The 70,888-nt window shown below is 33.9% G+C and overlaps 7 protein-coding genes and 1 non-coding gene across 14 annotated transcripts in view; 5 read left to right on the top strand and 3 right to left on the bottom strand.

Moving 5' to 3' along the window:
• The window catches only part of LOC140054665 (uncharacterized), a 4,542-nt gene extending 3,851 nt beyond the window's left edge, over positions 1-691 (top strand). Inside the window, exon 2 of the mRNA XM_072099740.1 lies at positions 1-691. This exon is cut by the window's left edge and continues 1,120 nt beyond it. The gene's annotated coding sequence lies outside the window, so the exon portion shown is untranslated.
• Positions 692-15,775: 15,084 nt separating this feature from the next.
• On the bottom strand, positions 15,776-28,068 carry LOC140055182 (mitogen-activated protein kinase kinase kinase 7-like). 4 transcript variants are annotated; one of them, XR_011846638.1, is made up of 17 exons: positions 27,875-28,068; positions 27,098-27,208; positions 26,445-26,698; positions 25,596-25,724; positions 24,777-24,901; positions 24,378-24,435; positions 24,071-24,143; positions 23,884-23,932; positions 23,178-23,371; positions 22,386-22,503; positions 20,952-21,353; positions 19,616-19,662; positions 19,148-19,207; positions 19,006-19,061; positions 18,797-18,890; positions 16,246-18,377; positions 15,776-15,996 (listed from the first exon to the last, which is right to left on the bottom strand). XR_011846638.1 is itself a non-coding variant. In XM_072100424.1 (16 exons), the coding sequence occupies exons 1-16, from the start codon at positions 27,941-27,943 to the stop codon at positions 18,291-18,293; spliced, it is 1,926 nt and encodes a 641-aa protein (XP_071956525.1). In that variant the 5' UTR covers positions 27,944-28,068; the 3' UTR covers positions 15,776-18,290. The 4 variants fall into 4 exon arrangements, 3 of the variants coding, with proteins under 3 accessions (XP_071956525.1, XP_071956526.1, XP_071956528.1); XM_072100424.1 differs by having other exon boundaries at positions 15,776-18,377; XM_072100425.1 differs by having other exon boundaries at positions 15,776-18,377; positions 20,952-21,086.
• A 56-nt stretch (positions 28,069-28,124) lies between these two features.
• Positions 28,125-39,635, top strand: LOC140055180 (intraflagellar transport protein 88 homolog). 3 transcript variants are annotated; one of them, XM_072100421.1, is made up of 25 exons: positions 28,125-28,236; positions 28,635-28,746; positions 29,028-29,090; positions 29,274-29,294; positions 29,624-29,686; positions 30,164-30,224; positions 30,527-30,693; positions 30,916-31,020; positions 31,321-31,423; positions 31,679-31,793; positions 32,234-32,465; positions 32,697-32,767; positions 32,909-32,995; positions 33,126-33,382; positions 33,751-33,867; positions 34,148-34,256; positions 34,603-34,753; positions 35,231-35,399; positions 35,981-36,046; positions 36,419-36,525; positions 36,850-36,876; positions 37,638-37,734; positions 38,477-38,521; positions 38,846-38,971; positions 39,126-39,633. In XM_072100421.1, the coding sequence occupies exons 2-25, from the start codon at positions 28,663-28,665 to the stop codon at positions 39,248-39,250; spliced, it is 2,568 nt and encodes an 855-aa protein (XP_071956522.1). In that variant the 5' UTR covers positions 28,125-28,236; positions 28,635-28,662; the 3' UTR covers positions 39,251-39,633. The 3 variants fall into 3 exon arrangements, with proteins under 3 accessions (XP_071956522.1, XP_071956524.1, XP_071956523.1); XM_072100423.1 differs by lacking the exon at positions 38,477-38,521 and having other exon boundaries at positions 39,126-39,635; XM_072100422.1 differs by lacking the exon at positions 36,850-36,876 and having other exon boundaries at positions 39,126-39,629.
• A 123-nt stretch (positions 39,636-39,758) lies between these two features.
• On the bottom strand, positions 39,759-43,376 carry LOC140055183 (uncharacterized). Its single transcript, XM_072100428.1, has 5 exons — positions 43,335-43,376; positions 42,634-42,806; positions 41,996-42,461; positions 40,616-40,886; positions 39,759-40,420 (listed from the first exon to the last, which is right to left on the bottom strand). Exons 1-5 carry the CDS (start codon positions 43,348-43,350, stop codon positions 40,339-40,341), a joined length of 1,008 nt encoding a protein of 335 aa, XP_071956529.1. The 5' UTR covers positions 43,351-43,376; the 3' UTR covers positions 39,759-40,338.
• A 579-nt stretch (positions 43,377-43,955) lies between these two features.
• LOC140054151 (superoxide dismutase [Cu-Zn]-like) lies at positions 43,956-45,951 on the top strand. The gene is made up of 5 exons (XM_072099036.1): positions 43,956-44,136; positions 44,557-44,653; positions 45,085-45,154; positions 45,255-45,372; positions 45,713-45,951. Exons 1-5 carry the CDS (start codon positions 44,068-44,070, stop codon positions 45,821-45,823), a joined length of 465 nt encoding a protein of 154 aa, XP_071955137.1. The 5' UTR covers positions 43,956-44,067; the 3' UTR covers positions 45,824-45,951.
• Positions 45,952-47,896: 1,945 nt separating this feature from the next.
• LOC140054132 (uncharacterized) lies at positions 47,897-61,096 on the bottom strand. Its single transcript, XM_072099014.1, has 13 exons — positions 60,947-61,096; positions 59,185-59,313; positions 58,564-58,825; positions 57,872-58,029; positions 57,095-57,325; positions 56,513-56,610; positions 55,803-55,962; positions 55,233-55,321; positions 54,693-54,907; positions 54,438-54,538; positions 53,995-54,102; positions 53,469-53,643; positions 47,897-53,244 (listed from the first exon to the last, which is right to left on the bottom strand). Exons 1-13 carry the CDS (start codon positions 60,974-60,976, stop codon positions 50,381-50,383), a joined length of 4,620 nt encoding a protein of 1,539 aa, XP_071955115.1. The 5' UTR covers positions 60,977-61,096; the 3' UTR covers positions 47,897-50,380.
• A 166-nt stretch (positions 61,097-61,262) lies between these two features.
• Positions 61,263-64,651, top strand: LOC140054423 (glycoprotein endo-alpha-1,2-mannosidase-like). 2 transcript variants are annotated; one of them, XM_072099402.1, is made up of 4 exons: positions 61,263-61,365; positions 61,833-62,432; positions 62,862-62,971; positions 63,355-64,651. In XM_072099402.1, exons 2-4 carry the CDS (start codon positions 61,889-61,891, stop codon positions 64,039-64,041), a joined length of 1,341 nt encoding a protein of 446 aa, XP_071955503.1. In that variant the 5' UTR covers positions 61,263-61,365; positions 61,833-61,888; the 3' UTR covers positions 64,042-64,651. The 2 variants fall into 2 exon arrangements, with proteins under 2 accessions (XP_071955503.1, XP_071955504.1); XM_072099403.1 differs by lacking the exon at positions 61,263-61,365 and having other exon boundaries at positions 61,715-62,432.
• Positions 64,652-67,074: 2,423 nt separating this feature from the next.
• On the top strand, positions 67,075-67,151 carry Trnaw-cca (transfer RNA tryptophan (anticodon CCA)). The gene has a single exon. It is a non-coding gene; the product is annotated as a tRNA-Trp (tRNA).
• The last annotated feature ends 3,737 nt before the right edge of the window (positions 67,152-70,888 follow it).

The following is a 70,888-nucleotide window of genomic DNA, read 5'->3' as shown; positions in this document are numbered from 1 at the left end:
ATGACATAATGGGTAGTTTCTAGGTCGTAGGTCATAGGTCATTTCAAAACCAAAAGCTCCCTATCAACAATGTTGAATCTTTCCATTTAATAAGTCTACCTAATGTGTGTTTAGTGTGACTCTTTAACTTATATAATTATATAATTAATTTGTTTGAATCTCATTATTAGATAATTAAAACAAACTCATAGATGTAAAGCATCCATTAAATTTAAAATGACTTCTTTAAATTGTAATTGAATCTGTAACTTTTATTTTGTTCAAATAGTGATTCATGCACTTGGTTTAACAAAAAAGTGTGTAATGTGGCCAAATATGGTAGTGATATTTTTTAAAATTTTTATTTATTCAACTTCTCACTAACACTGTTAGTGAAGGATCGTGACCAACAGGTGGTAAACACCTCTAAAAACGGTCCAGTCCCAATTGCACAGTGGCTGTGTGTGACAGTGACTGTGTTTGTGTGGACTAGTACACCGGGGTAACCCCCAAATATAGTAGTGATATATCCAAATAGGGTATTGATATACCAAAATATGGTAGTGATATGAAATCATCATGTCCATATATAGGAACATCACATTTTAGTGTAGACAGAGCTTAAGTACCTCATTACAAATTAAATTCCTATTTAGTCTAATACCAGTTACCAGTTTAACGATAGAAAATAAAAGTTATTTTGTTAATTAAGAAAGTGTAATTTTAAGATCTTAATTTAGATAATTGAGTTTATAATTAGTTCATATAAATTTATTCATTTAGTTTAGATAATTTCAAAATAAATTTGAAATGTAAAATTAAGACTTTGTATTTTTTGTATTACTAACTATCCTAGGACCAAACTGATGGACTAACAGACAAACAAACTGAATTGAGTTGACTGAAAGAAAGCACTGAATGAAACAATAGACTTAATGGACATATTGACTGACAACAAATGATCAGACAAATGAACATACCAACAGATGGTCAAGTAGACTGACCATTTAAATGGATCTCATGTACATCTTAATTATCAAAACGATTTTATTTAAGATGTTTTGACCCAAGGCCAAATGAAAAGGATTTACTGTAGATACTTGGACAAACTGAATAGATATGATTGATCTCAATAGCATAATATCATACAAAAAGCGCCATGGAATTATTAATTGCAAATTACTGAATGCTGTACATGTTATTGACTATCGTTCCTGGTTTTAATGACACCTATATCCTATTATTAGACTTACAAGCAGGAAGTAATTGTCTGCATATCCATTCTTGCTGATAAATCAACAACATGAATAGAATTACCTTTAGCTTCTGTGACTGTGAGGGTGACAGACAAAAATGCTATTTGAACATAGAAGCAGGCACGGATTTGGCTTTTTATTACCGTAGTTATTTTAAATAATGAATATTTTTATTTTTCTGCAACCTGACAGATCGTTTTATCATTTATGAAATATTTAACCTCACCCTTCTATAATGCTGGATCTGCCCCTGGTAAGTGGAAGTGAGGAGGGGTTAGGACAAATGACTATCATACAGACATTAGTTTAATTCAAGAACGACTCCTAGTCCATTCAGCTGTAAGTGTAAAATGTGTACCTGGTTGAAAAATACTAGAGAGCTGAGGATAAGGCATCATGGAAGGAAATGATTTACTCACAATCCCACCCCCTAATTTATGCTGAATTCGGACACAAATACATCATATCGTTATTAAATAAGAAGTATAATTCCACCCCCTAATTTATGCTGAATTCGGACACAAATACATCATATCGTTATTAAATAAGAAGTATAATTCCACCCCCTAATTTATGCTGAATTCGGACACAAATACATCATATCGTTATTAAATAAGAAGTATAATTCCACCCCCTAATTTATGCTGAATTCGGACACAAATACATCATATCGTTATTAAATAAGAAGTATAATTCCACCTCCTAATTTATGCTGAATTTGGACACAAATACATCATATCGTTATTAAATAAGAAGTATAATTCCACCCCCTAATTTATGCTGAATTCGGACACAAATACATCATATCGTTATTAAATAAGAAGTATAATTCCACCTCCTAATTTATGCTGAATTCGGACACAAATACATCATATCGTTATTAAATAAGAAGTATAATTCCACCTCCTAATTTATGCTGAATTCGGACACAAATACATCATATCGTTATTAAATAAGAAGTATAATTCCACCTCCTAATTTATGCTGAATTCGGACACAAATACATCATATTGTTATTAAATAAGAAGTATAATTCCACCTCCTAATTTATGCTGAATTCGGACACAAATACATCATATCGTTATTAAATAAGAAGTATAATTCCACCTCCTAATTTATGCTGAATTCGGACACAAATACATCATATCGTTATTAAATAAGAAGTATAATTCCACCTCCTAATTTATGCTGAATTCGGACACAAATACATCATATCGTTATTAAATAAGAAGTATAATTCCACCTCCTAATTTATGCTGAATTTGGACACAAATACATCATATCGTTATTAAATAAGAAGTATAATTCCACCTCCTAATTTATGCTGAATTCGGACACAAATACATCATATCGTTATTAAATAAGAAGTATAATTCCACCTCCTAATTTATGCTGAATTCGGACACAAATACATCATATCGTTATTAAATAAGAAGTATAATTCCACCTCCTAATTTATGCTGAATTTGGACACAAATACATCATATCGTTATTAAATAAGAAGTATAATTCCACCTCCTAATTTATGCTGAATTCGGACACAAATACATCATATCGTTATTAAATAAGAAGTATAATTCCACCTCCTAATTTATGCTGAATTCGGACACAAATACATCATATCGTTATTAAATAAGAAGTATAATTCCACCTCCTAATTTATGCTGAATTCGGACACAAATACATCATATCGTTATTAAATAAGAAGTATAATTCCACCTCCTAATTTATGCTGAATTCGGACACAAATACATCATATCGTTATTAAATAAGAAGTATAATTCCACCTCCTAATTTATGCTGAATTCGGACACAAATACATCATATCGTTATTAAATAAGAAGTATAATTCCACCTCCTAATTAATAATCGTAAAAAAATTAATACCCATGCCCCCATGGGACCATACTCTGTCATATACAGTGTATTGTAATACAAACTTCTTGAAAACAAGTACTTATTGGAATCATCATTGTCCAGGTGCAGAGGTTACCAAGAACAATGCAACAGGTAGCAGGTGGCAATGGATAACCCTTCAAGCACTAAACACGATGCAGTTTCACTTTTAAAGTTTCATTTGTCAATTTTATGTTGTAAAGATTTGACCTTGAAATGAGGAAGTGTCCTACTGTTTGAATGGTATTATTCAATTTAAAATAAATAACTACATTTTTCATGGTTTTGTAACTTTTTAATGGAAGTGAATTGTTTCAATTTGACTTATCAAACGTTCTTTTCTAGCTAGTTTAACACGAGATACTATTCAGTACTTGGTTTCGTTCGAAACCAATCAATCTTCAAAGTATATTTTATCAAAAATGCATTATCTCTCGGTTATCAATCATTCTATATCAAGGGAGATGTAAAACATCTCTCTGATCTATCAATCTATCAATCAATCTAGCAATCAATCAACACACTGTATATGTTGATTACATTGTTTTTATTTATCATTGTCCATATTATAACTGTAGCATGGATGGCAAATAATAAATATACTGATATATATGGGATTTTCAAAAAGCTGGCATGTCTACCAATTGTTAAATTTTTCTTCTTTTTAAATCCTTTTTCTAACTTATTTTGCATTTCAAATCATATCCAGCCACTTTTTATGAATCACGTCAATTTTTGTTTCAGTAATTTATTTGGAATGTACTACCAGGGTAAATGCTACACCTCCTTGGATACATCACTACTTGTTTGTACATTATTATCAATCAAATTTAATGAATCAAAATTCATATTTGTGTACTCAATAATAATGATAATTAATTAGTCAAGGGGCCTGTTAATATTAATCTAAAAAGTTCAAATGTTTCTAGAGTGGAGGTAAACGCATCTATGTGGCCGACAGATTACCTAATAAACACTGTAGATGATTGGAACTGATGCCAGCTGTCTTTTTTTGGTTAACAATAACATTAACGGTTTATTTTGTCATTTTATATTAGTGAAAACATGAGTTTTTTCCCGGTTTATTTCTATGGAAAAAGAATAACTATAAAATGGCCTATTCAAAGTCTGGTTTTATTAATCTTCATTTTTCATGTTTTTGAGGGACAATACATCTTATAGTACAAACAATGTCCATAGTGACAAAGACATTTGTATGACCTCTCTTCTGTGACCTTCCACCGCAAAGAATGAACAAACTTGTTACAGACTGTTAATAATTGATTTGCAAAGAATGAGAATAGAAAAGAAAAACCTCATGAATATTCATGTTTCTAAACTTTCTATGCTCAAATGAAATGGCCTATAGGGGGCTCATGGTTGATATTGTGCATCAGACCGTGACGTGAATAATACAATGTTGTTATGGTAGAGTTTTGTCAAGCATCACAAAAACTTGATAATGAATATGCATGAGAGATTGTTATTACATAGAAAGCAACTGAGATAGAAGTTTAATCGTTGAGTAAACCGCACAATTACACTGTGGATTCAAATCGCAGTCTTTAATCATCTTCTAGTCTATGTAGTCTGCAGAGAACATGGCCGCAATAAGTTTAATTTTGTTTATTTGCTGTTTACATCTCACTGCAGCTCAAACTATATACATTGATCCATTAGAATTGGAGGTTTTAGAAGGTGGTAAAATCAATCTAGTATGTATAGTCACAAACTACAAAGATTCACATGTTCTACAGTGGCATAGAATTGATGGTCAATTGTCGGAGCAAGAACGAACAACTGTAACGTTGTTTGAGGGAAATGGACAGATAAACCTTGATATAACCTCCGTTCAGATTCAAGACGCGGGTATGTATTTTTGTAGCGTATTCGATAAGGAACAAAAGACGTTGGCAGTTTCGCTCTCATCTAAGGTTACTGTTTTATTCCACACTCTTGAACTTTACCCTCTCTGTGCGTTTTCCCAATATCTTAATGAGCTTACGATTGGTACGCCAGTTCTGTTACGTTGTCAATATCCAGTACGTGATCAAAAAAACGGCACTTCTCTTGTTTGGGAAAAAGGTGATCAAGAGAAGGTGCATGGCAGACAATGGCAGAATTTTAACGAAGCGGACAAAATGGTTTACTCGTATTTAAACTTCACGGCACATGAAGATCTTCACGATACCGTGTTTACATGCACCTATCACAACGAATCACGACGACAGGAAGCTAGCGTTTGTCATATCGGCCCTATAGGTGTTCATTTTGCGCCGAAGGTCGAAGTTTATCCTAGCGAAATTAACGTTAAACCTGGTGAAGAAGTCGGTTTTAATTGCAGTGGAAAAGCTCAACCAGTTAACATCACGTATACTTGGTATCTTAGTCCCAAAACTCAAGACATAACAACACGTTTGTTAAACAATGGACAAATGCTGCGTCTAACAGACATATTATCAACGCTTTCTGGCAAGGAATTCAAAGTCACATGCGAGGCCAGCAACAGTGTTGGAATCGGAATTTCTGAAGCAAGTCTACATATAAAAGAAACGGAATCTTCAGAATCCATCTCATTTTCGTCTACTTTAGTTATCTTTCCGGTCATCATTGCTGTTACCACAGTGTGTTTTATCTTCCTTATCATCTTCATTATCTGTTATGTTTCATCGAAACGTACAAGTGGAAATTCTGAGCAAGAAACATACGCAAACCCTATCGTTGAACTGCACAATTCAGAAAGATCAAATGTTCCCAGAGTGGAGGAAAACGCATACGCTATTGTGGATGAGGGAGGCCTAGTTGTGAAACTTTCCACAGAGCCTGACGGAGCTTACGCTATCAAAGCAGGCGAGTTTGTTCAAGATGATGTTGAACTCATTAAAAAGTAATCAACATAGACTATCTTTTAAGGTTCTATTTTATAATTTTTAATATCAATGCAAAGCTTATTATTTCATCAGAATTCATTTTGAGGTAACTGCTTATTTGTTTATGTCTAAAAATTTGTGTCTGCATGTAGACTTCTGTCAGGAATGACAGCCATCTTAAAATGAATTCTCTTTATATAAATGAATTAATATAATTTAGAAATTATAATATTGTATTATAACAATAACATATGATGTTGAGCATCATTTTTAAGAATATATTAATATTATATATAACCGAGATGCTTTTGTTTGTAAAATTCGACCAAATATTAAGAATATATTATATAATAATTAAAATATGTAATATTGTTGTCAAATGTAACTAACAACAGCATCTAATAAAAAAAATGTATTAAGGCTCTATTTTGAAAATTAAGGAGCGCGATAAATTGCTCTCCTCGAAGCCTGTTGAGGAGCGCGGAGGAGCGCGGTCGCGCAGGCGCTCCTTATAAATGATGCCCTGATTATTGTTACATATTTATTTAAAAAATATACAATAATCGTAATTAGTGAATCAATTTATAATTTTTAATAAAAAAATGTGAGATTTAAATTTGATAGCCAGGGTGTTTGAACGAACCTCAATTTTGCAACTAAGTGCCATTATTAAACAAGAGACTAACAGTAGCACCAGAAGTTAAATAGGCATATTAGTCTACCTCATGATGATTTTTACGCCTTTGAAAAAAGAACTTCGCTGCCTGTAAAAATCCTGGTTACATCTTATTAATATGTAGGTACTGTACGCTTACATTGAGGGAAGACTAACAAGATTCAACCAACCTGTGTAGTGCAAGTTGGCAACAAAATTTTTCTCAGTGTTTCATTTAATAAGAAATAATTATTTAAAGCAAAAGGATCACCCAATCTAGGCCTCAATATTGTCTACTAAGACTTTGTGCGTGAACTATATTGTTTTAAAATTTGTATTCATTTTTATCAATTAAAAAATACATTTTGGTATTGTATTGGCGTTTTATATGATCACATAATAATTGAAATCTAGACTAGATATCTTACTTAAACAATATTAATAAATATATAGCAGAATAATGATTTGAATGATTATTGGTGAATACTTTCATTTACGTAATCTATTCAGTTTGTGAAATCATGGTTAACTTGTGCACAATAAAAATAGAAAACAAAATATTAGCTTACAATGCTAAAGGTTTGTTGACGTTTAACTGTATAGAAATCATTGACGTCGTCGTGTGTTGACAGAAATAGAGATACACAGACTATTCATATTCTATATCTTTTTCAAAATAAAAAGGGTTTTGCAAAATACTTCCAACAATGGGTGGAACCAAGATGTCAATTGTATACATTCAATGCATGGACAAATAAAACATCAAACAGATTATTTATAAATCTATAAAATAGAATCTATTGACGTGTGTTGACAAGGAGTGGTATAACTATTCAATATCTTTTTAAAAGTTTTGCGGAACACTTATAATGTTCAACAGTGGGTAGAACCAAGATTGTCAATTGTATACATTCAATGCATGGACAAATAAAACATCAAACAGATTATTTATAAATATGAAGCTCTGGCAACACTATCAAACTTTATGTGACAAAAAAATGTGATGTGTCCATATATGGACATAGTGATGTCTTATCACTACCATATTTGGGTATATCACTACCATATTTGGTACTTGGTAGCATAGTGTAGACAGAGCTTTACAAATAGAAACTATTGACATGTGTTGATATGAGCATGTGCTATATAACTACAGTATTCATCTTTTTTTTAATAATAAAATCCAGTTTAGTGAAATACTTTAAATATTAATATTAATTAATTGATTATGTAACTCATATTTGTGTTATAATAAGGATAATTAATTAGTCATGGGGTCTGCTAGTATTAATCTAAAAAGTTCAAATGTTTCTAGAGTGGAGGTAAACGCTTCTATGTGGACGTCAGATTACCTGATAAATACTGTAGATGATTGGAACTGATGCTGGCTGCTTTTTGGTTGAATTTAACCGTTTATTTTGTCATTTTATAAGTGAAAACATTTTTTTTTTCTGGTTCTTTTCTATGGAAATGATCAACTTTGCTAAAACTACAAAATAGCCTATTCAAAGTCTGATTTAATTAATCTTCATTTTTCATGTTTTTGTTACAGACTGTAAATTACTGATTTGAAAAAAATTAGAGTAGAAAAGAAAGTCCTATGAATATTCAATGTTCTACACTTTCTATAGGGGGCTCATTGTAGATTTTGTGCATCAGACCATGACGTGAATAATAAAAACAATGTTGTATATGTAAGAGCAACTGCGATAGAAGTTTATAATCGTTGAATAAACAGCACAATTAGACTGTGAATTCAAAACGCAGTCTTTAATCGTCTTCTAGTCTATGTAGTCTGCAGAGAACATGGCCGCAATAAGTTTAATTTTGTTTATTTGCTGTTTACATCTCACTGCAGCTCAAACTATATACATTGATCCATTAGAGTTGGAGGTTTTAGAAGGTGGGAAAATCAATCTAGTATGTATAGTCACAAACTACAAAGATTCACATGTTCTACAGTGGCATAGAATTGATGGTCAATTGTCGGAGCAAGAACGAACAACTGTAACGTTGTTTGAGGGAAATGGACAGATAAACCTTGATATAACCTCCGTTCAGATTCAAGATGCGGGTATGTATTTTTGTAGCGTATTCGATAAGGAACAAAAGACGTTGGCGGTTTCGCTCTCATCTAAGGTTACTGTTTTATTTCACACTCTTGAACTTTACCCTCTCTGTGCGTTTTCCCAATATCTTAATGAGCTTACGATTGGTACGCCAGTTCTGTTACGTTGTCAATATCCAGTACGCGATCAAAAAAACGGCACTTCTCTTGTTTGGGAAAAAGGTGATCAAGAAAAGGTGCATGCAGACAATGGCAGGATTTTAACGAAGCGGACAAAATGGTTTACTCGTATTTAAACTTTACGGCACATGAAGATCTTCACGATACCGTGTTCACATGCATATATCACAACGAATCGCGACGACAAGAAGCTAGTGTTTGTCATATAGGCCCTATAGGTGTTCATTTTGAGCCGAAGGTCGAAGTTTATCCCAACGAAATTACTGTTAAACCTGGTGAAGAAGTAGGTTTTAATTGCAGTGGAAGAGCTCAACCAGTTAACATCACATACTCTTGGTATCTTAGTCCCAAAACTCAAGACATAACAACACGTTTGTTAAACAATGGACAAATGCTGAGTCTAACAGACATATCATCAACGCTTTCTGGTAAGGAATTCAAAGTCACATGCGAGGCAAGCAACAGTGTTGGAATCGGAATATCTGAAGCAAGTCTACATATAAAAGAAACAAAATCGTCAGATTCCATCACCTTTTCGTCTACTTTAGTTATCTTTCTGGTCATCATTGCTGTTACTACAGTGTGTTTTATCTTCCTTATCATCTTCATTATCTGTTATCTTTCATCGAAACGTACAAGTGGAAATTGTGAGCAAGAAACGTACGCAAACACCATCGTTGAACTGCACAATCCAGAAAGATCAAATGTTTCCATAGTGGAGGAAAACGCGTACCTGTATGCTATTGTGGATTAGGAAGGCTTCCCACAGAACCTGACGGAGCTTACGCTATCAAAGAAGGCGAGTTTGTTAAAGATGATGTTGAACTCATTAAAAAGTGATCAACATGGATCACCTGACTCAATTGAATCTTTAAGATTCTATTCTATAATTTTTAATATCAATGCAAAGCTTATTATTTCATCAGAATTCATTCATTTTGGGGTAACTTCTTATTTGTTTATGTTTCAAAATTTGTATCTGCGTGTTTGGTAGACTTCTGTAAGGAATGACAGCCATCTAGAAATTAATTCTCTTGATATAAATGAATTCATATAATTTAGAAATTATAATATTGTAATATGATAACAAAATGCATCATTTTTTTGTAGAATTTATCAAATTAATCACTTTAACCGAGATGCTTTTTTTACAATTCCACCAAATTTATTAATATTATATATTTAAAATTGCTGTCAAATGTAAATGCCTAACAACAGCATCTTTGCAACTTTAAACAAAAAAAATCTATTATGTTCAACAATGGGTGGAACCAAGATGTCAATTGTATACATTCAATGCATGTGTACAAATAAAAGATCAAACAGATTATTTATAAATCTTACAAATATAAACTATTGACGTCGTGTGTTGTCTGTAGGAGTGCTATAACTATTCAATACAGAATTTCTTTTTAAAAATAAAAATAGTTTTGCAAAATACTTATTATGTTCAACAGTTTGGATTATTATTATTATTATTTGGAGGAAATGGGAGATGATGTATGAAAAACTGAATGAAACCCTTGAAGGGTTCTGGCTAGGCGCGCGGAAGCAAAACCGTGACTGTGAAACTTCAGGGAGCAGCGACGGTTACGGCGGTGAGCAATCACTGTATAAAGCCTCCTCATTAGAGAATGTCCAATTGCTTATATGTGTACACTAAGAGATAAAATCGTTGCACCCTGCTTGTTCTTACGGAATACGGGAAATATCTACGTTCTGGTTCAAATATCTACGTTCTGGTTCCATGGAACCAGAACGTAGATATTTCCCGTATTCCGTGAACAAGCAGGGTGTAACTAATAGTATATTTGCATATAGTACACAAGGAGACAATACCTGTAATGTGATTCCTGAAGCCAGATGCCCTCCGCACAAACTCTCCAGATTTTGCAGTACTCATCTTTAAAATGTTAGTGATGTAGATCTTTGGAAAATAATTGAAAAGCTGTTTGCCTATTTAAAAAAAATGTGAAAACAATAGTATAAAATTTTGTTTTTTTAATCATTTGATGTATTCAATTCTTCACAAGAATTTTAATTATTTTATTTGTTGTATATTTAACTCATTGAGTCAGCACAGCAGTGATAACACACCACATGCCAATGATGTATGCAGCCTCTATTATTAGGAGCAGAGACCAGGTTGCGTTAGGCTTTTGACATGGGTAAATATAACCAAAATCGCAAGGATATTTGAAACCCATAAACTCAATCTCATGGATCTATATTTCAATATCTATTGAAAATGTAATAAATATCTACGGAATATAAGTTTCATAAAATAGTGTATTTCTTTGGATATTATTTCAATTAGGAAAAATCTGGCAAAGGTTAAAAATACCGTAAAATTTATGAAAAACTTAAAACAATTTAATTTTAATATAAAAATGAAAGGTTTTAAATCCAGTATACTGCAACAACAATAAAATAGGCTTTTAAAAGTAAAATTGAACTGAACTAATAAAAATCATGTTAAAACCTAAAATACCGCACCTTTAGACGTATTGAGTTCAGAATTTTAAAGGAAATTATTCAAACGTTTAAAAAACAATGATTAAAACAATGAAATTTAACTGTTGGCTAAGCCGTAAATTGTGCAATATATAACCTTGTCAAAATCGAACACATTGAAAACTACACATCCGCACTATGCAATTTAAAATGATTATTCCACCAGTTTGTTCAAATGCTACAAATTATGCATTAACAACATAAAGCTCTATCTACACTATCAAACTAGTTTGAAAAAAAGTGTGCCCAAATATGGTAGTGATATGATATCATCATGTCCATTATATGGGCACATCTCATTTTTTGTCAAATAAAGTTTTATAAATTATAGTGTAGACAGAGCTTTACTTCAACAATACTTACGTACTCACTTGGTTGTAATATTGTGGCTTACAAATTATTTCAACTTCAAGGTTTGCATTAATAAAAGACCTTAATTTTTAAATCGATGGATTCAGCGGAATTTATAGTTGAAAATTTGTTTGGTCATCATGACTAAGCAGTTTTTGGTATGTCATGTGCATCATGTATCACACTACCTAGCATACTACAGGGTCGTCAAGCCATGAAATGTATGTGTCATTTTACAGACATTTTGAGTCAATTATGCACATACGGAAATGGAATACAAACTACGGGAACATACTAGGCCTATATGATTTTTCCTAAAATGATTGGAACTCCAGGTAAAACACAATAATTATATGGGAAAAAACCCACACCACAAAAAGCCTTGCATCATGGTTTTCCGCGACCGCACAAGTTTAGTTTCATGATATGCGTTAATTAAGTTAAGCGACCACATCATTCATATTGTCATAACTAACAAAAAAAGTTAGCTGTCAAGTCGTAAAGACATTTCAATGACTGTTGAATTAAAATTGCAGCATAAACATTGAAATCTATACAACTATACTACGCAATTTGTCATCAAGACTTTATATTAATTAAAAAGTGTAAAAGTGTAGCCTAGGCCCCCTTGCTGGGAAAAAAGGAGGAGGGCAGACACACACACACAGACAGCAGCACAGACAGGGCCCGGGGAGGGCTCACTCACTAGTGAGGCCTAGATTTCTATAGGCCTAGCTAGCCTAGGCCCTAGACACCGATTTTTATATCTTAATTCTTACCTTTAGTAATTCTTACCTTTAGTAAAGTTAAGAGGCAATGAGTTTTTAAACTCGTAGGGAGCCTCTTCTCTCATATGTGTGTATGTGTGTGTATTTGTCAAGCTTGTTTTTGAATGAATTTACACTCTTGCTATTGACAACAGATTCGGGCAGCGAGTTCCACTTGTTAATTACTCTAGTGTCAAAAAAATTATTCCGTTTAGTTGAGTTCCATCTAGGTTTCTTTAATTTAAAAGTTGAGCCTCGAGTGATATTTGGACCAACTTCAGATGCTAATTTAAAAAAGGAGTGGCGATCTATATTTTCGTAACCATTCAAAAATTTAAAAACTTCGATGAGGTCTCCGCGTTCCCTTCTTTCCAGTAAAGTTGGTAAACCTAGCTGTATCCTGCGCTCTTCATAGGGCAAGTTTCTGAGTTCTGGTACAAGTTTTGTAGCTCGTTGTTGGATTTTCTCAAGTTTATTGATGTCTTGTTGTAGATATGGTGACCAGGCTTGAACTGCATACTCCATAACCGGACGCACAAGAGAAGTATAAAGCGACATGAACATCTGTTTATCCATATATGTAAAGGATTTCCGTATTCGGCCTACAATTGAATTGGCTTTGGCTGCAACTTTGGAAACTTGTGTCGACACTTTAAAGTCAGACGTTACATAGACTCCGAGGTCTTTCTCAGCAGAGGTTGTATCAAGAACTGTACCATCAATTGAATAAGTGTGTTTTGGATTTCGATTTCCAATGTGCATTACTTTACATTTAGATTTACTAAACTCCAGTAGCCACTTCTTACTCCACTGCTCAAGTTTACTCAAATCATTCTGCAGGGCATCTCGGTCGTTAACTGAATCAATCTTACGATAAATCTTAGCATCGTCTGCAAATAGTTTACCATCTGATTCAATATTATCAAGTAGATCGTTGATGTAGACTAAAAATAAAGCCGGACCAATAACTGTGCCTTGAGGCACGCCACTGAACACAGGTAACCAACTTGAAACCGAACCTTTGATTGAAACACATTGACGTCTATTTTCTAAAAATCCACTTATCCAACTTAGAATATTACCTTGAATGCCATAAGCTCGCAATTTAATTTTCAGCCTAATGTGCGGAACTGTGTCGAAGGCCTTACGGCAGTCCAAGTATATAACATCAACGGGATGTCTGTCGGCGAGAGCATTTTCTACATCGCGGAAAAATTCAAGCAATTGTGTTAAACAAGAACGATTAGTACGAAAACCATGTTGATGTTTGGTGAGTGTATTTTTAGTTTCGAGATGGATCATAATTGTGTTAGTTATGATTTTTTCTAAAATCTTGCAGATAACTGAAGTTAAACTAACAGGGCGGTAATTTAGAGGATCAGACTTGTTGCCATTTTTGAAAATTGGTGTAATGGTTGCGTCTTTCCAGGCAGCTGGTATTTCACCTGTTGCTAACGACTTTCTGAACAGTAATAACAGCGGAGGGGATATATGGTCACAACATTCAATCAACACTTTAGGGTGGATGCCATCAGGTCCAGGGGATGATGAATCACGAAGATTTTTAATATGCATTTTAACGTCATCAAGTGTAAAGTCCACATTGGTCAAAGGATGTCCATGAAAAACAGAAGCCATGTTTGGAATATTACGATTATCTTCTACTGTAAATACTTTTTGGAAGGCCTCGTTCATTAATTCACTTGCTTCCTGATTGGTGGAAGAAAAAGATCCATCCTGTTTTTTTAGTTTGGATACCCCTTCCTTAATTGAAGTTTGACTACGAACATAGCTATAAAATGCCCTCGGATTTCTCTTAGCATTTAGTGCGACATCCTTCTCGAAATTAGCTTTAGCCATTCTTACTGCCGAAGTAGCATCATTTCTGGCCTTACAGTAATATTTATGTCTTTTGTTAGACCTATGACGTCTGTAACGTTGCCATGCATCCTCCTTCATTTGAACTTTATTTAGTGCGAATTTTGTCATCCATTTCTGTTTACTTGGGCGGAGATTTGTGTTTACAATGTTTTTCGGAACACAATCAGAAATCAAAAAGTTAATCTTATTGTGAAAAATGTCCCACATTTCTTGGACAGATTTGGTTTCAAACAAGCTTTCCCAACAACATCAGCGAGTTGGGCATTCATTGTAGTGAAATCACCTTTAAAAAAATTAAATTTAGTATATTCTTCTGCGCTTTGATCAACAAAACAATCTAATACAAAACGAAAAATTATAACGGCATGGTCGCTTTTCCCGACTGGAGCATCATAACGTAAAATATCAACATCAAGTTCATGTTTACTAAAAATTAAATCAAGTAATGAAGGCTCGTCGTCTCCTCTTACACGTGTAAATTGTGTCACATGTTGCGTCAAGAACGAGTCATTTACTACATCTAAAAGTTTCTGCTGTTCACTCAATTCGCCGCGTCTAGTAGAAAGAGTATCCCAGTCTATATCTTTAATATTGAAATCTCCGCAAATTAAAATCTGGTCAGTTTTGTATGAATTAAATTTCAACAGCGTATCCCTGATCCTCTGGTTGTATTCACCTCGAGAGCTAGGGCTACGGTAGACACAAGCGATAAGAGCAGATTTCTCTCCATATTTCAATAGACAAGTTATCACTTCTATATCAATCCAGACTTCGTCAATTACAATTTCAGAAACAATATCCTTGCGCACCAGGATTAGGACGCCACCACCTCCATCACTTGGAATTCTATCTCTTCTATAAACTAAATAAATATTAGTATCAAAATAAGTAATTGTATCGTGACTCTCTTCCAACTTTGTCTCAGTAACAAAAATAAGATGGGGGTTTTCTTTCACAACCACAATATCATAATAACAAATGCAATAGTGCAAATGTAGCACCTTATTAAAATGATTTAATCTGAATAGCCCTACTAGGTTAGACTAGTAGTAGTAACCTAAGTAAACAAAATAAATAATATTGTGTACCTCGAATAAACATGTGTGAAACACATCAAGAAGATAGTCTGCCCAAAACAAACAGCGACCTCTACAGATTGTAATTGTTGTTCATGATGCAGCCAGAGCATGCAGCGACTGACCTAATAATTTTATATACTGTATTACAAAAAAATATTCCACAAAAGACTGAATTGAACAGGCCATGCGAGTTGTTTTATTACAATAATATTTACAATTTACATTAATGTTATTTACATGTTGAAATAAGAAAATAGTAATTATTACCTACACACTGCTAAATATGTTTTTATAGAGCAACATAATGTTATTATCTATAAACAATACATTATAAGATAAACATTATAAGATAAATTATTTTTTAAATCACTGAAACACTGAATCAAACTATTGCTTAATTTATTTAAGATTATTTGTTAATTATTGAAAATATTTATTACACCTATAGGTGAAAAGTTACTAAGATAAATAATGTATTTACACAAACTAAAAAGAGTAAACTGGTTTTAATAACATTTTAACATTTTCCATGTTTAAAAAAAAAATCTCACAAATACTTTTAAACCACTTCACGAGAGCCCTACTGTGTGATGTAATGTATTTTCATATGGTTTTAGACTTCAGTGAAATACCATTGTGGTTTAATTTCACAAATGAAACTTATTAATGATTTCATTACTAATGTTGCTAGTTTAATACGGTTTCGATCCAAGTCGGCCCTAAACCGTCTCGGCCAAAGTCAAGTCGGCCTCAAGTCAAGTCGGCCTCAAGTCAACTCGGCCAAAAAATAATCGGTCAACTCGGCCCCGTTAAAGTATGGAACGCAAAAAGTGCAAATGAAGGGGATTGATAAAATAATATTTCTTCACAATTTTTTAACTATAAATAATTCTGACTTTTAATGAATATTAATATTTAGACAATAATATATTTAGCAAAAAAAAATAGGAATGATTTCACCAACTTTCCTTTATTAATACGTTTAATAAAATTTCAAATTGCACAATTGAAAACAATTCGTAGCTGCGCCTCCCTGCGCCTTTGGCAGCTTTTTCGATATCTACAACTGCTACGTGTTTTCACTGACCGGGGGATTCCCCTTTTTTTAAATGCAAATCATGGACAAAAACGATGTACGATCATTTTTTCTATGGCCAAATGGTGGAACGTAGGCCTCCGTCTTCGATTTACTAAAATGCGGTACCTGCACGTGTTTTTGTAACACGCGGGTACTTATATTCATATCGGCAATGAGTTCATTTTTTTATATATTATTTAATTATATATATTTTTTTTTTTTCTTCATTTTTTTTAAAGCGTGGATAGTAAGAATCATAATAATATTAAGCACTTTTTGCATTCCATACTTTATTGTGGCCGAGTTGACCGATTAGTTTTTGGCCGAGTTGACGTGAGGCCGAGTTGACGTGAGGCCGAGTTGACTTGAGGCCGAGTTGACTTGGGGCCGAGTTGACTTGGGGCCGACTTGACGTGGGGCCGACTTGACTTTTGCCTGCCAAGACGGTTTAGGGCCGACTTGACCTGCACCCTTTAATACTAACCCATTCATTTTGCATGCATAGCATATACTTTGTTAACATGCCATTGGCAGCATGTTTAACTACAGTTCTACTGTACTTGGACACAAGAAGAGTTGTCCGATTGAGACTATAGGTAGTCTTTTCAATTCAACTTGCATAAGACTTAAAAAATCCCTAAATCTAGATATAATTAACAATTTATTTACCATAACTAAATTATACCCAACTCACAAGTACAAAAATTAACAAATAGTTACCTTGATCCTAACAAACGTTTGCAAGACTCCAAAACTAGATGGTAATCAAAATGATATATCTAATGAGTTTTATTATATATATATTATAATGAGATTATATTAGATTACACTGTGACAAACTATCGTATGAATGCATTATAACGCAGTAAGATTATTCCAGTAGATAACCGATTTGCTACATCTGTGTTGTACGTGTGAATTGGTTGTTAGTGGCAGTTTGTAGTTTAGTTTAAACCTATTGTTGAACATAAAAGTGAAAAGTAAATATGAATCACAAAACAAAAATAGGTTAGGTAAAAATGAAGAAAATATAACACTAAATTAAAATAGACTTGGGCAGCATTTAAAGAGGTTGTTGGAGCAAACTGATATAAACTGGCCAATTAAAACTCATTTCTAGACTACAGTACATACACAGACATAATAAAGCTCAGATTACTAAAATTCCAATGACAATTGTACTGTAAAATGTCTGTTCCATAGTTGCCAATCTACAATTTGGCATAAATGGCACTCCATAGATACGAATCGTAACCACCATGATTAGATACTTTTGAGTTACCGATATAAAGAGCATAATGCCTAAAAAAAATATATTAAAAATGAGTTACTCAATAGGCATAATAAAATAGAGTAACATTATACAGAAATGAAATGCATTGTTCATATTGCCTGTTGACATTTACTGGTCCGAACATAGTAAACAGAAGACCACAGTTGCTTGCCCAGCAATGGTCTCTCACTGGCCTTGTTACATGGTTCAGCTTGGCAACAACAATTTATGTATATTCGACAGGGCAGTTTTGAGCAGATACAGCAATTGAAACACCTCACTGTGTATATGCAAGCAGTATATTACTGCAAGGTGTTTGTGAGTGACCAGTCAAATACGCCATTCATCTCCCTTTATCTCACTGGTATATCTCTTAGACGTTGGTCTTCATTCACTTAAGTTTCACTTATTACTGGCGTCTAGTACTCAACCCCTCCTTTGCATTATGATGGTGGATGGTGGTTGTTTCGAGGTCTTCGTATCACGTCTATATGTTGCTTAAGCATTTTATGCTGATTCAATAACATTTCCTATAGAAAAATAACAGTTCAGACAATAAATTATGAAAGTTGATTAAGAAGGAAGAATTCATTTTAATTGAAAAATTCATTCACTCTTTCATGGTAGCTAGTAGTGATGTTGCCACAAGAAATAAAGTGGTGCAGTTTTCACAAGAAAAGGGAACAATCTCTGTTCAAGTCACTGGGTTGTCAAAGACCTCTGTGAAAAGTGGTCAGGTGGAAACCTTACCAACCGTACTGGTGGCTATGGCCCTGGCTAGATTTACAGTTAAATTTTGACACCGGGTTTTGTTTTCACACCGATCCCTGTTAATGTTCAAAACTTATATTACAGTATCAAGTTTTGAATCTTATTGGAAGTTTCAACGTCTTGCGACATTATCTTTATGTAGGCCATAACTGACTCGTTGGGGGCGCACATTACTTACAGATTGCTTTTTCAATGAGGTGTAATCTTCATAATAGTGAAAACTTGATTGTTGTTCTTTGAAATCTTGGTCAAGTTGTTCAGCAAGAACTTTTCTAAAATTCAAATTAAACATGTTAATATTATTTTTTTTATATTTATAATCTTATTTTTATAATATAGGATGGAGGATGTCATGAAATATGTGCAAAATAAAATTTGAGTTCTTACTTTCTTTGATGCAGAAGAGCTATTTCAGTTTGAACACGAAGATAATCCTGAGCCATCTAAAGATAAAACATGAAAGCACTTAATGAAGTACTTGGACAAATATTGCCACAGAGGGCGCATGTTGATATTAATTAATTCTTACCTTACAATGCTGGTCAAACACTTCTAACGACTCTTTTGAGTTTGGATTTGGAGGTAAAGGCTGAAAAAAAAGTAGTCTACATGGTTAGAACATGGTAAAATTTGTTTATGACTATTTTTTTTCAATTCAATTCAAAGTAACATTTATTTTCTTCAAAAAAAAAACAGTCAACAAAATGGTGTAAAGAAAGGTAATATGATTGAAGAAGGCATGATCAAAAAAGCAAAAAGCTTGTGACAGACATGCCTAAATGATATTATTGAAATTAATAAATGTTCTTATGTTCGTAAAATATATGTTTTTACATTTAACTGTATTTAATATCAGACAGGATTTTGTCTCAGGACATGGATTGTGGTTGTGATGTGTTGGTCCCACAATAGAGGGCATGGTAATACAAGGACAACAGATCAATAATGGCAACACAGTCACAGTGTCAATGTTAAATCAAAGTAAACAATTAAAAACCTGTAGGCGGGTATCCAGTGTCATGTAAGCCATTGGCATTCCATCATCTACAAATACAAAGAAATGAAATCTATTCAGAAAATACATACACCTGACACTGAACAACTTTCAGATGAAACATTAAGCTGTTGGTTGTGTGTGCAAAATGTCCCCTGGACACATCAAAAAATGCAGTATACCACATTGTATTGTATTGCTACAATATGGCTAAAATATAGCTCTTATGTAGGGTTGAACCCATGCTCCAATTACCAAAAACCATGTGCACCACTTGTAAAACCACATTGCAATAAACCATGCCATGTTATATAATATCAATAATTAATTGCAAACATTTAATACATAATCATATAGTACAAATAATTATAATTAAATGTTTTAACTGCTTGGAATGTTTATAGATTAATGATGATCCCTTTGACCTTTATGTTGATATTTGATTGATAAAAATTATGATGGGGATGAGGATATGAGGATGAGGCAATCAATAGGGAGAATTCTTCAGTATTGTTACCCAAGCATAACCACAAGCGTCAACGTGACTTGGTAGTGTTTCCAGTGTTGTCCATTTGGTGATGTTACCCAAGCATAACCACAAGCGTCAACATGACTTGGTAGTGTTTCCAGTGTTGTCCATTTGGTGATGTTACCCAAGCATAACCACAAGCGTCAACGTGACTTGGTAGTGTTTCCAGTGTTGTCCATTTGGTGATACAGCACACAAGGCGATGATCTCTATGCTTTTTACAATTTTACAAGAGTGTACTCTTCAGTCTTAAATAATGTGGCTTGGTGGTTATGATGCTTGGCTACCACTCCAAGGGTCCTGGGTTCAAGTCCCGTCACATGTCAGGAATTTTCTAAGACTTTGTTTATGTAGAGCATCTTGTGTATATGTTTGTCTCCTCTGAGGAGAATCATCCTCATTAAATATGGCCAAAAAAAAAATAATGTTGCACATTAGGAGAAACGATTTGAACATCTTAAAAACAATAGGCTGATGTCATGCATTCCATCATGACAGGGACCATTCCGTCATGACAGCTGAATGGCACAGAGGGCGTTGATTTGAACTGACACCCTCTACGGTTCAGAGCAAAACACGTGAATGAATGATTATCATGTTATTGATGATAATAATTGATGATGATAACATTAAATTTAATTATTAATGTTGCTGATTAGATGATAATGATAATAATAAGATATATTTCTTATTAAAAAAATGAATAAAGTGAATACTGAGCAGCTAAAGTTTTTTAATCTAAAAAAAGAAAATTATTTTGCATTTTTTTTTTATTTAAAGGAACTAAAACATTTAAAAGAGCATGCAAACCTGGCTTAGACTGTAAAGATGTCGCTTGATAATCCAACGATATACTACGAGTTGTCTTATCAACCTTGCTAGGCCTGCTGTATCCTGCTTGTTTGCCAGGCTCCACGTCACCCGCATATACCCCTATCTCTGGATCTGTTTGATTCAAGTTCTCATGTTCAGAAAATGATCTAGTCTTTGGTTTGGTGAAATCAAAGGCGCTGAGGTTACTGGGAACGGTTTGTGAGTGCGGTATAGGTGAGTAAGGGCTCGGGGAAGATGGTTGAATATTTACAATAGGAGTGTTTGAGTTGGTTAATAAAGATTGCAAATTAGGAGCTTGTTGGTTAGTAGTTGATGATGCAAGCGATTTTAAAAATGCCTGGCCCTGAGAATTGCTTCTACGGTGACCCATAGCTGGTTCTAAAATTATGAAAAAACAAAACACAAAAAAAAACTATGCTACAGAGTACATACCAACCCTGAAAAACACACGTATAAAACCCCTTAAGCATGTGATGTACCCATATATGGACATGATGTCATATCACTACCATATTTGGGCAGAAATCCAAGAGAATCCCAAAATTACAATCAGTTTTGTTACCCATGCTTATTTTCAATTCAATTTTTTGTTACATTCATTGAATTAAAAGTAAATTTTGTACCAAGACCAATACTATCATCTACTTTAGCATCCCATAATGTAGACAATTAGTTATTCTATTGTGAAATAATTCAGATAATTTTCACTGCAAACAAATTAAAACTAGATCTAGAATATGACTACAGCATGCATCATTAGGTTCAATTAGTTAATTTTTATGTATAAAACATTCCAAAAAACCCCAAATTAGGTGAAATATTTCAACTATCTAATCATAACAAATAATAACCCATGATTAATTAAATTAATAAAAAAATAATTAAATAATCTCTAAAACGATGACTATTATATTAGTATTGATTTGAGTAAAATCCAGCATTGCGAAAAGGTTGTCCAAAACAAAAAGAAGCAAAACTACTGATACGGCGGGTATAACAAAACAGGGTTATAATTTATCAAACTTTTTAAAAAATGCGTTGGAGTAATGCTTCTATGACTATAATTTAGTTTATAATCTATAATGGATGATGATAATGATTATAAAATAATAATGAGTAATTGATATGAAATGCAGTTTTCTAGATAATAAGATTTCATTACACAAGTCATTATATAATTCTTGATAATAAACTTTAAATTTTCCAATTAAATGTCACCAGCAGGGAAGAGTATTATTATTTTTCCCAGATGTAACTTAAAATGGTAAATGAAATTAATAATTTAAATGATAAAAAATTAATATTTAAATATGGTAAATAATTTATTCATTTAATAATTATAATATTAATAATTGACAAACAATGCTGAAAATTGTATGAAAATGATGATGTCATGTGATTTTATCTCACTTTTTTCTTCTTCATTAAAGCGCAGTTCTGCGAAATCTGTTGATTTTCGTTTGTTGTCGTAGCTTGGATCAAGATGGACGTTGCTTAACTTTACTCGTAATGAAGCTACGTTAGCTAACTGTAAAATATGTAAAAAATAACAAAAACAATAAAAAGAAGATGACTGATATTTGCAGGACACTGTCTTCGGAATAAAGAAGAAATTCTGCTGTTCTGCTGTGGCAGCCAAAACATCATGGGTTTGCAAAACAAGGAAGACCAGCACTCGCATACATTGATGTACTAGAGACGGATACTGGTATACAGAGAGATGAACTGGCTGTCACAATGGCAGATAGGAAATTATGGAGGAATCTAGTCATATAAGTTCGGGTATTTCCCGGACTATAAGTTCGGGTATTTCCCGGACTATAAGTTCGGGTATTTCCCGGACTAAGTAAGTAAAAGATGTAAAATACACATATTGAATATTAGTACAGAGAATAATTTCTCAGCTAATAGATGAATTCATGCACTATTTATCTTAAATTTAACTAAGTCGACCAATAGCGACTTTTCAATTTCACAACTTTATGAGCATCCTCATTTGTGTCTGAATGTGTGCAGAATGACTTTTTGACACGATAGCTACTAGTCTTTCTTTTTTTATTTCCATTCATCATACACAATGATAAACATACATAAATAAACATAGTACAAAGAGAAAAAAAAGAATGGAAAAATATATATATATATAAAGTAGTTTAATTTTAACAATGTATACCAAAAAATAAAATGTCAATTATGACTTACCTGTGAAGTGGGCAATGTCATATAGGCTGGGGGTTCAACAACGCTACGATTTGATTGCTGGTTAATAACGGTGTCGCTCAACGTGTTTGCTCTTAGTTCAGGAAGTTGACTTCCGCTTGTCAGGACGGAATCATCCTCATCGTCACTATCTTCTTCGTCTTCATCATCATTTCCATTGTCTACTGCGCTTTTATCTACATTTTCAAGGTCAAAATTAAACCATAATAAATGTTCATTATCCAGTATTAGAACATTATTGTATTGTAAATTACATGCCATCACATACGACCCGCCAATTACGCGATGGATGCCATCACATACGACCCGCCAATTACGCGATGGATGCCATCACATACGACCCGCCAATTACGCGATGGAAAACCCATGATTTTTTTGCTTTATAAACAAAGTCTCTTATGTAGTGGTTGTCAGAAAATCCTGGAAATGCAACAGGATTTGACCTAAGGTCAAAAACATAAAATTATACAGTTTATCCTACAAAGTTCACACCATCACACAGTCAGGAAACATTGACTTGCCAATTGCATAATGGAAAACCATGATTTCTAGACCAAATCTTGTATGATACATATTGCCTGAAATTGGGACAGGATTTGAACCAATCACCCTAGGATTGGTAAGCAAGCATGTGGACCACCAAGCCACAGTGCCACTATTAAATGTGTCTCTTAATATATATGCTTACCTTTTGCTACTTGTGGGTAAACCAATGGTACATCAGCTCCTTTGAAATACTACAAATAAAATAGAATAAATCTATATAATTCATGAAATTTCCAATAGAATAGCAGAATAATACCTTGACATACTAATTACATATTTAATAGATATTATTTTGACTGTCTGTACACTTTGTACATAAAGTACTGTACCTGCATAAGTTTGGACATAATCTTTGCCACTTCACTCATTGAGGGTCTTTGGGTTGGTTCATTTGACCAACATCTGAAAAAAGATATTAACAAATTAACAAAAACATTAAACTATTATGTAGTGACATAATGGTAGACTATCACAATGAAGGCCTAAAACTCTGTCTACACTATCAAACTTTATATGACAAAACAATGTGATCTGCCCATATATTGACATGATGATGTCATATCACTATCATATTTAAGCATATCACTACCATATTTGGTCACACTTTTGTCAAACTAGTTTGAATATCAATATTACCTGGTCATCAGTTTTTCTATAGGTTTTGGCAGGTTCCGTATAAGAGGTGGTCTTTTACCTAGAAAAAAATACCATAAAATAGATTTACACTATTAAAACACAAAAAAACAGCAAAAAATAATCTGACATAGGTATAAATTAACAAGAAGCAAGCACAAACTCGCCAATTACAGGATGGATAAACTATTTTATAATCTATCATGCTTATAAACCGAGTCTCATTTGAGGCTTAGGGAGTGGAGTTGAAAAGAGTCGTCAGTTACAACCCTGGCACTAGGTCAGGATTGAACCCTGGCACTAGGTCAGGATTGAACCCTGGAGCTTTGGATTGGAAGGCAAGCATGTTAACCACCAAGCTATAGCTCCACTATTTATTTATTAACTAGTTTGTTATTTTACCTTGATGTACTGCCCACATAATTCTGAAGGCTGGACCCCCAATCTCACTAAATGGTTTACGTCTAGTGATCACTTCCCATAGTATTATACTCCAGCTAAAGACATCACATCGTTCACTGTATTGACTTCCTGCGTAAACAAATTTATAATTTTACAAATTTTAAATAAAATGTATTTAAAATGTATCAGCTTCCTCATTTAACAAAAGAGTTCTGAAAGTGAAATTGATTTATTATAATTTGTTTTGTAGTTTAAAAACATTCAACCATAAAAAGTAAATTTAGAAATAACATTTTTAGTTATTATTAAATGTCTAAAGGAATTTAAATTAATAGCTACATGTATTTCAAGTTTAAAACTATTGTTATTCTATTATAACCAATCAATTTGTTATCTAATTTAATACTTATTGTTTTTGATGTTTTTTAATGTTCAATAATTTTTTGTGCAGCCTATTAATTTTGTAAATGCAGATTTCAGCTTTTGTGTTGATATATATATTTATACCGAAATATCATATTGATCTCTTGTGCATGTGCTTTCCGCGGTACCACACCAAAGTGTTAAAGAGTCGCTATCTAACTGGATTTAACAATACCATGATGGTCTAATGGTTAGGACATCTGCATATCAAGCAGAAGGTTCCAAGTTCAAATCTTGGTACCTTTTTCTCATTCTCACAGATTTCCTTATCTTTATCATTTCAAATTAATTAATTAAATTTCAGTATATCATTGGGCGGTTTAGAATTTATCTGTGCCGGATGTGTTTAGATATATCTATACTGAAATAAATAAATATTGTCAGCTATAAATAAACTTGCCTTCAAAGACCTCAGGCGCCATCCAGGCAGCACTCCCTTTGTTATTTGTCATGTAAGTCTGTATATCACAAGCTGTACCAAAATCACATATCTTAAGTACTGTTCCACCAGCCACTAATAAAAGACTAAAAAGCAAAATCACATATCTTAAGTATTGTTCCACCAGCAACTAATAAAAGACTGAAAAGCAAAATCACATATCTTAAGTACTGTTCCACCAGTCACTAATAAAAGACTAAAAAGCAAAATCACATATCTTAAGTATTGTTCCACCAGCAACTAATAAAAGACTGAAAAGCAAAATCACATATCTTAAGTACTGTTCCACCAGCCACTAATAAAAGACTAAAAAGCAAAATCCCATATCTTAAGTACTGTTCCACCAGCCACTAATAAAAGACTGAAAAGCAAAATCACATATCTTAAGTACTGTTCCACCAGTCACTAATAAAAGACTAAAAAGCAAAATCACATTTCATTTAGTATACAATAGTTTTACCAAGTGTAAACTTTATTTGACAGTGTCTAAAAAAAAACTGTCAAACTTCCTCTCAAACATTTAAGCTTTGTCACACTTTCAAACTTTATGTGACAAAAAAATGTTATGTGCCCATATATGGACACAATTACATCATATCACTACCATATTTGACCACAGATCACACTTTTTTGTGAAACTAGTTTGATAGTGTAGACAGAGCTAAGTCTTACTTCTACCTTGAACTTTGTTACAGAGCTAACAACCAATGAGTGCATTAACATTAATACATGTTACATTATAAAATATGCTGTTATGAGATAAAAATTAAAATAATAAATAAATTACCAATAATAAATTAACTTACTTTGCAGGCTTAAGATCCCGATGTATAAGGGCTTTAGGTTTCATACTGTGTAAATATGACACACCTCGTGAGCACTGGTAGGCCCAACTCATAGCGTGAGCTGCTGTGTACTCGGGTTGAGGATCGGGGGCGTGAAGCACGTTGTAAAGAGATCCGCCTTCCGCATACTCCATCACGAGGCATACAGGTTTCCCGGTGCATGAACCATAGAGACGCACAATGTTTTCATGATCTACACGGGATAGTTGTCGCAACTGAAATTAATCAATAATTACAAATTATTTATTTATTTCATACTCATCCAACATCGAGCAACTATTACAGGATGGATAAACTATTTTATTTATAATTTATCATGCCCTAAGTCTCAGTTGAGGCTTAGGGCTTAGGGCAACAGGATTGGAGGCAAGCATGTTAAACACCAAGCTACAGCTGCACTTCATTAAATCTAAGTACCAAACAATCTTTGAATTCAATAATAATAATAATAAAACAAAACTGTTCATTTTTTTTCCTGTAAGAAATTTGTCAACTATACTGTTGATCTTATAACAAAATGTTGATGTAAAAGTTGAATAATGTTCCCTTGCTTAATATTATATTGAAATAATCATCTTTATAAACATTAAGTTTCTGCAGTGGAGTTCACCTACTTCAACCATAAACGCCTTGATTTCAGCCTCACTTTCAATCATTTTAACTGCGACATCTTTATTTTTCCATTTGGCTTTGCTTACGATGCCGAAAGCCCCTCTTCCTACAACCTTTAAAAAATATTTATAATATAAATTTGCGTTACTCTGTTTATCATAAAAGATCCTAAAACAGTTATATAAATATTTCATTTCAGGATGTATAATACAATAGATACAGTATAAGTCATTTTTTCAACTAAAAAAACATATGTGTTTCAAAGTGACCCTTGTCCCCAATTGTGTATGAATGCATTGTCGTTGACATTAATTAACCCACTAGTACAAAATAATAAATTTGGTAATTCATGGGAATTCAGTCATTTACCGGACCTTTCATGCTCAGATTTGTACCCGATATCGTGGCACAATTGAATATATTTGTATCAGGCCTGAAAAAGTTACAGTATAGTAGTTACATCTAGCTAAATTAATATCCATTTTATTTTGTTGTGATTTTGATTTTATGAATTGATTGATATGATGTGAACACCTCACTCACTCGGGTGTTCTGTCAACTTCTGACATCAGATATATACTGAAAGTAAAAGAACTGTTAGACAATAATAAATTAAAACCGTCCGCTCTAAACGAGGAACGTTAATATAATACGTATATATATATATAAAGATGATCCGATAAGATGACAATGTCAATCCCAACCCGGACACTAGGTTGGAGGCCGCCAGGAGCCCAGCCTACTTAGTGCGTGCTAGCTAAATGAAATTGGTAACCTACCCTTTCGAACTCCAATTCATTATAGTCAATTTCTTCTGCAAAACTTTCCTGTGTTTGCAGTCTGGCCATATTTATAATACCTTGACAGCTCTGATACGGTTCACATTTCTGACTTTTGTAGGTTTTCCAGCTCCAAAATCGCAACAATCCATCGATCGGTCATGTGCTAGCTCTCTATATCCTTGTTTTTTCCAACAACCTTTCTTTAGAATAAAAAAATTCCGTAGCGCCCTCTTTTGTCCCAGTTGTCACTACAACGTCTGGGGTAGAAAGTCTATTCTGGAATTCCACAGTCGTGAATTTTGTTGTTGTGTACATTAGCAACCAGTCTTTAATTACTGTTTTCTATAAAATCTTTTTAGGTAAGGAACATCCCTTTATTAAAGAACGAAGTAGAAATAGCTTGGAATTAAATAAATTCAAAATTATTATTAATGAACTAGGTCTAGCCTAGTTAATAGACCGGCATAGCTAGGCTAGGATTTGAAGGAGGAAGGCGGTCCTCTCGGTACCTGCTGCTCACCGATTCCTTGCTCGTAGCCGGCCTTGCATACCAGTGCATAGACTTGAGGCCTAACTGAGCTACCTATACTATGCCTAGGGTTGTATTGGTACGGGGCATACCCCCTCTACATTCGCAATCCATTAAAAGATAATTTCCACATTTTTAAAGCCTAGCCTATATTAGGCCTAGGCCTATATATATAATAATAAATTTGAATTGATTGTTTTTTTATTTTAATATAATTTTTTTTTATAGAGAAAAAAACCCCCAAAAAAGTGGCACAATGGATAACATGTTCCTAGCTAATGAGGATGAAGATGATTTGTACGGAGGATTTAATGATTATGATCCGATGTACGATACTAATGTAAGCTATCTCTTGTTTATTGTCTATACTCAATAAATAGTGTGATTAATTCTTGTTACATTTAAAAATGTATGTTTAGTATTAATTCAGATTACATAATTGTAACTGTATATATAGTATAAGTTACTCTCCTATAGAGGGTGTTCAGAGAGAGACATTCATTGTGCAGAGTGGTATGAAAGGGTAGCATAAAAGTTTTGAAGAATTTTATAATTTTTGTTAAGTTACTCTGTAAATTTATCAAAGATGAAATATGAAAACATTCATAACTTAATTTGTAGGAGCTGCAGACAGATGAAGGTTTTCAGCAAGCTGTCAAGACAAGCCATGGAAGAAGACCCCCAGTGAGTTATCAACTAAAATAAAGTCATATATGGGACACCACATTTTTCATAGCCTATTATATTACAGAGTTTAATGAAAGATCAAAGAAAATATGTTTTGCTTCAATCAGTTTTTTTATACCAATTAGTTTTAAATATAATTTATATATAGGCCTCTAAACATGAACTTTTTTATAATTTCAGATGACTGGTGCCAGGAATCAGGTACATGTTTTATTATGTTCTTTTTTGGTCAAATGTTTTTTTTCTTTAGTTGTAATATTTATTTCTAATTTTCACTGAATATCTAGAAATGTAAAGTTTGAACAAAATTTTTATTTTTATTTGAATTCCTTGTATTTTTTAACGTGTCTTTCTATTCTAACTCATTCCTCTTTAATTTGTTTTTCTTTTTATTTTCTATTCCTATTAAAGGTTGTTGGATTTTCTCCTCTGGTAATACTTTAAGATTTATTAAATTATCTATTGTATGTATTTTAAATTCGTTTTAAGACTTTTGTTGATGTAACTCAGTTGTTTTGCTATTTTTAAAGAATCGATTAAAAACTGGAATGATGACATCATCAATGGGACGCCCAGTGACAGGAATGGCTGCTGTGAGTAAACATTTTATGATTTTAAAGAATTTTTCAAAAAATGATGCTTGTAGTTAATTAAAAATTATAGTAATAATTAAATGCCACTCTCTGTCTGAAAGACTTTCCCCAAACCAGATTTTTCTTGAGGTCCAAATTTCTTTGTTAACATTAAAAACACATTCAGTATACAGTACCAAACTTTTTGGCCAGTCCAAGGGTGTCTTGTATTGGGAGAGTTGACTGTATATTTTCCTCCGTCAGAATGACGAGAGATTATGAGGTCAACCGGATGTGTGTGTGTTCTTTCTATGTTTGTTAGTTAGTAGGATTACTCAAAAATGTATTGCCCAATTTTCATAAGATTTTAAAGTATGGTTTCATGGCAATATGAGAACACGTCATTCAATTTTCATATGCCTAGACGAAGGTTTGCACTCACTGAGTGCCCTTCTAGTAATTAATGAAATATTTAAGCATTTGTTTATGTTGTTATAGGACAACACAGCAACAGCACGACCCATGACAGCTGTACGTGGGGCTGGATATTCATCAAGAGGTAAGCTGCTCTTTTTTGTAACCTGGTGTTGACATTTCAATTAATATGCTGAAATGTTTAATTTCTTTAGCTCAATAAAGACTTAAAAACACAATACTATATTTTACAATTTTAATATTTTACTCAAAGGCTCCTTGCAAGGCACAGTCTTGAGGAGCCTCTGCAACAAATATGAGCTTAGCAACGGAAGGTGGAAATATATAACAACAAAAATCTAAATAGTAAATCTTTTGGTATTAACTATTTCTGGACACAATTAAATAACATGAATTTCACAATACTATTTATTTCTAATTGTGTAGGTCAATCGTTTGACCCTCTTAACCAAGCTGCAAATCGAGGACCAGCACCCCCTCTAGAGGCAAAGGCTGAAGATACACCAGAGGAAAAAATCAAGCAATTAGAACACCAGGTCAATGACCTTATAGAAGCTAGTTGTTTCGCTCATAGTCGAGGTGAACTTGGTTTGGTAAGGATTTACTAATCGTTTTCTTTCTATATAGATTTAATTTAATTGATATATTTTTATATTGTATAAAGGAATTACTAACTCATTGAATCATAGTGGTCTAGGTTTCTTTTGTTTTTCCTGACCTGTTTTTATTGGTTTTTTTTGGTCAAACAAAATAAATGAAATGAAAGATGGTTTTTGTTTGAGTTTTAATTTGTATTTTTTTTGCCAACTTTGTAGGCTTTGGAGAAAGCCAAAGAGGCAGGACGTAAAGAGCGAATACTAGTAAGGCAACGTGATCAGAACCAAACCAGCGATCAGATTAATTTAGATCTTACTTATTCTGTAAGTACAACCGTTTTATTTAGATTTCATTTCAAGTTTTGTTTTTGTATTTCACAGCAAAGTAACTCTGAACCAAGAGACATCCTTAATCTCTGTCTACACTATCAAACTAGTTTGACAAAAAAAATGTGCCCAAATATGGTAGTGATATGCCCAAATATGGTAGTGATATGCCCAAATATGGTAGTGATATGCCCAAATATGTTAATGATATGACACATTTAATAAGAGTTCTACTGTATTTATTTATTTTTTCTATTTTTTATGATTCTTGAAAGTTCATTTGTTTAATTTTCTCAGATTCTGTTCAACTTAGCCAATCAGTATGAAGCAAATGAGATGTTCACTGAAGCGTTAAACACATATCAGGTGATCGTCAAGAACAAGATGTTTTCAAATGCAGGTACGGACACTTTGATCAAGCAATTTGGGAAAGCTTTTGGTTTCTTAATGTGTTTCTTAACAGTTTCAAGTAACCATCTTCATAGAGACATCTGGTAGCCATGGAAATAAAGTTGGCTGTTTTGAAATTATTATGTGTTTCGATGACAAAAGTAGACTTTACTGAAAATAATGGTAACTTTCAGATGTGAAAAGTGTGTATAATATTATTTGTATCATATAAATTAACTTTTCTAGTGTTTTTGTTATTTTCTAGGTCGGCTAAAACTAAATATGGGTAATATCTACTACAAGCAACGCAATTTTTCCAAAGCTATCAAGTACTATCGTATGGCCCTTGATCAGATTCCAAAAACACACAATGAAATGAGGCAAGTGTATTACATTTTATCATTAATTTAGAATACAAGAATTATTAAAATCTCACTTCTCTACTCACTCCCTAATCTCACTCACTATTTATTTATTTATTCTTTATACTGGGTAGCCTCTTCAGTCTAAGACTGTTCTCCCAGAGGGCCCAGTGTATATATATGATTAGTTTGTGACAGTGGCTGTGTGTGAACTAGTACACCAGAGTAACCTCTACTCATCTCGAAAGATGTACTAGGTTCTTTAAAGTGCACATCAGCTAGACCCACAGTTTATAGTCCTACTCCGAGAAGACCCGTTCTACCACCAGAACCATGGAGCGAGTAAGCCTTGAAGTCTTGCCAATGTTATGGCTACATATTACGGTTCCACTGTCTTAACCGCTTGGCTACTTGCTATTACCTTTTGAATTAATTGCTTGAAATGTTATTAATTGCAGAATACGTATAATGCAGAACATTGGGACTGTGTTCATTAAGATGGGTCAATACAGTGATGCAATAACATCTCTTGAACACATTATGTCTGAACGACCTGACCCCAAGACGGCCTTTAACCTCATTCTTTGTTACTTTGCTACCGGTGATCGAGACAAGATGAAGAGAACATTTCAACGTCTCTTACAAGTTGACCTTAAGATTGATGATGAAGACAAATATCTTCCACATCCTGTACGTAGAAGAAGAGAAATGTTACACTTATTTAAAATTCTATGATTTTAAACAACTTGTAACAAAATGTACCTGGAAGTACTTTTAATATGTTTTTCCAAGCCATCTGTAACTTTTCGACACAATGTACTTCTCCAGCAACATGCCTGTCTGAGTATATCTACAGTATATATAGTTATTGAACAACAACAGTACAGTGTAAAATAATCTATTTTTTTATTATTTTTCTAGGATGACAAACATGCAAATCTGATTCTAGAAGTCATCAAGAATGACACTTTACGAGAGAAAGAAAAACAAAAGTAAATATTATATATATTATTTCACATTTTAAGTGGAGGGGTATTTAAATAAATAAAAAAAGTATATTATAAAAGAAACTATTATTCTTTAAGGTTTTGTAGCTGCTTATCTAACTTGTTTTTTTTTTCTTTCAATTTCAGGAAAGCAGAATTGGAACGCTGCGTGATGGCAGCTGCTAAACTAATTGCTCCTTCTATTGAGGCAACATTTTCTGCAGGCTATGACTGGTATTACATTCTTTCTTATTTAACATAGAAACTTTATTTCATTGTGGTCAATTTCTATAAATTAATTCCTCTATATATCATAGTTCATGTACTCAACATTTCTTTAATCTTTCCATCATTTTGTTTACAGGTGTGTTGACTGTGTGAAGCAGTCACCTTTCACAGAAATGTCAAATGATTTAGAGATTAACAAAGCAATAATGTACTTGAAACAGAAAGAGTTCCAAATGGCAGTCGACGTACTGAAGTCGTTTGAGAAGAAAGACACGAAGTGTGCGGCAGTCGCGGCCAATAATCTGTCGTTTCTCTACTTTCTTCAAGGTGATCATAGACAGGCAGACAAGTATGCTGAGTTGGCAATGGTGTCAGACCGCTATAACCCAAGTGGTATGTCTTTGCTCAGAAAAAGTTTATTTTATTGTAGGAATTATTAGATTACAAATAATTTGCAGTGGGCCACAAAAAAAAAGCTAATAAATTTCTAATTATAGTGTTATAAATGTTGGTTATTAGTTTTTTTACAAATTAACTATTCTGAACCATAACTAATAAGACTAAACTAAAGAACTAAACAAAAGATTTACTATTTAGATTTTGTTATATATTTTCACCTTCTGTTGCTTAGCTCATATTTGTTATTTGTTGCAGAGGCTCCTCAAGACTGTGCCTTGTGAGGAGCCTCTGAGTGAAATATAAAAAAAAAATCAAAAGAACTGGCAGACAAACTAAAAGTCTTAATTTATCGTATATTTCAGCTCTGGTAAACAAAGGAAACTGTATATACAAGGATGGCAAATTTGAGAAGGCGATGGAGTATTACCGTGAGGCCTTGCGTACGGAGTCCTCTTGTACAGAGGCGTTGTATAACTTAGGTGAGCTTAAATACCATGAGTTGAATTAAATAGATACAAATAAAAACATGGAAGACATGTAACCATTTCATCTGGTAAATACATCAAAATGTGGGAGTTTAACTATCAAACTTTATGTTACAACAAAATGTGATGTGCCCATATATGGACATGGTGATATCATATCACTACCATATTTGAGCACATCACACATTTTTTGTCAAACTAGTTTGTAGACAGAGCTTAATATTCAAGATGGAGATAATTCAAATATTTAAATTTTGTAAAATGTTATTTTCAGGTCTTGTAAACAAACGTTTAGGTCAGAATGAATCAGCGTTGGATTGTTTCCATAAATTACACGCAATCCTGAGAAACAGCGCTGAGGTCATCTACCAAATAGCTACTCTGTATCCTTCTGTTGTTATCCATTGTAACTATGTTACATGATGAACAGTTCACTCTCACCTAGGCTAGCCTAAATGTCTGGTTTTGGGAGAGTTTCCAGTTTTCAGAGAGTCCAGTATTAGGCCAATGGGAGATTTCACTTTATTACTTTTGTTTAAATATATAACACAGTGTTAAAGGCACCTTTGATTTTTATTACTGTACATGTACATTTTTAGTATTTACACTACAACACTAAATTTTAAATACAAATGTCCACTTAATTTAAAATTACAGCCTGTTTTACATTTGATTACCTTTGAATCTATGATATTTGACTGCATTTGACCTTTGACACTATACACATAGATATGACCTTTTAGACGATGTTCCTCAGGCTACAGAATGGTACATGCAATTGATAGGAATTGTACCATCAGACCCGGCTATTCTAGCAAAACTCGGTGAGCTATATGACAATGAGGGCGACAAATCACAAGCATACCAATATCATTACGAGGTAAATGTAATGGTTATCATAAAACGACCTAAAAGTCACTTTGTGTTTACAAATAGCACTCATTTAATGGCTAAGATGAATCATTACACTAGAGTAAACCCCTACTCTTTAAAGTGCACATGAACCAGATGGGTACACTAGAATGTAACTTCAGTTTTAAGTCCTTTTTTTTAAAACCATATTTAATGAGGGTGATCCATCCAGTAATTGCTGGTCATTAGGGACCCTCAAAGGTTCACAAGACAAACATATACACAAGATGCTCTACATAAACAGTCTTATTACAAGTCTTTGGGAGTGGAGTTGTAATTTTGTCCTTAGAAAAAATCCTGACCTGTGACGGGACTTGAACCCAGGACCCTTGGTACCAGAAGAACTATGGTTGAGAAACGCCTTGAATGTGTACCGATATGGCTATGGGTTTGGACATTCAACCATCAACCAACCATTACCAAAATGATAATTTTTCTTTTGTAGTCGTACCGATATTTCCCATCAAACATTTCAATAATTGAGTGGCTAGGTGCATACTTCATAGACTCTCAGTTTGTGGAGAAGGCAATCCAGTTCTTTGAAAGGGCAGCTGTAATACAACCAAACCAAGTAAAATGGCGTCTGATGATAGCTAGCTGTCATCGCAGAAGTGGTGAATATCTCTTGTTTTAAGCTCTGTCTACACTATCAAACTTTATGTGACAAAACAATGTGCTCATATATAGACATGATGATGTTTTCACTACCATATTTAAGCATATCACAACCATATTTGGGCACATCACACTTTTTTTGTCAAACAAGTTTGATAGTGTAGATAGAGCTTTAGTATACAGTATTGTATTCATTGTGGAACAATTGATTAGTCAGTTTGATCATAGATGGATCATAGATTCTTACTGTTACAGTCAACTCTCCCAATACCGGACTCTCTAAAACCAGAAACTCTCCCAATACCAGACTTTTTTTGAGGACCAAAAGGTCCCAAATTTATATTTACCATTAAAAACACATTCCGAATACCAGACTTTCCGGAAAACCAGACTTATTTGGCCGGCCCAAAGGTGTCCGGTATTGGGAGAGTTGACTGTAATACATTTTGATATGGAATGTTTTCATTTTAAAGGAAGCAGTAGCTACAAAGTTTTCTATATGTTTTTGCCCTCTTTTTGTATAATTAATCCTAAATACTAAACAATAATAAATAACGTAACAAAATAAATTTTTTTTCAGGGAATTACCAACAAGCGTTGGAAACGTACAAATCTATACATAAGAAGTTCCCAGATAATACTGAATGTGAGTTGTCCTATATTTTAAACATTCTACACACATTCTACACACATGCTTAGCACATGCTTAGACCATGCTTAGCACATGCTTCTGTAGACATCCTACAGATGGACACTTGTGTGCTAAATGAAGAAACAAATAAAAAATAATACACAGAATTGTATAGAAAAATCTAGTCATAATGTTGTGGATACTTTGCACTAAGTACTGTACTAATTATATTCAATCAATCATCGACATTTTTATTCAATAATCAAAATAAAAACATACAAATACAATAAAAATGATAATGGAATGGGATACAAAATAAGCACAAGTGTTTTAAACATGTAACCCTATATATATATTTACTTACAATTTTTGTTTTTAAACTTTTAGGTTTAAAATTCTTAGTTCGAATAACTACTGATCTTGGTTTAAAAGAGGCGCAGGATTACGCCACCAAACTTAAAAAGGCTGAGAAAGCAAAGGAGTTGAGAGAACAGGTGAGCCAGTTGGTCTTATTTAATTTCTAAAAAAAGATTGAAATTCTAAATATATAAATTCTGATATTTGTCTTTTTAAATAACACTACTATTCAATCAATACTAATCAATAAACAAAGGTATTCTTTTTTTTTACCATGATTTACTCCGGTTTTTATCTTGTATTTGTTGTCGCCTCCAAAAACTATCCGCATACATCCCCTGCTCCTCTCCCACAGTGTATTTATGTACAATCCAAAAACATTAATTATTGTTTTTAATTTAATTTTAAATCCTTTGTTTCCCTGCATGCCCTTAATTGTTTTATTTTTCCTACTTGAAAAGCTCCATCCAGAGGATATTGAAAGAGAGGTGATGATATCAAACAATTGATAATTAAACATACATGTAACGTGTATGGCATTTGTTATACAGTAGTATCAAACAATTGATAGCTAAACATACATGTAACGTGTATGGCATTTCTTATAGTATCAAAAATAAACATACTATGTATGGCATTGTTATGTAGTTTAGTATTACTGTAGACTTGCTTCGACATCCTAACTGTATTTTAGAAACAAAAACATTTTAGAATAAAAAAATGTAATTTATCAACTTTACAGCAATCTTCTTCAACATTCTATTGTTTGATATTAATAATTGTCATCTCACAAAAATGAATTTTTCATCTCACAAAAATGAATTTTTCATCTCACAAAAATGAATTTTTTATATAAATATTGATTATTCGTAGATATGTTACAAATGCATGAAGAATAAGTTAGAACTGCTTTTGAGATAGTAATAGTTGTTATTTGGACGCACCTTCACAAGTTGAAGTGTGCCCTGACTGATACATAAGTGCAGTGCTAATAAATTATTATTGTTGACTTTTAGTAGCTTTTTGTAAGCTTTTAAATAACTGTATTGCATGGTGTGAATTGTAAACAAAAGCATGTGTAGTTAAATTGTGCAAGTTATCAATAGGCTTTATGTTGATAAAAAGTTTAAAAAAATGAATTACCAAGAAAATCATGGCTTACACTACACTATAGTGAAAACAAAGACAATTTTGTTTGTATTTATGTGAGAAATTACCTTTTTATTAACTTGTTTATATTTGTTAACAGCGAGCTAGTAGTGGGCGTGCTGGAAGTGGGCGTGCAGGTAGTGGCCGGGCTGGGAGTGGCCGGGCAGGCAGTGGTAGGAGTAGAGGCGGCAGTGCAGGTAGGTTGAACATCGTATTGAGAGATAAATGCACTGTAGTTCATGTGGTCCTGGAATTCATTTTAATTATCATTAACAAAAATTAGCACATTCATAATTTCATGGCTTAATAGGTTGCCACACCCCTTCCCTAGGTTTCCATGCCTCTTCCTAAGCTCTCAAATTACCTATAAGAACAGAATTAACAAATGATATTTTCCCTAAAGCTTGATCTGGGATTCATACCAAAGATTTTTAGACGTTGCCAAGTAAATAGTGCCACATAGTATATAGTGACCATTTTGATGTTTACTAACAAACCCTGTCCTTGCACCAGTTGTGTCCTTAATAGATAAATACCACAGTTTTGGTTATTGGTAGATTATTTTTTCGATCATAATTATGCAAAATTGATCATGTGACATTTCATGTAGTTTTTAACCATGTGATGTTTACAATTTGTCATGTAATATTTTTAAGTTATCATGGGATGCTATATATTTAAACATATGATGTTTACAATTTATCATGTGATATTTGTAAGTTATCATGTGATGCTTTATAGTTAATCATGTGAGGTTTACAATTTATTATGTGATATTTGTAAGTTATCATGTGATGCTTTATATTAACCATGTGATGTTTACAATTTATCATGTGATATTTGTAAGTTATCATGTGATGCTTTATATTTAACATGTGATGCACATACTGATATCATGCACTTGACCATTTCATCTCATGTTCACCATACTAACCACAGAATCTGATGGAGGGGGAAGTGCTAGAAGTGAAGACTTAGATGGTGGTAAGTTAGCACTATTAATACATTAACAAAACTCACCAGTTGGCTATGCACAGGAGGTTGGTCGTAACTACGTTCTTCTACAGTCACAAAGTTCTTGCAAACTATGCCTCCTAGTTCTTACTTGTCTTGAAAGTTTTGTTTTTCCCGACTTGTTGAGTAATTGTGTGTTATACCCAATAAATGTTTAATTATTAGCGTTCATGTGAAAATGAAATTAATGAAATTTCACTATTATAATGAACAAAAAAAACCCAGATGTAAGCTGCTTGACTCACTTAGTCATCTTTGTTAATAGATGTTAAATCATCATCAATTATACTTCAGATTCTGGTCGCGGTGGAAGTGCTGGAAGTAGCCGTCAGAATAGTGCAAGGCGTACAAAAGGCGGCAGTGGCATGAGGAGCTTACCAAGTGCCGATGGACCGTATGAATCAGAGGAAAGAACCGTTGGTATGTTATGTTTTACTCCCCTAACCCCTCCCAGTGCGTAGTAAATGCTTATAGTATTAAAGCTATTGTTTCCTATTTGTTAATATTAAATTTGTATAACACATAATACAAATAGTCTCTGCGTTTCAACTATGTTTTTTTTTTTTTTATACAGATGCCTCATACGTCGACCCTCTTGGACCGTCAATGGAGAGACCAAAAACAGCTGCTCGAAAACGCGATACGGCAGAAGACGGATTTGCAGAAATAGAGCTTGGCGATGATTTATTGCCCGAGTAAATGGACATGTACTGGTCCTAGTTCTTTTTAGCCCTATAAACGGATACTATATTGACATATTCTGGCCAGATCAAAATGACAATATTTATCTTTTTTTTTTAAATTACTGATTTTCAGTTAAAATTTAATGTTTTTTATAAAGATTTATACATTGCAGAATGTACTATGTACCCAATATAATGTTGTAATGGGTATATATTATTTAAATAATCTTATAATGCTAAGGGTATGAATTTAATGTACATTATAATTAAATGGTGTACTTAACCCACTGTAGACATTGTTGTAAATAAACACCACCTTGATGCTGTTTGAAGTTTTATTTATTATTTCCCTGCAATTGTAGAGGTATGGTAAAATGTTGTTAACAATATTAAAGATGGAATGTTGTATCATATTATATGTAAACAACTGTAATTTTAATAAAAAATATTGAAAGTAAAAAATAATATAATGTTAAGTACAAATCTTTATTCTTTTGTTTCAATTTTCATTTTTAAAACAAAATGCTTTATTGTCAAGGAGATTGCTTTTATTGTACTAATTTTCCGGTTCCGGTGATGACTTAATTTAAGCTACCGCAAAGCAGGACACCACTACGGCCAGTACGCTGCATTATGAGTTGAAATCAACAAGGGAATCTCATTTATTAACATTTATACATAATTGCTGAAATTAAGTGCAGTAAAAACTTCAATTAAAACAGATTAAAAAGATTCATAAAATAACTTAAGTTTTGAGACATGTTCTTTTCCTGAGCGGGCAGGTCAAGGTTGTGTTTCACATTTTTAATAAAACAAATCTGCCTTAGAGCTCTTGATTGTGTTGTGCAGAATGAAGAAATGACAGTTAAAGAAACATAATACAGTTAGGACACCTACAGTACGTCCGCTGTGATTGGCTACATAGTAGGACACCTACAGTACGTCCGCTGTGATTGGCTACATAGTAGGGCACCTACGTCTGCCGTGATTGGCTACATACTGTAGTAGTCACTTTAGAATTCATCAATTTTAAAACACACACAGATTGAATTGTAAGCAGCTCCAAGTTTGCAGTCCACCGATTCAATTGCATACATGGCTCCATTATCGTTGATAATCAAGAAGTCCACAGTCAACTAACCTTTGAACTTTTGGCTTGAGATCTGCACTTGCTCTTTGTAATAATCTGAAACAACAGAAATAACATTTTTGGTACATTGTGTTTCATTAGTTTGTAAATTAAACTTATTCTAGAAATAATTAACAGTACTAACGGATTTGCATGTTTGCATGTTTGGTAACTCATTTTGCTAGTACTGTAATAAATTTCCTGCTTAATTCTTTCATAATCGTTTATTGGAAAGTTTGAAAAAAATGTTACCCTTGAACTTTGTGCGGTTCTTTGCGTAACATCTCAAAAAGTCTTTGGATTCTAGTATCTGCTAAAACTTCTCGAATTTCTGGATCTTCAAGAATCTTTTGCATTCGTATCTCATCCTCTTGTGTACTTTGATTAAGTTTGTTACTACTGCTGCATTGTGGGGCAATATCTGCTGAACCCTCGTGCACTCTTATACCAGAATTCCCACAATTCATTGCATCATAATTAGTCGGATTTGTCTGTGAATCTCCAAGTTTTGTAAAATGGTCACCTAGACAACAAAAAACAAATGAAATGGTCACCTAGACAACAAAAAACAAATAAAATGGTCACCTAGACAACAAAAAACAAGTAAAATGGTCACCTAGACAACAAAAAACAAGTAAAATGGTCACCTAGACAACAAAAAACAAATAAAATGGTCACCTAGACAACAAAAAACAAGTAAAATGGTCACCTAGACAACAAAAAACAAATAAAATGGTCACCTAGACAACAAAAAACAAGTAAAATGGTCACCTACTCAACAAAAAACAAGTAAAATGGTCACCTAAACAACAAAAAACAAATAAAATGGTCACTAAGACAACAAAAAACAAGTAAAATGGTCACATAGTCAACAAAAAACAAGTAAAATGGTCACCTAAACAACAAAAAACAAGTAAAATGGTCACCTAGACAACAAAAAACAAATGAAATGGTCACCTAGACAACAAAAAACAAATGAAATGGTCACCTAGACAACAAAAAACAGATGAAATGGTCACCTAGACAACAAAAAACAAATGAAATGGTCACCTAGACAACAAAAAACAAATGAAATGGTCACCTAGACAACAAAAAAACAGATAAAATGGTCACATAGACAACAAAAAACAAGTAAAATGGTCACCTAAACAACCAACAAAAAACAAGTAAAATGGTCACCTAAACAACAAAAAACAAATAAAATGGTCACTAAGACAACAAAAAACAAGTAAAATGGTCACCTAGTCAACAAAAAACAAGTAAAATGGTCACCTAAACAACAAAAAACAAATAAAATGGTCACCTAGACAACAAAAAACAAATGAAATGGTCACCTAGACAACAAAAAACAAATGAAATGGTCACCTAGACAACAAAAAAACAAATGAAATGGTCACCTAGACAACAAAAAACAAATGAAATGGTCACCTAGACAACAAAAAACAAATAAAATGGTCACCTAGACAACAAAAAACAAATAAAATGGTCACCTAGACAACAAAAAACAAATGAAATGGTCACCTAGACAAATTGATTTTTAAATACATTAAGTTTTTTGTAATGTAATGAAGTTTGCCACTGATACAAAAGTTCCAATTAATTAATTATTATTATTAAAAATAAATTATTCACCTAAAACTGAGAAAAATTCTTTAAAAAACTGTTGCAGTTCGGGATCATGTTGGAAGTCACTCATAGCTTTTTGCGGGCTATCCTGAAACCTCGCCACGGCCATTGCAAATTTTGGTTTTTGAATCTGTTCAGCAAGTTTCGGATGCTTCTCAATGGTTGCCAGTAAATCGCCCGTAATCCAACTTTTATTTTCAAGCCAAGATGGGATTGTTTCTTTCATGGCTTCCTGCACCTCTGCAATCTCATGCTGGTTTGTCGTCTCTTTCTTTGGTTTAAGTACTGTAATATTGTCATTTGAAGTTTTCACTTCTGAATCAGGAATTGTTTTCGGGTTTTCACTTTGTACTTTTGATTTTGTTTGCGGTTTTGATTTGCCGGAATTGAATAAAAATCCCTTTCTCATTCCTCCAAATGATGTACTATCTGAACTTGATGATTTGATTACAACTGACTTTCCAACTTGCACCTATAAAATATAAAATAATAAATGTATTCATTTTATTTTAAATATCATACAAATGAATACAGATTATAAGTAAAAACAGATAATAAGATGGAAGAAATCCAAATAAGCTTTAGCTCCAGTAAGAAAGTTAGTAGGGAAAGTACACATGAATTAGTCAATGTCATCAACATACTGCAGCATTCTTTGTTGGCTTAGGTTGACCTTTCGCTTGACCTTTGTGCTCCGGTGGCGGCGCTGTACTCTTTACGACTGGGTTTGTTGATTTGCTTGATTCCCGAACCTTCAATTTTACTTTATTCAATTTTTCAAGAACTTCTGTCATATCCTCCAAAGGAGGAGGACCATCTGAAATTAAACATTTTTAAATAAAAATATTAATTAAAGTAAAATGTCTTTAAAAGTCTAAAACTTTTAATTACTTTTATTTCTAGGCCTAGGCCTAGTACTAGTAGTAGAAGTAGGCTAGGCCAATTCTTTTCACTTTTTCATTCAAAACATGTTTTCAACGACTTGTGGAGCAGTACAGTAGGGCATGCACTACTAGTAGAGAGAGTACAGTACTAAAGGCCCAGAGGAAGGTAGGGGTGCCTAGGCCCTAGCTAAAAAAATCTAGCCTAGCCAGGCCTATAGTATAATACTAGGCTATAGGCTAGTAGTAGTAGTAGAAGTAGGCTAGGCTAGTTTAAGTTTAGGCCTACCCTACTAGCTAGGCTAGCCTAGCAATTATAAAGCATAAAGCTAATACAAAATTGATTTAATCCTTTAAAGTTATATTTCATCATATTTTATACGATATACAAATGAGTTAATGTAAAATATAAACAAATTGTATCTAAATTACAACACAATAATTCGTGTTTACAGTAACCATACCGTCTATTTCCGCCATCGCGAATTTCAACTTTTTATCTTCTTTTCTCTCTTTCTCATAAAAAAAGCGCCCTCTTGAATAATTGGCAAAAGATATATCAAGACGACGTGTGTGTGTGAGCAGCAACAGCACACTCCCGAAAAAATTTTAAAAAAATAAAAAATGATCAAATAATTCAATTCGGTTAGTTAATTAATTTTATTTTAAAATGTTTTAGTGCAAGTGCAAAATGTATTGTAAATAAATAAATAAAATAAATAGAAATTAAGTAATAAATTGTACACAGATAATATAAAACAAACTTTGGCCCTAATAGCTGCCCATAGAAATGAAAATCACGAGATGGCGACATTTGTTTGTTTTTTTATAATGTGCCCTCTGTTGCCAATATTTTCAAATTCATCAATGTTGTAAACAATCTCAATAAACAATTGTAAAAAGTCATTTATTAATTAAAAAGAACAAAAAAATACACACATATACACAAATATCAGTATAAGTAAAAACAATACGAGTAACTGACGGTCTACCACACTGTAGATAAAATACTTATCCACTGTAAAATGGAATCGCCGGGTAATTTGACAAGGTACCGGTGGTGGACACAAACTCCCTCTAGTAGACATACCGCATGGCGGACAGTCTGCAGCAACATGACTCTTAAAAAAATAGTTGTTTCATTACACGTGAAGGTTTCGCATAGAAAAGGTGTCTTGAAAAACGTGAAATAACACAATGACTATCAAAGCTGTTTGTATTCTTGTAGGCGAAAAAGTGAAAGGAGTCATCAATTTCACACAAGAAGTACATTTGCTTACCTTGTATATTTCTAATTTGCAAAATTGTTTAAAATGTCTAGGCCTTTACGCCCTACTCTCTACTACTACTAGCCTAGGCTTAATAGGCATGTTGTTGTGGGAGGTTACGCCAGGAAAAACTGCAGAGTCATTGAAGCGTGTCAGTTTAGGGGGTGTGTCGATGGGCGCACAGTGGTTTTATCTCCTTTTATGAATTAGGATAGGATAGGAATAGAAATTGTCAAGCTATATAAAAATGTATGAGTTTTCCATTTGAAAAACTGATTTTTTAAGTTAATATGAGTTTTAAAATTTAAATTAGTATCTATATAAGCCTATTTATTTATTAAGCTGAAGGAAGGTAAATTATTAAATGTTTATACAGTATATGGCAGAATGGTTCTTTATGAATGTGTATTTTTCTTAGGCTGCTGATGGACCAGTTAAAGTGACAGGTGAGGTGACTGGATTGGCTGCTGGTAACCATGGCTTCCATATCCATGAATTTGGTGACTACACAAGTGGTAAGTGTGAACCAAACTTTGAGTAAGTCTGACTCAAAGTTTGAACCAGACTTGATTGACTCGTCTGACTTAAAGTTTGAACCAGACTAGATTGACTCAAAGTTTGAACCAGACTGACTCAAACTTTGAGTCGGTCTTGTTCAAACTTTGAACCAGACTGACTCAAACTTTGAACCAGACCGACTCAAACTTTGAACCAGACTTACTCAAACTTCGAACCAGACTTACTCAAACTTGAAAAAGACTGACTCAAACTTTGAACCAGACGGACTCAAACTTTGCACCAGACGGACTCAAACTTTGCACCAGACTGGCTCATAATTTGAGTCAGACTGATTCAAACTTTCAACAAGACTGACTTAAAGTTTGAACCAGACTGACTTAAACTTTGATGATGTATATCAGAATTAAAGAAATAATTTTCATTGTAGGATGTTCGAGTGCTGGATCTCACTTCAATCCATTCAAAAAGACCCATGGAGCCCCTGAAGATGAAGTTAGGTATGTCAACTGAAATCTAAAAAAAATATGATAGTCAGAGCTAAGGTTGTAATTGTACATTTAAATGTAAAACAAAAATAATTTTTTTTTCCCCTTTCAGACATGTTGGTGATCTTGGCAATTGTGTTGCTGATGATAGTGGCATTGCAAAGATTGACTTGACCGATAAGCTGCTGAATCTGACCGGGGTCAACTCAATCATTGGTCGTTCTGTTGTGGTAAGCATTCACTGTCGTACATTCTATCATTATAATTGTAATAGTAATATTACTAGGTCTTCAGCAGGTGTAGCTGATGCTGGCAACGTGACCTATTCTGACAGAAAAATGTACCAGCATGGTAATAGCATTAGTCCCAGCACATGTTCAGTGAGCAAAGGGCTTTAAGCTCTATCCACAGTATCAAACTATATGTGATGTGCCCATATATGGACATGATGATGTCATATCACTACTATATTTGGGCACATCACACTTTTTTTAGTTTAGTTTGATAGTGTAGACAAAGCTTTATTGAAATATTGACATTTATAATGCCATTTACTCTTTTATCGTACAGGTGCATGCAGATGTCGATGACCTCGGTAAAGGAGGTCACGAGCAGAGCCTGACCACAGGTAATGCAGGTGGACGTCTTGCTTGTGGTGTCATCGGTATCACCAAAGTTTAAGTCTGCTTCATATCAAATATAAATGTTTACTATAATGTGTGTATATCGTGGTTCTAATTGAAATAGTTTGTGACCTTTAAATCTGAAATAAATAAATAATCAAACTTTGTTTTGAAAATAGTTGCCAATACGATTCTTATGTAAATTTGTTGCGCGACTTGCCCACTTTTTTGTGTTAAGGTTAGGATCATTTATACTGGAGAGCCATTTCTGTATTTACAATTTGTCCAGTATAAAGTCTGATACAGTGTCGAATTGCATCACATGCATGGCCTCCAACATAAGAACAGTGAAACATGTGATGCTGTATTCAATCTAACCGAATGCACCAGACAGTGTCTTGATGACATGGTGAGCTTTCAATAGGCGACAACCTACCTAGAACATTTAAATTCATTGTGTGCATGCAGGGAAGTTGGGACGTACTTGCTATCCACCTCGTCCCTTTTGGCGGTTTCTAGGTTCAGGCAATGAGAATGACAACACATTGATTGACCTGACCAAACTTATACCCAGGTCATTGCAAAATGAAGCTTCCTATTGCCATATTTGTATGTTACCAAAACCAGAAGGGAGCTAAAATTCTCCCTACCAGTAGACTTGGTGAAGATATGTGCGGAAAAAGGTTCTAGGACACCTACCCCCTAGACAGTTACCCCCCGGATGTTTACCACCCGGACAACTACCCCCTTAGGACAACTACCTCCTTAGGACAACTACCCCCTTAGGACAACTACCCCCTTAGGACAACTACCCCCTTAGGACAACTATCCCCCGGTAAACTACCCCCCGGTCAACTATCCCCCCTCCAATCCAAAAGTAGACAAATATATAGGACCGGTTTCTGTAAAAATGAAATCATCTGTTTTTAACGGGTGTTTCGAAACTAGAGACCCGAGACCAGAGACCTGACACGAGACCCAATACGAAAAGGGAGACCTATATTTGGGTCTCCCTTTTCGTATATTTGGGTCTCCCTTTTCGTATATTTAGGTCTCCATTTTCGTATATTAGGGTCTCCCTTTTCGTATAGTGGGGTCTCCCTTTTCGTACGTGGGTCTCCCTTTTCGTATATTTAGGTCTCCCTTTTCGTATTGGGTCTCGGGTCTCTGGTCTCGGGTCTCTAGTTTCGAAACACCCGTTTTTAACCGATTATTCTGTTTAACAGCACGCTAGACCCTAGATGTGCTAGATTTAAAGTACCGTATTTATTGAAAAAACGGCCTGGGCTGTTTATTGTTTAGGTGGTTTTAGGTGGACATTTATTGGAAGAAAGTTGTTTATTCAATGGGAGGGGGTATAATCTAATGGAAATAGACGCCGATTATTCCATATGATGTTTCATGGGAGTGACATGGTCACCGTTTATTTGAGGGGAATTTATTTAAAGATCGACGTTTATTCGGTGAGTGAACATTGAGGTCAAATATCAAAAGTGATATTATTCTTCAAGTGTACAAAAATACATATATGACAAATTTGAGACAAAAATTAATTCTTTTAAGACCAGTGGTTATCGAAGCATTGTCCTGACGCAAAAATTATTATTATTATTAGCGAACCCAGTCTTTACAGTAAATACATGGAGTACTATATAATACGTTCGACTATCCTATGATCATGTGTGACAATCTTCAGTTTATACCACCAGGCTATATTTATGTTCAATCTTTTACTTTTGTTTACAATAATGAACAGAATAGTAATTCGTCAAAGTAACGAATTAAAATATAGTTATTAATTAATAGTTGCAGAGTCAGGTTGTTGAATGGTCTGGGTGGTTAGGGTGTTCTAAAGGGATAGTTTTCTGGGTGGTAATTGTCCGGGGGGTAATTGTTCCTAGGGGGTAATTGTCCTAAGGGGGTTGTTGTCCGGGGGTATTTGTCCGGGGGGTAGTTGTCCGGGGGTAGTTGTCCTAAAGGGGTAGTTGTCCTAAGGGGGTAGTGGTCCAGGTGGTGGTTGTCCGGGGGGTGGTTGTCCGGGGGGTAAATGTCCAGGGGGTAAATGTCCAGGGGGGTGAATATCCGGATACGGCGGAAAAAATAGAATTCAATGAATTGAACAGAGAGAGAGAGAGAGTGCCTATTATGGTATATACATCTATTTAATGAAATTACTTTCTATTGATTTAAAACAATTTGTGTAATCTAATGCAAATTATGCATACAATTTCTATATATGGAACTTTCTCAAAACATGTATAATTACAAGTAGTGGCAATTTCAAACCACCAATGCCTTTATTAGTGATCCTGGGCTCTTTAAAACAATTAACATATTAGTGTTGAATATTAGAGGACTTTGTGAGCATTTGAGATTTATTTGATTGGCCAGTTTTAGGGCGATATAGCTCCTTGCCGTTTCTCTACCAAGCAGTTTGAGGAGCTCATAAGTGACCAAAAAACACATGTTTTTTTAACTGACAAAGGTAAAATTACACAGGCTGTTCTACTCGAAATGCTTAATACATTATGTTTTTTAACAATGTTTAATACATCACCAAACCACCTACCTGCTGCCTCAACTGCAGTGACCTTTGCCCTGTAACATACTGTATTTACCTGTAAACCTTAACATTAAAAAAATCCCCTAAAATGTATTTTAATACAGTGTTTCTTCTAATAATCAACATTTAAATTTATGAAAAGAGAAAATTAATCTGCATATCCAGGCATTTGCAAATCTATACAAATTCTAACAGTATCTTCCCATCCCCAAAAATCACAAATTTCATAGTATTTAAACAGTATTTTTAAAACAAAAGGTATAATATTGTTATTGGAAGGAAACTAGACTAAAGCTCTGTCTACACTATTAAAGTTAATGCGACAAAACAAGTGTGATGTACCCATATATGGACACGATAATCTCATCACTACCATATTTGGGCACACTTTTTTTGTCAAACTACTTTGATAGTGTAGACAGAACTTACAGTAATTTTTGTAGGCATGCAGTGCTTTCAAAATTACATTTAGTTATTACAATACTTTCACAAACAAAATAAAAAAAGTAGCAAAAGAAATACAGTTTGCGTCATCAAACAGAACATTGGATTTTGCGAATTATTAATATAACCTAAATCATTGTATTTACATTTCTTGCAGTTTATCCAATAGCAACAGGTTTTCTTTTCTTACAACTGTAACTTTTGACCTTTATGTGGATAAAATGAACAACATACAGTCAAACCTCATTTACCACACTTTACTACAATATATATACCAAATTTAGTTTTCAAATCTTCTGTTACCCAATTACAAAATCCACAATACAATTTCAAGCATCTGTCTGTATTTTGTTAACTATAAGTTATTAAAAATGCAACAACCCCATAAAAAACTATAATTATAAGCTTGCAACGTGTTGGTAAATCAAGTTTGACTGTGAAAGTTAACACTGCAAATAGAAAAATGTCCCTATTTGGGACAGAACTTGAGTTTGTCGTCTTCTCTCAACAGACCCTCACCTCATTGTGATCATCGCCATTTGCGATAGGATCCGTCCGTGTTGGACTATCGCAGTTTGCGATCAGTTACATCTGTTAATGATCACGATTTGTGATCCGCATCCTCATTTATGTTGAATTATCGCAATTTGCGATCAGTTACATCTGTTTAACGATCACAATTTGTGATCAGAATCTTGAATCAAATTGTGACATGATCGCCATTTGCGATAGCATCCTCTTCAGTTCTCAATTTGAGAACCCGTTGGTCTCCATTTGAGACGTAATACAAGTCATTTTGAAAACAATATTATCTTGTTAATCTTTTCCATTCTTGATGTCTGTGACAGCTTCCGCTAATTTAGCAGTTGATAAGTATGGCTGGCATTTGTTAACAGCATGCAATGACTTAAATAGAGTGACTAACCCATAGTAACTGGCCTAGGCAAAGACAAGTATAGTTTAACACCAGATATTCAGTTTTCATACAGCAATAAGAACATTGTAATAGATATACAGTACAATACAACTAAATGCTTAAAAGTGCTTACACTGCTTCTAAAGGATAATATAGCCACAAAGTAAATCAATCTAAATTCAAAATATTCATTGATATTAAACAGTGTTGTTTTTACCTAAGCCAGTATGATGTTTACAATGAATATAAACTCAACAGTGCCATATTTACTCAAAATGTACAAAAAATAAAAATTTATTTTTACACACATAAAAATCATTTATATAATTACACATATTTAAAGCACAAGGCACTCAGTTGTTGAGAACAAGAAAATGAATCACCCCCGATACGGTTATTCCTGACATTAAATAGGTAAAATTAATTACTAATTAATTAAGTACTGTAACTAATACAGTATTAAGACTTGTATTCTTAATTACAAATGAAATTGTCCTTATATTATATGACTTAAATATTATAGCGAAAGGCATACTGATATGAATAAGTAATAATTTATGCGTTATAACAGGTTTAACATTTCTTGCCGTCAACAACTGAGGCAATTAATATTCCATTGATTTGCACTCTATAGGTAGACAATTTAATTTGCACAGATTTCATCAAAGTTCTTGTAATCATTAATTCATAGTTCATTGCGATGGCTGGTTACTAGATTCATTACTGCCACCTTCAGGTGCTTCACCTACAGCTGGTTGTCCTGCATTGTCCATTTTAGCACCATCTTGCGGAAGTAAAGCATCAGCTGCGTTTGGCGGTTCACAATTTTCAACAGCATCGTTTCCATTTTCTAAAATATTAGGGTTTAAAACCGGTAGATCTGGTTCCTGCATGACAACCTTGGGTTGTTCAGGTAAACCCGGTTCATTGTCCATCGGAACACTTGGTTCCATCATTACTTCTGGTTGACTTTGAATAGAAATAGGAACATTTGCTTGTGAAGGTAATTTCTGTTCAATTATTAGTTTATCGGGAATGGCAGGTTGAATAGGTATTGAATGAGACTGCTCAACCACTGGTGTGGCAGATGAAGGTAAATTAGGTTCTGTTGCATCCTTTGTCGATGGAAGAGTTGCATCAGTTTCCGACAGATCAGAACTCTGCGGCTGTTTAAGTCGTTCCTGTTCTGGAATTCCTGCTTCAGCCTGTGACGGTATTTTACCAACAGATTCCGGCACATCGCCAAGATTCTGTTTTGGTTTATTTGCTTCAGGTTTAGAATGATCTGCAGATTGCGAAATAGTAGATTCTTCTTCTGAGGGACCCCAACGACTCCTTCTTGGTCTGTCTCTATCTTTATTTCTGTCCCGATCTTCTTCACGACTTCGTCCTCTTCGACCACGATCCCTACTGTACCTGTCACGGTCTCTCTCTCTATCACGGTCTCTGTCTTTTTCTCTCTCTCTATCACGGTCTCTTTCACGTTCTCTATCTTTACCACGTTCTCTATCCTCTCTGTCTTTACCACGATCTCTGTCATCTCTGCTCTTATCTCTATTGCCTCTACTTCTGTCTCTCCAATCCTGTTCCCTCCAGTCTCTTTCCATGTCATGCCGCCTATCTGAATCTCGCCGTTGATCTTCTCCAAATCTATCTTCACGTTCTGGCCATGGTCTGCGAGGCTCATCTCTTTGTGGCCAACCACCTTCTCGTGGACCCCTCATTTCTGGTCCGCCTGGACCTCTCATTTCTGATCCACCTGGGCCTCTCATTTCTGGTCCACCTGGACCCCTCATTTCTGGGCCACCTGGACCTCTCATTTCTGGCCCGCCTGGACCTCTCATTTCTGGTCCACCTGGGCCTCTCATTTCTGCTCCACCTGGACCTCTCATACCACCCAGGTTTCGCATTTCTGGACCAACAAGACTTCTTATTTCTGGTCCACCTGGGCCTCTCATTTCTGGGCCACCTGGACCCCTCATTTCCGGCACACCAGGGCGCCTCATATTTGGACTTCCAAGACCTCTCATATCTGGACCAAGCAAACTTCTTGGTCCTCGCATTTCTGGTTGCGGTCCACGCCAATCTCTATCACCCCTCCAATCTTTATCCTGTCCTGGAGGTCCTCGTGTAATTTTACCAAAATTATCTCCTTCACCATCACTATTCCATCTTTCATCAGGACGATTATGTCGAAGGCGTTGTGCCTCAGCTTCTCTTTGATCAATGTCACTTATACGATCATCAACATCACCCATCTTTGATCTGTCTCCAATTCCTCCTGCCATCATCTCTGGATTGGGCAATCCTGGTCTGATTTCTGGAGCCAGCATTAAAGGCACAGGACCACGAATTTGGACACCTGGAGGAATACCATGCAATGACGCATGAGTGCTGGGAACACCTTGTAGACGTACAGGCATCCCAGACATTCTGACGGGAAGTCCTCCGGCAGGCATCCCACGTTGGAATATTGGTTGACCACGAACTGCTATCATCGGATGCAACATTCTAACACCAGGCAATCCAAACCGAACACCAGGGACTTGCTGCATTGGCTGACTCAATAGACTTGGAGGATTTTGCGAACGGATAGCCATTCCAGTTACTTCTCTAGCGGTCAGTGGTCTAGCACCATGAAGTTCTTTCCCATCCATACTTTCTTTTTGAGCTTTTGACTTAGCTTCACCCTCTTCATCTTCATCCATCATCTTATTCAGAGCTGCCACCATGCTCAGTGCATTATTCTTTGGCGGTAACGGTATCTTAAACGGACCATCCTTAGGGACTTGGTTCGCATCTGTGGTACTTGGTAAAGACTTTGGTGGCTCGTCAGAAAATCTTGACGGTTTATCTCTTGAAACTGATTGAGAAGGAAGATTAGGTTGTCCCGGAGGATGACCAAGAAGGCTCGGCAAAGACGTTGGTATTCCTTCAGGAACTGGTCCTCCGGGTTGTGCCATTCTTGGTGGTAGACGAAAAGGTACAAATCCTATTCTTGGTTGTCCAGGGTGGGGCATTAATTGTGGTTGGCCCATTCCTGCTGGGTGTTGAGGAGGCATAGCTTGAAATCCAGGAATTACTAGAACTTTTCCTGGTTCACCTTGAGATGTCGGTTCCATGCCTGGTTTTGGAGGTGCTTGTCCAACAGGTAATGGAATGTTACCCGGTAGAAGAGCTCTCATTGGTAGCTGTGGAGGAGGGCGACTGATATCAAATCCAGCAGGAAATCGGAAGCCAGGAGGTGGCATTCTTGGATTAAAATTTGGCAATCGATGGAATCCACCAGGGGGGAAATTTGGTGGCTGGTCTACTGATGGTGGATGAGGAGGAGGAGGGTGTGATGCAGTTGTAGTACCTACAGGAGGCACAGGTGCAGGAACTCCAGCGAGTGGTAGACTGGCTACTAGATTGGGTATTGAAGCCACTGTAGGCAGGCCAGGTATTGGTTGCCCTGGAACTGACAGGCCTGGTATTGATGGTAATTTAGGAACACTGTCTGTCTGCATTTTTGTATCTTCTTCAATTTTTGGTTTAATTTCTGGAGGAGGAACGTCTAAGGAGCAGAAAAACAAACAAAAGAAAATATTAATGTATTGAAATACAATAAAAAGAACACAGAAATAATTCTATTCTACTCTCCAAAAAAGGACGATTGAATTTATTTTTTTTATTAAAACTTTCCAGTTCAGCCCAATGTGTTAACTGATATTCAGTAATGTAATTGTACACATGATTGCGCGAGAGGAAAAAAAAAAGTGTCTAAGCAAGTGAACTAACCTTTCTTTAGTTCTGGTGGAATTGTTTCATGATCAAGTACAGCACCTTCAGCAATTTCATCAAGATCCATTCCATCTCGAACTCTGTCCCACGGAATGTATGTAACACCCTTTTCCACAACCCAATTTTCTTTGTATTCCTTGCCCTTCACTCCTTTCCCTGGTGCAAATGCCACCTGGAAAACAAAGGTTATTTGACATTGTTAGGTCGATTCAATTTGTTTATAGATAGATTTTTCCTAGTACTAATCCATTGAGTAAAGGCAACCTTAATGCTTGGTTCCCACTAAAACGTAACGCAAGGACGTAAACGCAACGCAAGCGTTTTAACCAATGACAAGCGAAGTTATAGACAGTTAGCAATCACAAGCGAATAAGCCATCGCTTGTGATTGGTTAATTCACTTGCGTTGCGTTACGTCCTTGCATTGCGTCGCTAGTGGGAACCACGCTTTAGTGGTGAATAAAGGTGGCTTTGTTTTAAAAACTGCAAATTTTGAATAAAAAATACATGCTTAAGTGTGTTACCTTAAGCGTCATTCCACCAAGTTTAACCTTTTCCATCCTCTTAATAGCTTTGTAAGCTTCCTTTCTCTCAGCCATCACCACATAAGCGCATCCCCGAGGGGGCACCATCTGAAAAAGATGAGATAATTATTACAATACAGTAAAAACACACGCCTTAATTTATAGATGTGTCACCAATTAATGATCACAAGTCTGTAGTCTATTCAGAGTGGATCTCAAGGGGGTAACATATTTGTTTTATTTTTTATGTTTTTTCTACAATTCTGTTCATTTAGGGATCAGTGAAAATAAGTTGCTTTGTATTTTTCTGTGTTTGTATTCGTGATTGATCCAATTGAACATCAGAATGAATATATAAAATAAAATATAATAACAATAGTCTGTAAAAAACAGTATCAAAGGACTCTATTAATATATAAAGTCAAGATAATTAGGAGTCTTACATCAATGGAATTGACCACTCCGTGTTCTTCCATCAGATTTCGAATTTCACTCTCTGGGATATTTTTTGGTACATGACCTAACCATACTGTTCTTGTACAAACTAAAAAAAAACCATGTTTATTATGACCAAGCAAGGTAACAAAAGAAAAAAAGTAGAAGAATTCATGATATAAGCCAAAATATATCATTATTCAACAAGTTTTTACAAAGTATTTTAAGAAATTGAAATACCACAGTATTCAAATCATACTCACCACTTAAATACTCTTTTTTGATTGGTGGCAGCCCTTTTTTTTCACGTTCTCGTTGTATCTCCTTTTCTTTTTCTCTTTCCCTTCTTCTCTCGCGTCTGTCTCTTGACCGTGATCGCTTGGATCTCCTGGACCGACTACGGGATCTTGATCGTCTACGCTTTCGTGAGCGTGACCTTGAACGGGACCTTCGTCTTTTTGGAGAACGTGACCTTGATCTGTAAGAGGTAAGGATATTTCAAAATAATATTACTGTGCTGTTGATACAACTATAAGTTCTGTGGATCATAACAAAGTGGTCTCTTTAATATGAGGTTTTCCTGAATCGGTTGTAGAATTTCAAAACATTCATTTCATGTGAAAGTATCTAATTTATTATTATATACTTTTATTAAATAAGTAACGCAACATTACAACGTGTGGCCAAGGGCTAGATTGCCAGTCTTATTAACAAAGGTGTCCATTTAATAATCCCAAAAAAGAGATCCTACTGTTTTAAAATTTGTAAATAATTTTTTTTATGAAACTAGTTGAATACAATACCTTGAGTGACTGCGTCTTCTAGGTGACCTGACCTCTCCAACTTCCACACTTTGCTCCGACTCCATTCCCATATCTGATGGCTCTGGAGGCTACAAACAGGAGTGTCACAATGTTACATACACAAGGCAAATTTTTGTAAAACCTTACAGAACATTTTTTTCAGTTGTTGATAATTTCAAAACTGTCTATATTAGATATTTGAAGCTTTTGAGTTCCGAGACAGTAGACTACTCAGACAGATTTCTTTCTAACTAAATGTTTAATTGTTCTTGTCAGATCAAACATTAGATCATGAACGCAAACTACCAAAAGACAGTTTTGATAGTAAACGATATACACAGGCTTAAACTCTGTCTACACTATCAAAAAAAAAGTGTGATGTGTCCAAATATAGTGGGGATACACCCAAATATGGTAGTGATATGACATTATCATGTCCACATTTGGGCACACCACATTTTCACATAAAGTTTAATAGTGTAGACCGAGCTTGATACAGATTGTTCTTTTGTGTACATTATTCTCTCCTTTTCTATCATTCCAAATTAAAATCAACCTATTTTTATTTACCTGTTGATGCTGTTGTTGCTGCTGTATTTCTCTATTGAACGCCTCTTGTTGTTGCATTAGATGATGGTTGTATGGATTGGGGACAGGCTGATGTGGCAGATTTGGATGTGGTATGTTGTTCAATGGTGGCGCCATTTCCATTTCATTTTGCATAGCGAAACTAAAAATATCAAATGGGTATATAATTGAAAGTAACAATCGTAGAAAAAATTAATACAATTACTGGGGTCAGAGAAAGGTCAATATTAATATTATGGTTGTTATAGTTATGTAATGAATATTTTTGTTAATTCAGATGGAAAATTAAATTATTGAATAACATAGATTAAAGATGTATTGTCCCCCAAAACATTAAAATAAAGATTATTAAAATCATACTTTAAATAGGCCATTTGTAGTTTTAATAAAGTTATTCACTTCTGTTAAAAAAACAACAACATTGTCTGTTAGACAATTGAAGTATTTTTTGCTTTAAATCATTTTTTTTCGATCCAATTTTTGGTCAAAGTGAATAACTATTATGTGAAATTAAAATGGCATATTCAAGAAAAAATTCGAAAAAAAATATTTTTTTTTTTAGTAGGACAATAAATCTTTAATTGTTCAAAGTCAGTCACCTAAAAGTAATTTACAATAGAACACAACAAAGAACATAAAGATGCTAAGTATAACAATAGCCTATTGTGTGTTGTATTGTGAAGCATACTTACTTTGAATACTGGTTGATAGGTGGCTGCTGCTGCTGGGCCTCATGCTTCATCCCTGAAGGCTTGTCATCGTCTTCATAGTCAAAGTCATCCAGCAAAGACTTCAATCATATTAAAATCGTACATAAACTTCATTAAAATACATATTTATATACTGTACATAACACTGTTGAAATGGTATATGTTTTTTAGATTATATGTATCTTAGATTCATTTTATTATCCAATATAATGGAAATTACAATGCTCATATCTTTGCTTGCCTTAAATAAATATCAAGTATTTTATGTCCACGGAAGAAGAACCATCTGGTCTGGGCCTCATTTTTACTATATATAATTATACATGAAAAAATGGTACAAAAGCTAACTACATGATGTAAATACTCGTGAATGTTCTGTAAAAGAAGATGGTGATAATTGCCACTTTATTTTAGAAAGCTCTGTCTACACTATAAAACTTTGAGTAACAAAAAAATCTGATGTAACCATATATGGACATGATGATGTCATATCACTACCATATTTAGGCACATCACACATTTTGTGTCAAACTAGTTTGATAGTGTAGATAGAGCTTAACATACCTTATTGAAAACTTGAGGCTGCTTTGGCTCTACTTCTGGTGGAGCTTTAGCCACTACAGCCCCCACTTGACTAGTCACCTCGTTCAGTTGTGCTGCTAGCTGCTGTATCTGTGCTATCATATTTGGATCTAAGCCCCCTGGTGTCTGTACCTGCTTAGCTTTGTTCATTACTTTTTTGTGATTTTCTAGCTGCTGTTGAAGTTGCTGTAAATGCTGCAACTGATTTTGTTGCTAAAAATTAAGACAAAAACAAAGTTTCAAAATAAAACAATTCACTTTCATTGAAAAGTTTGATTAGTAAAATTCGATCAGAGGTCAGAGTAGGAAACATAGTTTTATACTGTATTTTTTAAAACTCTATCTACACTATCTAACTAGTTTGATGTGCTAAAATATTGTAGTGATATGCCTAAATTTGGTAGTGATATGACATCATCATGTCCATATAGTTTGCTAGTGTAGACAGAGCTTTAGATGGTATTACTTGTGTAATAGAATCATAGTTTTTTTATAGCATTTTGCTATGCTACAAAAAGATGTTCCCTGAATAAAATTATGTTGGATCTTTAAGACCTAGTAACTAAGTATGAGTTGCAATTGTTAGATTTAAGGATGAAAAAAGCTATGACAAGAATTATCTACGAGGAGTATGCTAGTTTAAGTATGTGGTTTGATGCTGTTTCATTGACAAGTGCAGTATTGCTCTATTGTCAAGAGATAAATTCAAATTAATTTGTTTACAATTACTGGTTCTAGAAATAATAACTTGAAACTAACTTCTTCATTTTGTTTAGCTTGTTGTAGAATCTGTGAGACAATGCCCATTGCATTATCATCTAACTTAGGGTTAGATTCAGCTGCCGCCGGTGCTGCTGCAGCTGAGGATGAAGTATTCTCTGCTTTGACAGATTCCACTGGCTCAGGAGGTGCTTCAACTGAAAAATTAAATAGGGGTGTTCAGTGGATTTTATAATTTTCGAGTTATATCTCGCTCTTCAAGGAGAAAGGGACATTATTGGTTTATCCATGTAAGCTATGCAAGAAATAAACTAAATATTAATTTTCATATAAAGTGTTATCTAAAATTGTTATTCTGTAGGTTGTATACAACTAAAATTCACTTGATATACAAAAGTCTAATAACTGTAGTCTGTAAACAATACAGTATATCCACACACTTTTGTATCAGTACTAACCTCTGGTGACCAGTACAGAATTGTAGGTCCAACCATTAAGTAGCTACTGTACAATACCAACCTTAAAGGCTGCCCAATTTCACAGTATATTGTAGGGGTTGTACAACTATCAATGTCTATTTGATATTTACATGAAATACATACGTTTTTTACCCATGTTACAATTATTACAACAGCAGTCAGGGGAAAAATGGTGAAAGGTTTCCTACTTTCTAGGATTTTATCAGATAATCTATATTGTTTTAACAACTACGAATGTATTATTACACTCACCAACATTCTCAGGGTTTGCCATATCTAGTAAAGGTTGCACCGTCTCGGCTGTAAACACGCCATTCTTCTGCCACAGATTAAGTACTCTTACGATCTTAGCCTTGTCATCCACTGGGCATTTGAATAAATGTTGAAACGTACCAAAGATGTTCTTAGCAAACCTAGGAGCAAACACATCTTTCTCAGCACCAAACTGATGGCGTGATTGACGAACAATTGAATCTATAACATACAGCCCGGGTACTTTGTATTCTGGTCGACACTAAATAGAAAGAAATTATATTAGTTAATAAAGTAGTATACATTACATTCAGTAATAACCATATTTGTTCACAGCATACATTAACAGCATATTTTTGTGGTTCCATAAACCATTAATTAAAATTACTTACAAATATACAATTTATAACAATATAGCATATTGTACTATACAGCAGCTGAATGAAAAATATCACTTTCACACAACCTAACCAGACACCTGGATGCACACCATACAAAATGCAGGTGTTCAAATTTATACTATTTTTGATATTATTGATATTTTTATTAGTTTTGATAAAGTTTACTTTTATTCTATAATTAGAAATAAAAAATTGATGAATATGTAATAACATGGTATACCTTCTGTATAAACTTCTCCACACTTTGTACCACATGTTTATACATTTTAATTGATTTGATTGCGGACTTCGTGACAGCTGTCATCTTGGCCCTAGAGATGGGCGGCTTACACTCGTACACGCCAGAAAGCTGCAAGAAAAGTAATGATATTGTACATAAACATTTCATGTGCTCAGGCTTTGTATAATTTGAATTACTGTACTGTACATACTAAGTAGTAGTAATTGGTACAACAGGATTCTCACCACAGGGTCTGTGTTTCAGCGGGGTCAGTGCTGACCACTACAACTGACAATTTCCAACAAGCACCACTGTACAGTAGCGACCATGATGCCGACCCCCACTTTTACAAAAACGCTACTGCCAAAAAATTATTATTTTCGTGTATTGTACTGTAGAGATTTTGAGACCATTGAATGTAAATTACTGTACTCACTGCTTACACAATGAGCATGTTAGAAACAATACTGTATTCAAGACAAGCTTTCAAATATTCAAGTTGCACAGCCCTAGACCATACAGTAGCATTGTTTGCAAATGTGGAATTGTGACCACTCAAGCAACAAAACATTGTGTTCAGCCAATGATTGTTAAATATTAATGTTAATTAAACATTCTAAAAATGATAAAAAACATAATCGTACAACTTAGCTGAAAAACTACAGGGAAGGGCTATCAGTATTACAGTAGTTATTACATTATTTGTATGTAATATTGTAGAATCTTCCTTAGACTTCATTTCATTTACAGTATTTACAGTACTGTACTTTGCCCATACAGTACAATAAACCTTGTTATGTATAATACAATTTCGACCCCCCGACATGTGCAGAATTTACTAACTTTGAGCATGTATTTCATGTTGTAAACAAAGCGACATTATAAATTTATCAGTACTTGTAATTTATATTGAAAAATTACAAAATTGTTGTCATCATTAGCATCATTAAACATTACATTTCAAACATGCAAATTTATACAACATTTCAGATATTGTCCTTTAAAAACATGAAAAATGAAGATGAATAACAACCTTGAATAGGCCATTTTACAGTTTTAATAAAGGAAAGCAAAAATGTTTTCATTTATAAAAAGACAAAATAAATGGATACATTTAACCAAAAACCCATTGACTTCCAATCAATTTGACTCTTTTTTTTGGTTAAATTACAGATTTTTTAGGAAAAATGTTGTATTCTATACAATTTTTGGTCAAAGTGAATATTCTATTAAAATGGTGCATAGGCCTATTCAACAAAAAATTTAAAACAATTATCAGGGGGCCAATACATCTATAAAATATAATTTACATCACTGTTGTTACAATTATATTATCCTTTTGATTAATTATTTAACAGATAAATAAACACACTTCTTGTCTTGGCCTAGACCTACATTTGTATTTATGTTATGCCATACATACAGTACACCTAAAAAACGATGTCTAAAAATAAATTATTTAATATAAAATATTTATTGATGTTCCATCTTTTTAAAACTAAAATGTGAAAAAATTATAATATTTATAAAATCCTAGTAGAGATTCAATCCAATGCTAGTTTGTTTGAATTATTATTATGTTTTCATTCCAAATCAATAGTTAGCAGGCTAGGCCTAGATCACATAGAGAGAGCAGCACATGATGAATGAAGAGCATGGCGCGGCGCGGGCCGAATCAAGCTATACAATCGTCCACAGTCTGTATCGGCCTGGATGTGTTCAATATCATTCACCTTAAATAACCTTTATTTTTATGACATACCTCATTATTGAACGTTCTAACCGCATCCATTTTTACACCAAATGTTCTGTTAACTTTTAAAATCAATATCTCCTAGAATAAATATCCATAATGTGGTAATTTATCTCATAAAATGTAGTGCAAATGTACCAAAAATATTCAGCACGAGGATGATACAGAAAAAGCGTTCACGTTCGTCGGTTCATATTTATATAACACACAATCTAATTGGCCAAACTAGAGGGCATGTTATTCTTTAGACCAATAGGACGCATCGTTACTAACGTTGTAAAAACATTGGATATTGGCGTAAAATGGTGGCGCTGTCTAGAAAAAGGTATTCATTTGGATAAAACGATAAAACCCGACTTTTTTACGTTTAAAAAACAGTTTTGCAGATTTTATAGAAAGATAATATAGAAATAGGCCTCAGTGTAAAAGTAAATGAAAGTTTTAATCAAATTTTATTATAACTTAACTAAAAACTACGTCTTTTTAGCTAAAAAAATGTAAAAATTAGCTAGCTTAGCTAGGGCCTAGCTAGGCCCTAAATAATTATACTTTATACTATTATAGGCCTACCGTACTACTAGGCCTATTAATAGGGAAAGTTAGATAGGCCTAGGCTAGTGGTACAAGCGGGTGTAAAAGCAAGTACTGTAGTAGTGTAGGCCGGTCCTCTGTATTGTAGGCCCAGACCCACCCTAGACAGCAAACAGGCTGTCCTGGCTAGGCCTGGACTTGTGGAACTTAGTACTTCCGATTAAATTATAAAGTTATGAATTTATTTAGGTGTTCATAGCGAAAGGTTCGTACACCTTCTAGAATAGAGTCTAGTGTAGATAAAAATTTAAAAAATACTCACTAAATTTATTTAATTTATTGTTTATTGTATTGTTTCCAACAGAGCCTGTCAAAAAAAAGATACAAGAAAAGATCTTTAATTCAAACTTAATCATTACCATGGCAATCCTTACCCGCAAGATGTTTAGGTGGCTAACGTTTAGTGTTTTTATTTTATCCTTTTTTGGATGTTTTATACTTGTTGTTCACATAACCAGAATTGAAAGAAAAAATGACGAAAAATACAAATTCCACCCTGATTCTGTCAATTTTGGAATTAAACGGAAAATTGTGCCGACAGTGCGTCCTCCATTTATACAACCAGCTTTAAATAAAACGAAAGCTGTTGGTAACGAAATAAAAAAAGAGAACGACAAGATTTATACCAACTTTAATAGGACGAACTATAAAACACCTAACGATAAAATCCACACGTTTTACTATCCATGGTATGGTAACCCAAAATTTGACACAGAATTCCTACATTGGGATCACCAATATCTACCTCACTGGGATAAGAAAAAAGCCAAGAAGTGGAAATCTGGACAACATGTGCCCGTTGATGACATTGGATCCAATTTTTATCCTCAACTTGGTTGCTATAGTTCTCGTGACCCCAAGGTCATCGATTCTCACATGCAGCATATGTATAAAGCACGTGTTGGTTAGTAATAGAACTTTTTTTGACACTTACTCAGTCTTATAGGATAAAAGTAAATATATTTACTGTACCTTTTTGTTTGGACACACCACTGGTCACTGGTCAACTGCATGGTCATCAGGAAACTATTTTCCATTCATATAACGAACAACTTAAGGTTCTTGAGTCTATTTATAAGTTTTGATACAACAATATTTAGTAAATCATCTTGCCAAAATGTGCAAACATGACTCTAGTATGACTTCAACTGATACCTTTTCATACACAAGACCGGTTCCTTACTATTGTGCCATATCAACCCTGTAAAGAATATTCAATAATTGATTTAAAAGAAAAACATAATTGTTTGCATGAAATATATATAATATTATGCCCTCTCTGGAAACTGAAAGAATGTTATTACTGAACACATTTTTATTAATTTGATTACAGGTGTAATAGTTGTGTCTTGGTATCCACCTGGAAAAGCAGACAATGAAGGCCATCCGAGTGATGACATCATACCTTTTCTCTTAGATGCTGCACAAAAATACGACATCAAGGTACAGGATTTTTTCGATCAATAATTGACACCGCTAATATAATATCTATGTATTCTTGTAATTGTATACAAATACATTTATTCATCAAATTGCAAAAAATATAATAGAGTATATGTGATTCATGAAAATGATGAAATGATGTATAGACGTAAGTCAGATCTTTGTTTTAAATGTTATTGAATGTTTATTACACATTTAGCATTATCTGTCATGACTCCTCCCCTCCATCTTGAAGCCTTTATTTGCGTGGATCCAAGATTGTTTAAACGGAAGAGTGCTTAACAAAATAGATAACAAAAAGTAGTTCATAATTTTAATTTACAGTAGCTGTCAAACATTTAAACACCACCCTCTTGATCATTCACTGCTTTTTTTTCTTATAGGTTGCATTCCACAGTGAGCCATACAAGGACAGAAACGAGAAAACAGTAAAATCCGATATAAAATACATCATTTCCAAATATGGCAAACATCCAGCTTTTTACAGGTACGGGCCAAAGTCTCTACCACTGGTATACTTGTATGACTCGTATCTCACCCCCGCATATAAATGGAAGAATCTTCTAAAGACTGGCGGAGAGTTAAGTATCAGAGGGACCGATCACGACGCACTACTCATCGCGTTATTAGTAGAACAAAAACATCTTTCAGACATTTCTGCCGCAGGTTTTGACGGCTTTTACACATATTTTGCTGCGTCTGGGTTTACTTACGGTTCAACTTACAAAAATTGGCCACGTTTGGCGAAATCAGCCGAAGAAAAAAATTTGATATTTATCCCCAGTGTCGGTCCTGGGTATATTGATGAAAACATTCGACCTTGGAATGGTGAAAACACGAGGTCAAGATCAAACGGTCATTACTATGAAACCGCTTTTACAAATGCCCTTCAAGTTAAAGCTGAATTGATCTCAATTACGTCTTTTAATGAGTGGCATGAGGGGTCGCAAATTGAACCGGCGGTTCCTAAGAGTATAACGGGATTGAATTACATGGATTATGGTAAACACGGACCTGATTTCTATTTGGACTTGACGAGAACTTGGGTGGAAAAGTTTGAGCATAATTAAGTAATAAGTATTCATATTTATAATCTTAAATGTATTCTATGTCTGATAGGACAAAATGCCAACTCTGCAATGTACTATTACATTCCAAGTCTTATAATATTTTAATGTCATTTTTTTTATGTGAATATTCTTTAAGTAACTAATATATAACTGTACATTCCTGAAGCCAATGTCAGAAGTCTAGTCTAAAGCTCTGTCTACACTATCAAACTTTATGTGACAACAAAATGTGCCCATATATGGACATCATGATGATGTCATATTACTACCGTATTTGTACATATCACTTATTTAGGCACACATTTGTTTGATAGTGTAAACAAAGCTTAAGAGCAATTTTCAATTTTATGAATATACATTTTTTTCTATTAGAAAAGGAAAGAAATTAAAACAATTTAGGTAGCTTTTTATAATATATTATAAAGAAATTATGCAGATATTTTTAAATGATGAAAGTGATATTAACTCAAATTAAAACAGTAAAGTTTAAATCTAATATAAGTGTCGTATTTATTGTGGACATGCTCTGGTGATAGTATGTGAAAACAATTTATCTGATTAAGTGAATGCTGTGATAAGACAAAAAAGGTAAATATTGCCATCTATAGTTAAAAAAATTACTAATAAAACGAAATGAACGTATACTGCGTCTACGACTAGACTATGAATTGTTGCCTATACAATTTGTGTACGTAGAATTCATCTATACAAAGTAGGCCTAACACTAAAATTACATTCTGTATTACAAGCGTTCCTAGATGATCTAGCATTATTGCCAGTGTCTGGAACATTTTAACGAAATATTTAACCCGATTTGAAACGAATAATAAATAAAATATAAAATTCTAAAATAAAGAAGCAGAAAGGATAAAATTAGAATATGAGATTCAAAAGATAAAAAACAGATGAAATAAAAACATAAGAAATGAAAACTATCGATGACGTAAAATATAAAAACTGAAAATATGAAAGCAGGTTAGAGTGTGACTGTAAAATGACGTTCCAAAAAACGTAAGGGAATAATCAGCCATAATCAGATAACAAAAAATATATGATCACTTTACACATACATATCAGCAATATTCATATCATATACCCCCTTGGCAATACAAGCTGGTTGAATATGTTTCGCATTTATATGCCTATTTAAAAACTAATATCATTTCCTATGTGAAATCATAATTGTCAATACATCTTTTTTGTTCTCATCATCAAACAATATACGCTTTGTGCGTCGAGTTTAGTTTCGATTTTTACGCATAGCGAAATAATTGTTGGAAAACGTCAATATATTAATTTATCCTCCAAATATTTGATCAACATTGTAGCCTTTAAAATAATTTAAAAACCTTGTTATACCAGGAAAGAGTGACATTAATATCATTAATTAGAAAGTAATGTCACTCTTCCCTGGTTATACTAATACTAGTTATAATTTTTTTTTTCTGTCGAGAAAAGATTTTAGTTTTGTTTTGAAACGAATAAGCGTATTTGACTGGATTTGAATCAATAAATATTTTTTATTTAAAATAATAATTTTAAAAATACAGCGGTATTAGTAATACTCAAAAGATAACTATTTTAATTAGGCCTAAACCAAGACAACATGAGATTACTCTATCAAACTATTATGTTAATGTTATTATAGAACACATTAAAGTTAACATGTTTAATGTTCTTAAAAAAAATAATCGTAATGTATTCATAAAAACGAGAGATTGGATGATTTTATTTTTTAATATAAAAAAAAAGTTGTGATTCGTAAAACGTAATTAATTAATTCAATTCCTATTTATTTAGCTATCATGGTGTATATTACATACATAAGGATCTTGTGAAGATCTTAATTATGCATTGTTTATTTATCTTCAAGACAATATACGCAGTGTATCCGTAATAATAATAATACACAATACAAGATACGAAACCCAAGGCGGTTTCAAATGTACTTTAAAACCTCCCCAGGACCATTCCAGTTATTTCATTTCATTATTTTTTATATTTTCATTTTTTTTGTCATATTCATATTAATACAAACAAACACAAAGTGAAAGGTAAAGATCTAACCTAAACGAATCAAAACGAAAATAATGAAAAACAATAAAAAAATATATATATATATTCATCATTTTGTAAACCTCAATTTATTTCATTATTTTCATTAATAGCAAAATGTACTACACACTCTTCTAATTCAGGTTAAGAAATATGAATTTAAGATGAAAAATTCCTTTTGAACTTCAATTTAAGAAATATTGTGACATGACGTCACCCGGTTCCTCACCACGTCATGCAACCCCTCCCCCACCTCCCCCTGAGATATTCAGTGTACCGTGTCTTCATGAATACAACGGCCTTTCTATCCAGGTAGACTTTCACGCAGCCCCACCCTGCGCTGAAACAGAATATTTATAAACACGAACAGTCAATAATTTCATATTTTATTACATCAACTTTATATTATAAACATCTATACAAATATTGTCTTTGTGTTACATCGAATGCATGGTCACTTTCATCTTCGTTTACCTATTCTATTTGAAGAAGATTAAACTTGAATACATGAATAATAAATAAACAGAGTAATGAAACGATCGTCTAAGAAACGCTGACACAATAATAGTAGGCATTTTCTTTGTATATAGTAAACAACGGTTGTTTTTATAGTACGCACTATATTAAGATTCATCCATTTTTATAATATGGTTTACGCGAAGTGCGCATTGCGAGTGTGTAAGATGATGCGGAAATTAATCCGCGTACTTTGAATGGTAAAGCTAGCTTGGTTCCCACTCTAGGACGCAACGCGAGGACTTAGACGCTACACAAGCGAGTTGACCAATGACAAGCGACTGGTTCGACTATTTCATCGCTTTTTATTGATCGACTCGCTTACGTTGCGTTACGTCCTTACTGTAGTGGGAACCAAGCTTAAAATGCCCCATTATTCTCAGATAGCTATACATTGTTGTTATTTATATATTGTACATAATATATTGTAGTAATACTAATAGGCATACTCTGAACTGATGTGACTCCGTGGCGCAACGGTACCGTAGCGCGTCTGACTCCAGATCAGAAGGTTGCGTGTTCAAATCACGTCGAGGTCAAAAAATCTAACGTCAAACTTTATATTATTTTACATTTATCTAACCTGGTGGTGGTTAGCATTCTGAACGAAGCCTATTTTACTCCGTGGCGCAATGGTAGCGCGTCTGACTCCAGATGTGAAGTTGCGTGTTCAAATCACGTCGGGTCATAAAGTTTAAAGCTTGGTTCCCACTAGAACGTAAGGCAAGGACGTAAACGCAACGAAAGCGTTTTAACCAATGACAAGCGAAGTTATAGACAGTTAGCAATCACAAGCGAATAGGCTATCGCTTGTGATTGGTCAATTCACTTGCGTTGCGTTACGTCCTTGTGTTTCATCGCTAGTGGGAACCACGCTTAATGTCAAACTTTAAATCTTAGCATTTGAATAAAAAATCTTACCTTATCAAATGCCCTTAAGGCGTGGTTCTCACTAGAGACGCAACGCAAGGACTTACGCCCAACGAAAGCGAGTTGACCAATGACAAGCCACTGTTCGAATAATCCATCGCTTTTGATTGGTCAAATCACTTACGTTACGTTACGTCCTTGCGTTGCGTCGCTAGTGGGAACCAAGCTTTACATATACTGTTTTTATTTATTTATTTAATTATTTATCTATTTCCAATTTTTTTATTTATTTTTTTTCCGTTTTGCGTCTAAAGCATTAGCTTACAGCTTAACCCCGTTCACAACTTTTTGTTTAATTTTGCATGTACTTTGTATTATCTGAGATTGTGAATAAAGTTATATATATTTAAAAAAAAATAAGTTTTGAATAGTCATGCTAACTCAATAAATACAATGAACATATTCATTTAATTTAAATTTGTTAAAGCTTAAATTACGACTAAATGTTTTGATAGATATAAAGAAGCACCGATGACAAACAAAGACTCAGAAGGTTCTGTAAACTTTTATAATATCATTTCACATAATATGGACTAAGTACATAAAATCTATCAATACTTAAATACCTTAAGTTCACTTGATGGACGCCAACATCAATATTTCAGCTCAATCCGTTTCGTAATGTTTTGCCTCAATATGGCCCCGAGCTTACTAATCCGTACAAATACTGATTAAATCGATAAAATGTTCGAATATACAGAAAGTCAGAAGAAAACAAGTTATAATACTAAACTGTATATTGAGCAAATGAAAACACTTAGTGATAATTATAAAACACGTGATAAAATATATGTGAACAGTTTGTATTATAATTACTTAAGTCACACTACATATGACGTTCTAACCAGTCAATTTTTGAGGTATCAAAAACTACAAAAAAAAAAGAAGAAGATGAAGGAAAACAAACAAATAAGATAAATATCAATAATACGTTTGTCCGGCTGTTAAAATGGTGTTTCAAAAAACGTACATTATGTTTAACGTTACCGCAATTACTGCGTCATATCTCAAGGCGAGTATTAAACACGCTCCATTAGATCTGTAGCATTCGTTGCTATCATTTATGTGATTATCTGTATAAATATACGAACACCTTTCGACTGAATATTCACATAAATAAAGATTACAATTGTGAACACCGACTGATACTTTACACATGATTTTCCTTACACATTATACAGAAGTGCAAAATAATGCATCTGAAAATCTAATCACGTCCATGTTACACTGTCAAAATAATCAATTGTAGAGAAAAAATATTTCAACAGTCAATGAATAAGTACAGTTTATCGTTAGTAGAACTTAATATTCATTGCCCCTATATCTGAGTATCTGAATTTTAAGACATAGCCTCATGCACCCGATCTCATTTACGCGTAATCAAATAAGAAATTTACAATCGGTAATGCTTAAAATATGCAGGCCGGTAGTGAATTCAGAATAATGTTTTCATTAAAAGACGTACTTATCATTCAGTTGACGAATACATTTGAATTTGTTTGTATACGCTTTCTCCATAATTGTTGCAGTCTTTGTTGCATTATTAACACTAGCAGACTACAGCAGCAGACGAGAATATCAGCAAGAAGCTCTTTTCCCGCTCATTTCTATCGCATTTTGTAAAGAAAATAAAAGAGAATTTACATGAAAACGGTTTTATAATTTTGGTTATTCCAACAGCGAAAGGTAAGTTTTTTTATATCTTATTCTGGGAAAAATAAACAATAAATTATTTTTAAAAAACAACCTTATATAAAACCATACATTGTTAAGAAAGTAAAAAATAAAGTTTGACAGTATAAAGTTGGTTTTTCGTTCATCCAGCAATTTCTATATTTTTGCTCATTTGGATGATAATTTGAAAGTTTATTGCAATTTCATTGACAATGCATTTGCTAGGAAATATTGCACAAATCTAAGGATCACAATCTTCATCAGGATGGTAATACTTAATGCCAATGATCAGAGAGCTTCTCTCAAAGTCTTTGGCTTGAAGCTTAGCATCAGAACAGTTCGCTCTGTCAGTCATTGACCTCTAGGCTTCCTCTTCAGTTTATAGTTCATCAGCGTGTATATTCGTAGTGACGTATTAACGTCGGTGTTTAAGCGAGTACCCTGTGGTATCTCATAAAACCTGGGTTCATTTTCCTCCTGAGTATAGTTATATACCCCAAACATTTATGAATGTGTAGGCCTACAATTAACACATGAAAACGACCGGTTCAATCCACTCTTCTCTTGTAGGCCTATTCCGCGCAGTGTTTATTCCGTGTAGGTCTATACAATTTCATCGCTCTTTGGATGAAACGTTAAGCATGTTTATGGCCTTTTTAAAACTCTAAATGTAATGTTTGCAATAGGTCTATTTTAGATCCCATATTTTCAGCAATGTGCGTGCCAGCATTCAAGTATTCTTGGGTCAAGTCAGGTCAAACCCATGATTTCCCAATGCATCTCCATCTTCCGTTTTTTACACTGTTTTTATGCGCATGCCCTTAAGCCCATTTTACAAAATCGCATTACTTCTTGAAATACCTATTCCGATCGAAAGTCACTGTATTATCATGACATAGGCCTAAATTAATTGAAATATACTATTTAGATAGACCTGTTTAAACGATTTTGTGCGTGGACAGAGTACTATGTTGGATGAAGTTCATCGACAAAATAGGCCTACATTATTAATAATAGTTTTGGTCTAAACACATTTTGAACATAAATACAAATATACTTATACCAATGAACAATAACAGCATGATTTAATAGTTTCTTAGAATTGACAATATCTATTATGAAAGCCATAAATGATCTCACACCATTGTCTATCTTCATGTCGTTAATGTGATTGTCGTAAATTTCATTAAATTAATGTGCTGAACGTCTAAAAATAGAATCGCTGTCACACAAAGTACACTACCACATACTCTCTCTTGTTAGTATAATATATATCAATATGATATCTACGCTTTCCAAAATAATCATACCTATTACACTACACAGATATATTTAGTTAGTTCATAGTAAATGGTTATAACGAACTGGACAATTGTGTGTTACAATAAGCAGATATGACGAAATCTGAGAGAGAGAGCGCGCGAAACAATGTTATCGAGTAGGCCCTTCACTTTATTTATTTAAGAGTCACCGTTTTAACTAATTCAGTAATAATTATAATATATAGGCCTATTTTAGAAATGTCATGTATTCTATAGTGTGTAACCTTAGGCCAAAATATAACATGTATGAAGGATGTTTCTGTGTTACAAAAAGCAACCAAGTCGGCTCATGGATGGTGGTACAACTAACGAAGAGTTGATTCGTTCCAATAACCAATTCTTATAGAAAA

Source organism: Antedon mediterranea, chromosome 7, assembly GCF_964355755.1.
Source record: "Antedon mediterranea chromosome 7, ecAntMedi1.1, whole genome shotgun sequence".
Lineage (NCBI taxonomy): Eukaryota > Metazoa > Echinodermata > Crinoidea > Comatulida > Antedonidae > Antedon > Antedon mediterranea.
This window is presented reverse-complemented; position numbering and strand designations above follow the sequence as displayed.

What these genes read in the sequence shown, in the direction of transcription:
- LOC140055180 (XM_072100421.1), top strand. Translation starts at nt 28,663, where the DNA reads ATGGATAACATGTTCCTAGCTAATGAGGATGAAGATGATTTGTACGGA. An exon ending in GGCTGGATATTCATCAAGAG is followed by an intron (nt 30,225 to 30,526) that starts GTAAGCTGCTCT and finishes CTAATTGTGTAG; the next exon opens with GTCAATCGTTTGACCCTCTT. An exon ending in AGAGGCGTTGTATAACTTAG is followed by an intron (nt 33,868 to 34,147) that starts GTGAGCTTAAAT and finishes TGTTATTTTCAG; the next exon opens with GTCTTGTAAACAAACGTTTA.
- LOC140055182 (XM_072100424.1), bottom strand. Translation starts at nt 27,943, where the DNA reads ATGGCCAGACTGCAAACACAGGAAAGTTTTGCAGAAGAAATTGACTAT. An exon ending in TGACATTGCCCACTTCACAG is followed by an intron (nt 22,504 to 23,177) that starts GTAAGTCATAAT and finishes CATATTTTACAG; the next exon opens with TTAGCTAACGTAGCTTCATT. An exon ending in ATCTTTACAGTCTAAGCCAG is followed by an intron (nt 19,663 to 20,951) that starts GTTTGCATGCTC and finishes TTGTATTTGTAG; the next exon opens with ATGATGGAATGCCAATGGCT.
- LOC140054132 (XM_072099014.1), bottom strand. Translation starts at nt 60,976, where the DNA reads ATGGATGCGGTTAGAACGTTCAATAATGAG. An exon ending in TTAGAACGTTCAATAATGAG is followed by an intron (nt 59,314 to 60,946) that starts GTATGTCATAAA and finishes CTTTTCTTGCAG; the next exon opens with CTTTCTGGCGTGTACGAGTG. An exon ending in TCCACCAGAACTAAAGAAAG is followed by an intron (nt 53,245 to 53,468) that starts GTTAGTTCACTT and finishes TCTGCTCCTTAG; the next exon opens with ACGTTCCTCCTCCAGAAATT.
- LOC140054423 (XM_072099402.1), top strand. Translation starts at nt 61,889, where the DNA reads ATGGCAATCCTTACCCGCAAGATGTTTAGGTGGCTAACGTTTAGTGTT. An exon ending in TATGTATAAAGCACGTGTTG is followed by an intron (nt 62,433 to 62,861) that starts GTTAGTAATAGA and finishes ATTTGATTACAG; the next exon opens with GTGTAATAGTTGTGTCTTGG. An exon ending in CACAAAAATACGACATCAAG is followed by an intron (nt 62,972 to 63,354) that starts GTACAGGATTTT and finishes TTTTTCTTATAG; the next exon opens with GTTGCATTCCACAGTGAGCC.
- LOC140054151 (XM_072099036.1), top strand. Translation starts at nt 44,068, where the DNA reads ATGACTATCAAAGCTGTTTGTATTCTTGTAGGCGAAAAAGTGAAAGGA. An exon ending in ATTTGGTGACTACACAAGTG is followed by an intron (nt 44,654 to 45,084) that starts GTAAGTGTGAAC and finishes TTTTCATTGTAG; the next exon opens with GATGTTCGAGTGCTGGATCT. An exon ending in GCCCCTGAAGATGAAGTTAG is followed by an intron (nt 45,155 to 45,254) that starts GTATGTCAACTG and finishes TTCCCCTTTCAG; the next exon opens with ACATGTTGGTGATCTTGGCA.
- LOC140055183 (XM_072100428.1), bottom strand. An exon ending in AGCCAACAAAGAATGCTGCA is followed by an intron (nt 42,462 to 42,633) that starts GTATGTTGATGA and finishes TATATTTTATAG; the next exon opens with GTGCAAGTTGGAAAGTCAGT. An exon ending in GAACCGCACAAAGTTCAAGG is followed by an intron (nt 40,421 to 40,615) that starts GTAACATTTTTT and finishes CTGTTGTTTCAG; the next exon opens with ATTATTACAAAGAGCAAGTG.